Raw genomic sequence first — 72,089 nt, 5'->3', positions numbered from 1 at the left:
TTTCGTCTGGATCATCCTCTTTATCATAACGTCGTCCTAAATCATAAATCTTTGATTTCGATTTCTGGACATTCCATGGGTTCTTAACATTTGTGATATGTTCTGTCATCTTTACTGACTTCTCATCGTTAGTATACTTCACACGTGTCAAAACAGTCACATCATATGTGTGTTTCTAAAATAATATAAAATATTTTTCAACTTCTAAAATTCTGCTCAGTCAAGACTTCCTGATGTACAATGTATCATTTTTCGCCCTTGATGATAAGAAGACAACTCGACTGTTTAAATGAAACTACAAATGCATTACAGCTCAACACATACGCATCATGCACTTTTGTTAAGGGAATATTGCGTTGCGTCTGACATATTCCAATAAACTATTACCACAATCAAACCACAGCAACAATAAGAAATTGGTTTTTTTTTCTGCGAAAGTTTTTCTACGGTTTTCTTTTTTATTCAGATATAAATACAAGAATCCCTTCCCCTCCCTCATTAAATAATTAATTATTGAGGAAGATAATGTAAGAATGATAAACCTATGATATCAGGATTAAATCCTGAACAAGATACCCGAATCCATCTAAGGTCAATTTAGCATTGCTAAGACATGTTTGATGTTATTAAAAAAGATATATAAATTTACAGAAGCTTGTTGTACTGGAAAATAATTTGTCATAAAAAAAAAACAATTGATTCAATCTTAGTTTCAGATAGGACTTATTATTTTAAGGTATAGTTTGATCTGGCTCCTGATTGAAACTTTAGGGTATAGGAATTAAGTATACTTGAATCTTTTGATATACAGCGAACACCACTCACTGACAAATTACAAAAAAGCCTATCTGTTAATACGATACTCAATTTAACCTTGCATAATGTATAAGAAATGTAAAACAGAATCTTAATATCGTGTCTTCAGATATTTCAGACAGACTTCAAAACTTTGGTTTTACATTTGATTGCATTGCATGTTTCCTCATGTTTTTGTACCAAGTTGACAGTATCAATGTCTCAACATTTTGTTTCTGTTTCTAAAATAAAATACACTATTCTCTATTTTTGTTTTGCATTAGAAATATCCAATCAATAAATACGGGGGATGACTGACTTATGTATATGAATGGAAATATACAAGTTTTGGAAAAAGCGGTTGATAATATGAAGGGTCAGTCAAACATCATAAGCCGAAGAAAAACTGACAACGTCATGACAACATCATGACAAAAGAAGACGATAAGCGACCAAAGACGAACAAGTCCACAAAATACTACATAGGAAACTAAAGATTGAGCAACACAGCCCCCAACGAAACCTGTTCATATGCTCCAGTAGGGTAAGCAGTTTCTGAAAAAAGCAGTAAAACATAAACTGTGCAGATGTGTTCAAAGTTGCATTACGGGTCGTTTAAATTGTCTATGAAATCTGTTTGAATATACATAATCGAAAAACAAGACATTTACATATCATTAATTTAGTATATTGTATTCAACACTTTACAAAGCCTGTGTGTAACGAATGGGTAACTCTGTAGCCGATAACAGAGACACTTTCACCAGGATTACAAATCACTCCATTTATCATAGCTACATGTACAACACACCATGTACAATTCCGAGGCAAAGGTAGTTTGTCGATTTCAAATCTCATTAATCAATATAGCAGATTCAAATCCAGAGACAAAAGAAAAAAAAATAAGAAAACTGCAAAAGACAGAGGTCAGGTTATCTGACAAATTAGTTGTCTGTTGTTATGCATAGATAACCCGCCATGTGAGCACAACTTATTAAAATGTAACAATTGTGAATAGGACACAACCGGTAAATTTACTGATCAGACGAATATACTGTTATCTTAAGGCCATTGGTGGTAGAAATCAAATGTTTTCCAGTTTTAGCCTCAATTTGTATGTTTTTTCATCTTATTTTGGTCAGAATGGGTTATCAAGACCTCTAGATGCACGGGTTTGCTAAAAAAACACTTTTAAGTTTATTTCTATTTTTGTTGTATATTAAACCTTTCCATGCTGCGCCTGTCATATGACGGGATTACCCAAACCACCGTTATTTGGCTCCAATGGCTCTCCATACTTTTGGAGGTCAACTTTATGATACTTATTTCAAAATTGATGCATGTTCCCTCAACCTGAGGCTATCTATTGTCATGTTTCTCATGTCTTAGTTGCATTTTGAGCTCAAATACGAACTTGGAAAATTGAAATCGGATAAAACTGGTTTTTCTGGAGGGATGGGCTTCCCTTCGGTGTCTTATACAGAAAGTTCGGAGGCCTAAAACTTTCAAAATTAGTGTAAACCCGCAGGCATATATCTACTGATCATAATTATTATTGAAATACGCATAGGAAACGACTACTTCTGGTTTCAGGCCCACTTGAAGTCAAAAATCGGAAATAATCGTGAAATTCCGTATTTTTTGTCCAAATGACCTTCTCTAGACTGGTGTTCCCAGATAAATTTCACTCCAACCTAAAAACTGATGGGGTTAATGTGTTAACGTAGGTCCACTGTAAATGCAGACTACAGCTGGATACCTATATCAGCATCCCTCGGTCTTTGGGGTCAAGAAATAGGACGAAAAATCGTCAAAATTGATGCTTTTTGCACCTGATGACCACCTTTGGGGCAAATTAATGCCCACCCACCTCCGCCTTCTCACCCCAACTACCCCGCCCCGTGATCCCATACCTTAGATTTAAAGGAATCAATATGCTTCAGCAGCCGGGTAAAGCTCATTTGCATGTAATTTGCATATTTTTGCAAATAAACGAAAATTTGACATTTTCTGAAAACAGTTTAGCATGGTTAGTGTTAAAATATAACACCACGAAAACATGTCGTTTGTCGTTTTAAAACATACACACACATACCACTGTTGGAGGAATTGTGTGAAAGAAGCACACCCACTCTGTATGGTGCAAGCGTGCACAAGCGTAACCTATTATTTAAGATATGTTAACGCTATATGACGGGTCACAGGGTCTTTTCTGCTGCAAAATTAAATTTGACAATCGTAAAATTAAATTCATCATGATTGTCGTAAGTTCTAGATATTAAGAAAGGAACAAGACCTGCTGCTTTCTGTAATATCTTAATTCTCATGTTCACCCGGATATAAGAGATGAAAGCTTTCTTTGAAATGAGGATTATTGATTAAAGAAAGTAGCAAGATGTTTTTTTATTTTTTGAGAAGGATCTCTCTGGAATATGCTTCTTACGAGTACAACAGCAAATCGATAAGTAGAGTCGCACAATTAATACCAATTTGAATAACGACTGTTGAGATGTCAATCCACCAAACTCAAAACATATGTTGTTGATCAAAACTTCTAGCATTTTGATTATATCTTCATGGGTAAATGTTATTGGAAACAGTGAGGTTCTTAACAAAGTTCAATGTGTGATCACCTTAAACAAGGAATTTAGTTCTATGACTGAAATGTTTGTACAAAAAACTTGAAAAAAGAAGTTGTATTCGATGTTAAGATTTTTTATGGGGAATAATAGTGTTAAGCTTATAAAAATCAAAATTTTGATATTACTGTAAAATTGTTAAGATGGTGACCGATGATTTTGTAGTAGATATTGAGAAATTTTGAAGACCCGCACCTGATTGAAACCAATGTTTGAAAATACCTTAAGCCATCTTTTACTATCGACAGAATAGAACATTTGGAAGAACGTTAGAAGGGTTGTTAGTTGAACATGTTCAAAAATCGGTTTGTATTGTTCTTTATCAGACTTTTTGTGAAGTTAAAGTATCCAGTATGAAGATGGGATATTGTCATCGATCTCCTCCAAGTTTTTAACACAGAAGAAAAGAAATATTTTGTTAATTTTCAAAATCTTTCCTTTGCAAATGACTTATCGGCAAATATGAAATTGCAAGTTTTACTGTGAATTCAAAATTTGCTGTGAATTCCAAGTTCTTTCGTAAGACATTTTATAAAAATGATTGTTGCATAAAGTAACAATATTGTTCGAGTCTTTGTCTAGTGAAACAATATCATATTGTTCGTGTAAAAAATTAACAACTTCTCGGTTCTTGAAAGAGTTATAAACCCTTGAGCTCATGGTACGTCGTAGTTTTAGTGCGCTTTTGAATGCTTGACAAAAAAGCACTCATCCGTTTAGATAAAATATGCCGTATATATTGATATGACTAGCGCTTTAATCATGTTCTGCTGGTGGACTATCAGTCCCCGAGGCTAACATCAGATCAGTAGTAAGTATTTCGGCACTGACATGATTTAAAACAAACCTTTCTAAAATTGCCCGTTTATAAGTTTTGAAATTATTTAGAAACTAAGGTTTCAACTTCCTCAGGCAAAGTTGACCTTACATGGATTAGGCGATTTTTTATGTTCTTTTTGGTCGTAAAGATCCACAAATGTTTCGGTCCTTATACATCTTGGCTTTTAACTTTTTGGCATTGAGCGTTCTTGATGAAGTTAAATCCGGAAAAGCCTCTTGCGGATGAATACCTTTGATGCAATGGGTTTGATGGTTGATGTAGGTATATGAAAAGACTGTAATAGTTTCATATTCAAATTAATCATGTATTGTTTTATAAACGATTGTTTGAATGAAAATGTTGTTTATGTTGATAACACATGTAACATTTAAACCCTTATTAGCGATTTTTAATTTTAAAAATGTGAATTTATCATCTCTTAAAGGTAGTTGTCATGGGTTTAACATGTCTAAATAGCCCCGGTGCATAGCTATATCCATAAATATTGCAACTACCTGGCAGAATTTCTTTTATTAACGGAAGTGTTTTGGTCCTCTGGAAAACGCAAATTTTAATGAAATCGCCAAACAATCTCAGGCAGTTCAATTTATGAGACGAACCGAACATCTAAGCAATATTATATTACCTTAAATCGAATTATAGGTATTTTAGATTCTGCAGCACTGCGCATCACTGTTTCCCTGAATGCTCCTTTTCTAAGTGAAATGATGACTGGCAAAACTGTTTCTCCATAAACATCTGTTTAATATTGAAATTAACATATGCATATTCATATATCAATTGACAACAAAAATTGAACCAAAAGCTTACAAACGCATTTTTGGGTATATCTAATTTCATATTGTTGCATATTCAACACACAAAGATTTTCGAAATTATTAATATTGCTATACACTTAGCATACGGTTCCCAATAATCATGATTACGTACAATCTCCCATATGAAAATTGATGTCACAGGAATAATTAAACAAAATAAAAAATCACAGTAGTTATAGTTTGATTAAAAGCATATTGAAAAGTGCCTTTCCAATTGTTCTAAATTAAATCTTTTAATGTTTGTTGATACGCTATTGATGTTTATTATATACTTAGTAGTAAATACAGGTATACTGTATGTGTAATAAAACTAATGACAATCGTGCTATATCAACCATCCGTGATGATATCGATATCAGTCACGGTTACATTAGCTTTATCAAATCCCTTCAACTCTATGACGTCACGTCATCGATATCAGACACGCTTGTAAAGGCTTTATCAAACCATAATCTGTATTACATCAACTTACGGGTGAAAACATCTACTTGAAGTATATAATAAAGTGTATATGATATGGCTTTTTCAATATCACACCCCGTATCAACCCTCAACCAATATAATCCCTCGAGCAGAGCTCTAGGTATTATATTAGTGTCTTGGGTTGATACGGGTGTGATATTGAAAAAGCCATATAATATTCTCTATTAATTAGATTAGATACAGAAGTAAAATTCAAACACACACATATATATATATATATATATATACCTAGGTATTATGTTTAATAACTCAATCCATGTTTTCTATTGTATATTATATAAGTCGATTATCTGACAATAGTATGAGTTTAAGTTTACATCCGGCACTCATCATATAGCTCTTTATCTGTTACGGTTCCTAAACATCATTGGCTTGCAAATATTTGGCTTCGTACACTCCTGATGAAGGTAAATCCAGAAAGGCGATTCAGACGCATGAAAATTATAAAGCGCTGTTATCATTTTTCGACCTGTTGGTGTCTTGTTATATGTATGTATTTCAAAGAGTATTGATTTATGTTGTGTTGCTATGCATCTACTGTTTATCATTTGTTTAGCAAATGTGATAATTTATATAGCTTATATTTTATATTCATTCATGCAAATACTAACATTCAGCCATTCTTTTGAAATAATGAATGTCGTCCTCGTCGTTAACAACATCGCCTCTTTCAAACTGTTTGAATCCTTTTTTAACAAGTTCCTTAAAAACCAACAAATAGTCAAACTTTAATTAATTGGAACTAGAATATAATTAGCTTCGTATCTCATAATTGTATTATATTCTAGTTTTTGTTTAAGCATCAATACGTATTCAAACATTTTTTTCAATTTGCAATTTTACGATTTTGTGATCTGTTTTTTTTCTCTTGTTTTTGTCACAAAAAAAATAAATCACGAAAATGCCTAATAAAAGAGGGGCGAAAGATATCAGGGGGGGGGGGGGGGGGGCATTCAATCGCATTAGTCGAAAATAAACGGACAACGCCATGGTTAAAAAAGAAAAAAGACCAACAAAAAACAGAAAAACAATACTACACAAAACACAACACAACATAGAAAACTGACGACTGAGCAACACGAACTGACTGTTCGATATCATAAACCAAATATCTTTTTCTTTTTTCTTTTTTTCTTAACATTAACAAATACTTTATTGCACTACTATCTAGTTGTTAACAACTGTCATATATAGTAAAACTATTATATATAGGTTTATCCCTGTGTGTTAATCGTCAAATGAACCGGGGGATTGACTTGACGAAATTGTGTAGTCTTCTTAGTTAGAGTTATTTACATTTGTATTATTACATTTATTTTGCGGATATCTGTTTTCTCCGTTTACGTTTTGCTATTTACAGTAGTTTATTTATACACCCTACACGTGTTACTTTCCGTTGGATTTAAAGATTTGTCTTTCATATTCTATTAAGGTAGGTTTCAAATATAATTAGTGTGCCACTATGATTAAGATGACTTAATATGTAAGGTTTTTTTGTTTGTTTTTTTTTTATATGTATATATCTATTTAAAATATCTTCAATCTTTGATATTATTCTAAATCAAACGTTCAATGAAACGAAAGTAGATATTTCAACGCGTTTGATTTCTTCAAAACTGAAAATAAGAAGATATATTTCTAATCAGAAAACCGTCTTGTGTCCCTTACTAGTTTCAATTCGATAATGATAAAAACATCGTGACACATTATGCAAGAATTAAGTGATTTTCATAGCGTTAAGGGAGAAAACTCTTTTTATACATTACATGCTATTTGTTTTTGTACACCTACCATCATGACCTGGTTCACATACAAAATAAAATACACATACACTCGCCTATACATACGTATACATGTATATATATATATACATATGTCTCTAAACACAAATGTTAGTTTATACACCTATACAATATAATTATATCGCTCTCATTCTATAAATGAGCATGCTTACTTAAAATAATATCATATAAATCTGAACATAAAAAAAATAAACATGAATGTACCTTAATTCTAGTTTACAAAGCACTTAAAATTTTTGCAACACTGCGAAGAATCTTAAGTTTATCCTGCCGTTTACACTCTATTTTAAACATTCCTTGAAATTTTGATTTGAACATGCAAAAAGTATTGACAGGTTTTGATCTTCTTTGTTCAGAGATATAGTATGCCTTATAAATTGCGTATGTAATTATTGTTAATAAGTAATTTATTTCATAGTATTCTTCTTGTTCAATTTTATATCCCCGTGCTAGATTTGATCAGATTAGAATGTGATTACCTATTTTTTTTTTCCCAAATACTTTTAATGTTTTACATGTTAGAAACATTAAATTCATGGCAGTTTGAGCTTGTACTTATTTTCCATTGCTTCAATAAAACTTTACAAGCTAGGATATAATGCAATAGTTTCCATATTAATATTATCAGTGTGTTATCTCTCAGCAAAAAATGAGTGAATTTTAAAATGCTTTCAGCTGTAATATTTAAGTTACCAAATTTTATTAGACGATTCCATTTTGAGAATCCAAATGGTGTCTCTTTACCCTGTGACCTTTCATAAATCTATAAATACTTGTGGTCTCCATGTTATTTAATAAAAGTTCCGGACGACTATTTATTGTGGTGCTCATCTTGGTTAAAACTTTAGTCTTAACTGAATTATCATGCTCAATCATTTTTTCCATATTAGTGGAATAGCTTTTTTAAGTATTAGCAGTTCAGCTATCCAACTAGTTTTGTTTTTTAATTTCTCAAGTACTACCTTTTCTGATATTTTCCCCTTGGTATCTAATATGTCATTTATATGAATTATGTTACTATCAATCCAATTTTAAAAAAACAAGACATTAACCCTTATCTTTTATATAATAATTCCACTTTATAATCTGTTGTCGGATTGATCTTAAGTTTTCAGGTGTTGCAGTTTTTCCCTTTGTATATTTTATCCATGTTTTGATTATTTCTAAGTAGAAGTCTGGTATTTTGTACTTATTTATGTTACATATTGAATTCATATTTTCTATGTTCATATTGAAAATTAGAAAATATTTTCCAAAGTTATCAAAGAAGAATCTTGGTATAACTTTCAAGTTAGAAGTTTCAGGAGATGTCAATCTTTTGACCCATCCTATTTGAATTGCTTCAATTTGTTTTACAATGTCTGTCATATTTAGACCACCTTGTAACATTTGGTTACATAATACTGTTCTTTTCACTTTTTCTGTTCGATTGTTCCAATTGAAATCAAAAATAATTTTATTAAATTGTGTTAAATGATCCTTATCTATATTGGATACTGTTGCTAAATATGTAAAGTTTAAGATGATGAGAGTTTCAACAACAGTTGTTCGACCTATCATCGTTAGATTTCTTTTCTTCTAAGTGTTTAATATTTTTTTCAGATTTTTGGAACTGTTTATCAAAATTCAGCTTTTGGCACTATTTTGTATTCAATCCAAAATATATTCCTACAGACTTAATTGGTCCATTTGTCCAATTAATGTTGTCAAATTTGTCTATGCTGTGTTTTTGTTTACCTTACCATATTCCTTCAGTTTTTGCTCTATTTAGTTTTAGACCTGAGAATGTCCAAAATTTGTCTATTACATTAAGTATTTTAGATATTTCCTTTTAATTTTTTAGAAATAAGGTTGTGTCATCTGCTAATTGTTATATTTTGAGACTATGAGATTTTTCATCAATTTTTATTTCAAACTCTTTGATAATAGAATCTTGTCTAATTTTACAGGCCAATATTTCTACAGCTATTACAAAAATTAGAGCGCTGCAAGGCATCCTTGTCTAATGCCTCTAAAATTAGATGTGGGTTCTGATATCTAACCATTATTCGTAACTGAGCATTTAACATCATTGCAAATAGTTTTAATCCATTTTAAAATTGATTTTTGAAAGCCACATTTTTGTAACGCTGAATACATAAATTCAAGTGAGAAGTCTAAAAATAACAAGGCTCCTTCGATTTTAAATGATTCAGCATAATCTATGATATCCTGAATTTGTCTTACATTATACCCAATATATCGATTTGCAATATAGCCGTTTTGATCTGCACTAATACTTTTTAGTAGAATATTTTTAATTGTTTATGCTAGGGTATATGCAATCAGCTTTGTGTCAACATTTAGCAGTATTTTAGGTCTGTAATTTTTTTAAAAGTAATGGATCGTTTTTATGTGAATAAGGGAGATAATCCTCAGTTTTTGTGTTTCAGTTAATTCCCATTTTTCATACATTTAAATGTATATACTGCAAATTCTTTGAGCTCACCCTAAAAGGTTTGATCAAATTCAACACTGAAACCGTCTGATCCTGGATAACGGTTTGATTTCATCTTAAATAAGGCTTTTTTGCATTCTTCAATGCTTATTTCTCCCTCTAAGGTAAAACTTTCTTTTTTTGTTAACTTGTGGTCTATTTTAATATCTGCAATATATTCTTCAATTTGTTTTTTATTTGGATTAGAATATTAGTGCAATAAAGAATTTGTTAATGTTAATGTTAAAAAAAAACAGTTGGTTTCTACATTTAACACTTGGGAACTACATATACTTATGAAATGTCAAGGCATGGCATAGAAAAGACAATTTATTAGTATTCCTTGCATACACTTCTCATGAACAGTTAGTTCTAGTTCATACATGAAGCACTTGGAAACTACATGTACATATGGAAGGACAATTTATTAGTATTCCTTGCATGAATTTATTCTGAAGTACAATTAGTTCATACATGTAGCACTTGGAAACTACATGAACATATGGAATGTAAAGGCATGGCATAGAAAGGACAATGTATTAGTATTCATTGCATAAACATCTCATGAACAGTTAGTTCATACATGTAGCACTTAGAAACTACATGTACATATGGAATGTAAAGACATGGCATAGAAAGGACAATTTACTAGTATTCCTTGCATACACTTCTCATGAACAGTTAGTTCATACATGAAGCACTTGGAAACTACATGTACATATGGAAGGACAATTTATTAGTATTCCTTGCATGTTCTCATTCTGGAGTACAGTTAATTCATATATGTAGCACTTGGAAACTACATGTACATATAAATGTGAAGGTATGGGAAGGACAATTTGTTACTATTCCTGGCATGCTCTTCTAAATTACAGTTAGTTCATACATATAACATTTGGAAACTACATGTACATATGAATTAATGTAAGTCACGGCAAGGGAAGGACAATTTATTAGTTTTCCTTGCATGCACTTCTCATGATCAGGTACAGTTAGTTCATACCAAATATATTATAGACATGTTGCGAAACAAAATTGACATTTCTGAAACAAAACTGGCGGGAGTAAACAATACAATCAGAACAAAATCATATGGTCCTTCCTTGGACAAGTTGAAGACCTAATAAGTTAGCATTGCATGAAAAATAAGGCGCTCCAAATACCTGAATAACATCCTTCTTTGTTTTGTGGTGAATAAATACAGAGATTGATGATCCACCGGCAAACATAATTTGTCTTCCTGCAACAAGGCATGGTAATCGTGTCTTCTCTAAAAAAAGAAATGGAGGGACCAAAGGAGAAAAACGATCATGGTTCAAACAAAATTTGATATTTTCATATTATTGTACTCGTTTGAATGGCATTCGCATTAGCTAAAAGTTAATATTACGATACCCAAATAGTTGATAACTAATTAATAAGTTGCTGCTTTTGTTAAAATAATGTTTAAGTGTATTCTAAATGAAATTGAAGTCACCTTCATAAGCACAGTAAAAACTGAAATATTTTTAGAAAATTAACATATTTGTCCATGCAAAATAAATTTTACAGTATATGGTCGAAAACAAACTTGCAAATTCCATGACTTCGTCAACCAGTTTCTCCATATTGTCTTCTTTTGGTCGAGTTTCATCTCCTTGTTCAACTTTAGGGTGATCAGCAAATATTATAAACAAGCTGGGTTTAAAAGTTACTTTTTTTTCTTGTTTGATGTTTCGCCAAATTGTTACTTTTATCTACAAATATTCGACAATTCAATAACTGATATAAGAACTGAAGACTTTAAACATCAATATGGTCTTATCACGATTGGAATGACTTGGCTCATATTTGAATACTAAATTTCATCTGCAAAATTAAGTGCAAGCCGATTTTTTTTTGTATCGTGAACTACAAAATAATGCTGACCACTGTGATTTTTTACATTTGCCAACGTAGTCAGAATTTGCGAATAAGAACACAAATTGACGTTTTTAATTGCCGAATAGAACATTTTATTTTTGATTCAATTTCTATGAACAAGTCATGATTTTGTTATGTTGTGGTTGTCGTTGGGTACTGACTGCAAGTTTGCTTTCGGTTTTTATTTTGTTTTTTTTTCTTGTTTTTTTTTTTTTTGTTTTTTTGTTTTTTGTTTTTTTGTTTTTTTGTTTTTTTTTTTTTCATTTTGCTTTTTACATCTGTATACGGAATGGCTATTGATTATATTTGAAGGCTGTACGATGACCTATAAAATGCTATTTTTTGGCTGGTTTTACTAACTGGCGTTAAATAATATATTTAGCAAGCAATGACCAGATATTGAACATTTACCTTTTTCTTTGTTATGCTGTTATCAAAATCAACGTCAAAATATCCACGAAAATCTAAATAAAAATGAAAAGATGACAAATACTGATCGCATTATGCGCAATAAATTTTGATTGTCTAGGTTTTGAGTTAATTGTCAAGTATATTTTGGGGTGGAAGACACTAGTAAACGAATATAAGTCTTAAAAGCTAACTTTGATCTGTACAGCTATTTAAAGACTGAACAATACAATATAATGTAGTTTTCAATTATTTATCAGACTTATCCATTGCATTAAAATTAGTTTTGTTCAGATTATTCGCTTGCAGTCAAAAAAGATCTGTTCAGTCTTTATCTAGACTGTTCAGCAGTTGTTATATACATGTTAAGATCAACAACATACTGTATTTACTGAAACATTAATGAACAGAACTGAGTTGTCTGTATAAGTATTGTCTGACTGGTACTGAAGTTAAAGGAATCGAGGAATCTGAAACTGACATGACTTATTAATTTATCGTTCAGTTTTTTTTTCAGATGAAAAGATTAAAACGACCGTTTTAGACTAAAAGTTGTTTACAAGTGAGAGCAAAGACACATTAAAATGAAAGGGTAATCAACTAAAAGAAAGCTTTTTGAATTTTTTTTTTTATGTTTTTGGAAAGTCAATTTTTACCACAAAAACAAAGATGAAAATTTCAAGAGACGAATTTTGTCTTTATGCACGCATAATGACATGATTCTGACATCATTACATTGAACATCTTCCTTTTGGATTTATATGTTTTACTGTTATGCATTTATTTGCATCATGCACAAATACACCTTGTTGTAGGCTCTCTGTATGTCGTAACAAATTATAACGATATTTTTAGATATATGTTGACATCAAAAAAAAATAATAGAAAATCCTTTTCATGATAAAAAAGTACACATTTCTGGACACCTAGACAAATATCAGAAGTTATGTTTCATGTTTTGGTATTAAAGATTTAAAAGATACATGTTACTCGTAAAAGGTTGTTTTGATTGGCATGATATAGCCTTTACTAAAATTGTTACATATCTATTATCGTTTTCGACGACCATCTTAAGCTTTTCTGCGATAGCTTTTGATCTATCAGCTTAGAAATGGTAATTTGGAAACTATTATTCAAACAAAGAGTGTGCTGGAAAAAAAATGCATTCAGTATTTTATTTGTAATGGATTATGTTTAAATACAAGGATTCTATAGTTGATTTAACAAGTTTTGGAACGAATATGTTTTTGTAGGTTTTGGTAAATTTCGAAAAATAGCTGTAACTATTTAGGTCATTTCGACTGTTGCAATGTTTTTTTTTTTTATTTTATAAGTTGGTTAAAATGTTGTTACAGTTTAACAACACTTTACTGATACATGATGATCTTGATGTATAGATTCTAGGTACTGACGTTATCATCCTAACTACGTGTTATAGTGTTCTTTTATTTGTCGTTGTAAATTATTAACCTTTACTGTTTATTCCATTTTTGGTAATATCCTTTTGGCGTGGCTCGGTACTTATACATCCCGTCATTGTGACATATTATGTCTGTTTCATTTGTTCACACATTGTTGTCAATTTAATGGAATTTTATGCGACTGTCATACAAGTGAGGGGATTAGCTAGCTATAAAACCAGGTTTAATCCACCATTTTCTACATAATGAAATGCCTGTACCAAGTCAGGAGTTCGGTATTTTTGTTATGTTACTTTTTGGTGTTGGTATTGGTATTATGCATGTTATGTATGTACTAACTTCTAAAATACTAATTTAGTATATGATAAAATTAACTGAATGGAGTAAAGTAAAGTAAATAGGCGAAGCGTTCGTGTTGGAAAAGTTTAATTAGAAAAATAAAGGGAATAGCCTTACTGCAATTAGAAAACATATTAATAACAAGATATATGTATAATTTAGATATATTTCTTACCTTTTCCTAGGATCGGAAGATGATCATGATAAACATAAAACCAAAACCCCTCTGTGCTTTTCAATTCCAGTAAATCATGTGTACTTGCAGTTTCATGTCGGCTCTCATTTCTCACTAACCAATTTACTTCGACCTCGCTTCTTCCATTGTCCATTTGGCAATTACAAATTTCTATTACCGTTCCCGTTTCTTCAATTGGTTTTGTTTCGTCTAGAATAAAATCAACCATTAAAGGCTTTTTATTGATCTTAAAATTGATGGTTTTATCGTCAATAGGTAGTGTTTACAAGTTGACCTTTCAGTTATCATTTAGGACTGGACTCGTGTTAAGGAAAATTAGATTGAAAAGTTGCCTATTTATTATTTGTATCACAGCATAATTGAGGCAATTGCTTAATAAAATACATAAACACAAAAGAGGGAACCAAAGGGGAGGACTGGGAAATCGTTTCTTCAGTGAATGAATGCATACAGTGTTTATATATAAGTAATTGAGATAATTTTCGATTTATAGTTTGGATCAGTTGTAAACTCTGTCAAAGAACTGTTTTAAACTTTTCTACAAAATGTAGAACAGTTCTTTCCTTGAACTATCTTATATAATGAAACATATTGTTTTAGTATTATTTTTGATAAACATGTACGTTAATAACAACGGGAAATGAAACTAATGCAAAGATATCTTCAAATTGATAATTATTTTTGACAAAAATGAACAAAACGTTTTAATCATAAAAAGTAACATTCAATTTGGTATTCAAGAATATTTTTAAATAAAAAAATACAATATTTAAATATATAATGAATTGAAAAATTGAAAACTGATCAAAAAAATAAGTAGTGCAATAAAAGAATAATAAATGATAAAAAGACATGAGCATTTATATCGTAGATGGCCCTAATTACTCCTTCATACCATAGTTTCAATTAGAGAATTAATTTTTACAGTAAAATAATTATATAACGGTAGTAAAAGCATTCACTTACCTGCGGTTTCTTTCTCAAATATCTAAACAGAACTTAACATGACTGAAACAGATAATCTCGCCAGCTAAAAATATGTTCCCAAAAATATATTAGCATGTTCCATTCATTAAAAAAAATGATTAAGCTCAATAAGACCGTTTCAGTATCAACTACCTAAAGACAAATCATCTATAAATACCTTTTTTTTCTGAAATGCGTGAGGAGTAAGAAAAATAAATTTTCGTTTAGTCATTCATTATATGAGTATGCAGTGCTTTACCATAATTCTGATCATCAAATTCAACCACCTTTGCACCCTTGAAAATTCCAAACGATTGAACCCTCTTCGAATTTTCTCTAGAAAATTTGGAATCTGAAGTTTGTTCCCTGAAAAAAATTAATAAATATCTAAATTGCATCAATCATACAACTCTCACTCACATTGCATATATGTCAAGTTTAAAAATAAATCTTACAAACATTGGCTTGATCAATAAAACGCATACATATCTTTTAAAGGGTATGAAATGTCTCGAGTTTTATTCGGAGGGTCTTTCAAAACCTGAAACAAAATAATTGATTCAATGTTTATGAATCTTTTCAAAAATTGGAAATAGAACAACATACTCATATTTCCTTTGAACTGTTTTTCAGCTAATTTTTAAAATATTTTTGTTTTCTTAATTTAAGAAACTTGGAATTGACAGCATATATATATATATTATATTCGTAATTCATTCACAACGCTTCTAGACTAGAGATGATAGAAAAGATTAATAGCCTGGCATAGTGTGTATATGTGTATTTATGTTAATAAAAAAACATGCCAAAAGGACAGTTAATAAAAACAAAAAGAAAGCATCAGTTATCAAGTATTTCACATTTTAATGCAGGTCAAGTTATTATAGGCATTTCCTTCTACTTTAATAGATATAAGACGTGATAACGAAATTTTGACTTTATGAATATGTAAATGACAACAAAAATCCAGAAACTTACAGTTCGTATTTGATATTACACAATTATTGACTTTTGATTAGAGTGATACAATAATGTATTAACCCCAGTGATAAGATATTCCCCCAAGGCCAATGGTTTTATTATATGTCTTTTTGTATCCATCTCCAGTTTTCTACAATTTGCTGAAGACTTTTAACTGCTTTGGCAGTTGCTAACTTATATAAGTTGGAACATTCAATCAAATTTACGATAAAGAATTAACATAGCAAAAAAAGAGGAAGAAAACGACAATGTGTATGACGTTATAAACCTATGCATTGATGTTGCCTAGGAAATAATTTTTTGGGTAAACTTTAGCTGTTCCAAATCATGTACACACCTTACATTTTTATTATCAGTAAATATAATGATTTGCACAAGAAGAATCTCTATGCTTTTAGACAATTAGAAAATAGAACATTTAGAGTCATACTTTTGTCTTCACCAGAGGAAAGATTTATACCCAAAGCGATACATTGCTTTTTGGGGTCTTTAACAAAGAAAAGAATGAATTTTAGATATATTAACAACTTACGATGGTCCCGACTTTGAAAAGGACATAATAGGCGTTCAGAAAGGTATTTTAATCAACTGATTTCAGGTTCGTAAAGATCAGGACAGAAAACATTCTAAATAGATAATATTAACTGAATTTGTCAGAATAAAGCATATGATTTTTTTTATTTTGAATGTTTTATAATCTGATTCAAATGAAAAAAGGGAGAAGTGCAAATTGAATGACCGTAGACTGTCAATGTGGCAGACATCCAAGGACACAAGCAAAGCACAAATTTCACCTGGCGGTCACTTTAAAAGCAATATACAGGTGTCTACATAATGCGATAATGATTGTTGTTATCAGAGTAAAGAATAGCTTGTATCTAAATAATTTAAGGGACAATGATATTTAGAAGATGTATTAGAATATTTTCGGGTGAAATGTACCATATCAGCATCTCATTTACCGTAACATTTTGAACAGGTCCAATTTTATCTTTATTTTAGTTGAAAAGAAGTTTGAAAACAAATAAAGTTGAAAATGTAAATCTTTTGTTCACAGTGTTTAAAATATTGCAGAAGGATCCCAAATCAGAGAATCGTAAGTGTTTAAGGTTTACAGATTTATGAGTAATACCAGCATGTTCTTGGTCAGAACAAAATCGAGAGTCTTTCCGCGGTGAGCAGAAAGACCTAATTATCAGTATGAAATAAGCAAATCTTTATTCAAGTCATGATCAAATGTTCTTTCTAATATATGCAGACGTAGTATCATGTCAAATGAGACAACTATCATAGATTCTAATGCAATTTTTATGTAACAATTTTTTTCATTGGCTTAAAGTTACCGTCAAATCCACAGTTCACCAGTCGTAACTAAGGAGCGACCCGCCATTTTGAATTCATGGATCAACAAATGTTCGATTACTACAATATTATCGAAAATAAAACAACACATACCTCAAAATCGCCGTTTTGATGTGATTTTATCCAAATTTGAATCGTAGAAGTGACGAAATAACCTTCAGTTTGTAAGTTTTCATTTGTATGCCGTCATGTTTAGCCATGTCGTCTTTGCGCCAAAATCTTTCATGAAGTTTCGCGGAAATTTATTAAATTTCAAATTTATACATTTTTTCAAGCTTTAACGTATTATTTCTTTTTGAAATGCATTAGAATCGGAATAACAGTACTGTAGTTGAAGAGTTGCCACCGTCAATTTTGATTTGACGGTCGCAAATATCCGTTTTACTGTCTCCGCTACGCGTCGCCAGTAAAACTGCATTTGCGACCGTCAAATCGCCAATTGACGGTGGCAACTCTTTAACTACAGTACAGTTATTCCTTAAATGGTCAACGGAAAAGGATATAAACAACTATGTTAGCATCAAACATAGCAAAGAGATATATAATATCAAAATGGCCATTTGGTGTGGTTAATTTGGACCGTTAAATCTTTTTTTTTTTTCTAAAAATATATATATAATAGTCAAACAAAGATGCTAGTAAATGTTTAAGAATATAACTCATATTTTATCACACTATGTTAGAATATGAATCGCGCATGCGCTGGTATTAAAGACATTTGTGTAATGTAGCATGATTCATCGACTTCGAAGTTATTGCACAGGGATGTTTGATTGTTATAAAAAGTACGCACGCCAACTTTTTTTTACCAGACTCCAAATTCAAATAGAAAAGGAACAACTAGAATCCATCAATTGACAAAAAGCCGAAAACACTAACACTAAAAAGTACAGAGAAGAAAAACCATCTACAAAAAAAACTTCATAGCAAAAACTAAAGATTGAGCAACAAGAATCTAACAAAAACCGCATAGTTCTTAGGTGTTCCAGGAGAGTAATCAGCTCCTGATCCCCATCTGGTAACCGTCGTGTTGCTTAAAGTAAATGCTGGATCCAGGCAAAGGGAAGGGAACTCTGGCTTCGACAGTTGGAACATGTACGTTGCCATCTTTAATATAATAAATTAAGACGACAGTAGTTTACCGATTTTAACAAATATTGTCAATCCATTAAAAAGCGACAAATCAGGCAATCAGAAACCACTGTTGAATTGAAACAGTCATTAAGATCTGAACCGGTCTCAAACTACTGAACAGTACATTATTAAATCATTTCCAGTCGTTAAGTACATTTTCAGACTTATCCACTGCGGTGTATTCAGTACTGTTCAGACAATCTGCTTGCTGACACTTAAGATTAGTTCTGTTTATGTTTAGACTGTTCAGTAGTTTTTATTTACCTGTACACATCAACATCATACAGAATTGAATGAAAAGCCTTTCTTTTTTTACCTCATATTCTTAAATAGCTCACATATTCCTGATTTTTCAAACCGGTTTATTTAATATTAAGTGAAAATAAGAAATATACGCAAAACAGTTGGTAACTTTGCACCTGTCATATTTATTTTTTATGTGAACATACCAATCATGAGATTTTAAGACATGATAATAACAATGTGCAACTGCGTTACGTACGTATCACTTTTTTAAAGATATTGGTTCATAAGGATCGAACAAATCATTGAAAATCAATGATTACAGTTACTTGAAGATGTAAAGAACTGTAGGTACCTTCAAAATTAACTACAGAAGGCAAACATTTAATGAAATATGCGGATAATGTGCTTCAAAATATATTTACAAAATTTTCGCCTTTTGGCGGAAGTCAGTTTTCGGCTAACTTGTACCAGGCAAACAAACTGCAACATTTGATATTAGACCATATATTTAACTTTGATATATCCTACAAAATACTTGACTGCCCTGAAGGAAATTGAAGTATAACATTTATCTAAACTGAGTGTTTACCTGTTAAGAATGGGCGTAATATATATATAAAAAAAAATTATGAATAATGATTGCCAATAAATGCGTTAATTATCGGTTGATGCGCAATTTTCATTTGAAAATATAGGTACGTTAGTCATGAGAAACAAGGTCATGTCCAAATGGTTAATCAATCGACACAAAGCGGATCAGATAAAAACTTCAGCATTAACCAGACCAGACCATACATTATTCTTAGAAAAGGTCTTGTTCAATCGGTCAACTTGTCCGTTTTTAAGTTGCATGGAGTTTAGTTCGATAAACAGAAATGTTTTCTTTTTCCCGAAGCCATAAATTAAACAGTCCTGGCACTGTGTCTGGTTTTTGGGTCAATTTGACATTGGTTCTTGAATATTTCAACGGTCGATTAATTTGTTACAAGGTAGCTGTTTTCTATTAAACATATTTTGTCATTAGGGTTATTTATTGTTGCTTTCTGTACGAAATATATCCTAATCGTACTGTAATGATTTATGTCTATACTTGATAAAACGGTATTTCACATCCTAAATTTTACGGTAATATTGTACTTAAAGCGCGGAAATCACTATGCGATCCGTGTAAACTCATCGAACCTTTAAACAAACTTATTAGTAAAGGTTATCTTACCAATGTTGTAATTAGATCTTTGAATATAGTTTACATTGGCACTAATATCGATTTTGTCATCAGCAAATTAAAACATAACTAAATTTGTATTCCTTTCCAACGGGATGTATAAAGACACACCCACGTTCGTTTTGATCTATAAAGAGGTTATACTCCTAAATCCTACTGTCTGTCGATACATTTATTTTTGGCATTGCACTAGTCATGTCTTCTTTGACTGTCCATGACGTTAAAATACTAAATCCCTGGGATGTGTTTTAGTTGATTTTAGTCGCTGATGCATGATTTTTTATTATTAATTGTTTTGGCTTTTAACTAGCTGTCAGTAACTGCGAGTACTCTCAAATCGTACTTTCTTGTTTATTTGACCTGTTGATACTAATTGTATTGCTTTTTTGTTATTTAATGTTATTCAGGGTTATATCTGGTCTATATACCAGCTTTTATAAGTGTTTGGTATTACTATAAATTTTCACTTCGTACTATGAACATCAAAATTATTTATTTTGTAAAAATATTTCCATTCTCTATTGGAACTGTACACGTTTGCCTAACAACAAAATTATTTTCATTTACCTGTGTTTAAAGTTATTGCAAATGGCTGATATTTTTGTTCGAGCATATTGTTTTTCTTTAATTGTTTAACATTTCATACCGATATAACATGTTACTTTTATTATTCTTCTCTTAGTTTATTTATTTTGTATTTATATTGTGTCATAGGTCAAATTTATTTGTTCAGTGTATGTTCAATGGTGTTAATATGTCCTTTGATTGAGTTAAGCTATTTCGGTTTATATTTTATGGTGTGTCTTTCTATGTTGTGATGTAACACTATTGTTTCAGAAAAAGGGTGAAGGTTTGGTACCATTAAAACGTTTAAACCCGCTGCATTTGTTTGCACCTGTCCTAAGTCGGGAATCTGATGTTCAGTAGTTGTCGTTTGTTGATGTGGTTCATAAGTGTTTCTCGTTTCTCGTTTTTTATATAGATTAGACCGTTGGTTTTCCCGTTTAAATGGTTTTACACTAGTAATTTTTGGGGCCCTTTATAGCTTACTGTTCGGTGTGAACCAAGGCTCCGTGTTGAAGACCGTACTGTGACCTATAATGGTTTACTTTTATAAATTTTGACTTGGATGGAGAGTTGTCTCATTGGCACTCCTACCACATCTTCTTATATCTATTGATAACGTTTGCTGTCACTTTGTCAAATACGACTGATCATTGTTAGTTTTTTTTGTTCACATGGAAAACTTGAAAAAGACAAGAAGCCACATGTCAAAAGTCTATTGAAATTACTATTTATCCGGTACGCTCGTACATGTAGCGAAAAGTTTAGGAAACCATACATACCCTTATTTAATGTGGGAGTTAAATCAACAATATATAAGTATTGGTTATCAGCTTGACTGATTTATTTTTATAACTGTTCGTTGTTCGCTATCTATCATGTTTGTGTTCCGTAGATGGTTTTAAGCATACATCAGGCAGTTGTTTTTTTGTTTTTGTTTCAATTGTTTTACATTTAGTTATTTCTTAGTCTTTTATAGCTAAATATACGGTATATGATTTGCTCATTATTGAAGGCCGTACAGTGACCTACAGTAGATTACATTTGCGTCATCTGGCATCTTCTGGATAGTTGTCTCGTTGGCAATTGCACAACATCTCCTTACTTTTAAAATACATGTTGATGTTTAATTTTGATATATACAGGTTTTTTAATATGAAGTTATTTTGTGATGTTTTGTATAGGAAAACTATAATAACAGTACTTAATCATGTTAGTATAGAGTTATATTTTAACAAAGTACCTTTTGTTTGGCGCAATAACTCTTTGAAACTTGTGAGTTGCGTCATGTCCATCTTCCATATAACACTTATTACATAAATCATAATCCTCACAGTCCATACACTGCCATCTGAAACCTTTGATGCATTCGTTGAATTCACCTGGTTGATTGCATATGTCACAAAAATAGCTTTCATGTTCAACTCCTGCAAAAGAAGGATAATTGAAACAGAACAGTAACTTCATGTAATATTGTTAATTGCATGCAACTGATCATTCAACAACACATATTAGAAATACCCTTAATTTTCTGATTGTTTGGCGCAATAGAACATTTACCAGTATATGCGTTTACACACAGAAGATACAGGCAGGGAAAAGGGGAAGTTATAAAAGGATAATGACCATGTTAGAAAAACATTACTGATCGTTTATGACTGCATGTTAAAATCCTATACTTTCTGATAGCCGTCAATATAAAAATTATATCTTTCTTTACAAACCTGTTCGTGCATTTTTCATTGTTATTAAACGCAAAATAATACATTAATGCGACAGCATCCCTACGACACAGACCAATCAAAACATAAAGAGTCAACATTCAGTCTTTTGTAATAGAAAGATGCCTATACAGAATAATAAGCTCAAAACCGCCTCATGACTAAAAAATACGGAGTTAATTTAATAATATTTACCGTCAAAAATAACCCAACAGGCACATTTGATTTAATATTAATTACCGGCAATGATATCCCAACAGGCACAAGTGTTTGGTTGAAATATTTCATCTGCCCTTTTTTAATTTCGATCGGTGGAAATTTAAGAAGGTGTAATATAAACCAGTAAAATAAAAACACTTCACTGTAACGGTAAAATAAATGATGATATTGGATAACGTCCAGCGGCAAATTAAATGAATGTTCAGGACGAAAACATGTAAATATAATATGAATATTAACCCTGCTTTGTACAAGACCGACACGCTGAGCCGTACTTTTAACGTGTAAGTTCACAAGCTAACCGTTCGCAGGAAGATAATTCACCCTACCCGGACACATTTCTGACTCCGAGCCGACCAGTCTGTGCACTTACTCAAAAATGCCGCGTGTTTAGCGTTGAAACAGAAAATACCAATTTCAACGTCTTTGATCCGGTCGGGTTTCGAACCAACGCCCTCCCGCTCTTGAGGCGAACACACTCCCACCACGAAACCAACTAGGAGAGCGGTAGTATATAATATCATACCAAAAACTCAAGTACAATAAACAATACAGTTTCACAGAATTATCACAGTTACTAAAGCGTGCTAAAAGTATCTAACCTAAATAAGATGCGTTAAATGATATTGGAAACTAGACGTAAATATCGATAGCCGACTTCAGAGTAGATTTCATGGATCAACGCTCTCTGCAAATTAAAAACTCTTGTACCAATTATTTGAGGGGTCCGGATTTGGCCAGCTGTTGCTAGGCTAAATGTCTGTCCTTATTCAATATACCATTTTTCCAGTGATATTCCAAGTTTTTCGTCCAACCTTACTGTCGACATCCTATTGCAAGACCTACGTATTGTATTTAAAATTTATGTGTTCTCGTCATAAACATGCATGAAATATTTGCCACTGGACGTTAAGCAAACAACAATCAATCAACATCATAAATTATGCCATGTACATAGTACACAGAGACAATGCTATAATGTAAAATTTCCATTTCAATCACTCAATAATAGTGCAAAATTGTTTTTTTTTATTTTTATTTTTCTATCATTATTTGGCAATTTACTACAATACTGAACACAAATAATTTTATTGTATTTCAAATATTTCTTTACTATGGTTCTAATCTAATGTTTTATTACGATTTATAATATATCATTATGTCAGGCGATTATAATACTAAGACAGGTAAAAGGTTTTTTTCAAGGTGTTTATGCTACATTTAGACGTGAAAAGGGAATGACAGACGACTAAAATAAAAGTGTTTGTTTTCATATAATACATTGTATTTCAATTCAAGAATGATGACCAACCTAATGAAAATATCTCATCTATACACGTTTTGATCGAGCCACTCAAACGTACATAACTTGATGCTAAAGATGTTACATTTAGGCTATTTAATACGATTTATTCATTGAAGTTTCGCGTCCAACCTTACTGTCGACATCCTATTGCAAGACCTGCGTATTGTATTCAAAATTGATGTGTTCTCGTCATAAACATGCATGAAATATTTGCCACTGGACGTAAAGCAAACAACAATCAATCAACATCTTAAATTATGCCATGTACATAGTACACAGAGACAATGCTATAATGTAAAATTTCCATTTCAATCACTCAATAATAGTGCAAAATTATTTTTTTTATTATTATTTGGCAATTTACCACATAACTGAACACAAATAATTTTATTGTTTTTCAAATATTTCTTTACTATGGTTCTAATCTAATGTTTTATTACGATTTATAATATATCATTATGTAAGGCGAATAAAAAACTAAGACAGGTAAAAAAAAAATTTTTCAAGGTGTTTATGCTTCATTTAGACGTGGAAAAGGAATGACGCGCGACTAAAATAAAAGTGTTTGTTTTCATATAATACATTGTTTTTCAATTTAAGAATGATGATCAAACTTGCGAACATATCTCATCTATACACATTTTGATCGAGCCACTCAAACGTTCATAACTTGATGCTAAAGATGTTACATTTAGGCTATTTAATACGATTTATTCACTTAAGTGTACAGGCATAGTTTTTTTTTATTTAAAAAAAAACAAACAAAACAAGATTTATTAATTAATTGGACTGAACAGACAACACTAATTATTTTGCATTTGCAGGAAAATTACAGAATCATAACCAAAATGAACATTTACCTGAATATTGTGAAGACCTTATGCATCTACATGTAGGTCTGTTCGATTAGAAGTTGTGAAAAAGGTTGTTTAAATAACTAATTGTTGGAAGAATTTATGTACTCTTTTCATATGATCTGGTCTTTACGAATCTATTTCACGATTACTGACAGATTAAAAACATCAAATATATATAACAAGAACTTTATGTGCAGAACATTCATTGGTCAGTTGTAAATGAGGTCTGTATAGGGTTTTGATTCACTCATTTATAAAATAAAAATCGTTTTTTTGAAAAGTTAGAATTCAAAAATATAAATTTACCCCTTAATTTTATAAAACTATCCTATGGTGTTATTTTAATGCTAAACAAAATATAATAAATAAATGATTAAATGATGTACTGCCATTTACTCGGTCCGTTTCCAATGCAATTATGTAACTGTTATTTGCATATCAGTCTTGAGTACTGTTTAACTATCGTTTAAGTTGAATATATTTGGACTCGACCAATTCAGGGAAAATTGGCTTCTGCAAGTGGTTTTTGTGTATTTTTCTTATGGTTTGACGGTTTGTAAGTCAGTAAAACTCAATGATTAAGTTAATATTGACATTAAAAGACCACTTCACAAAAAGGGCTGTTCAAATCCACTCGCCCTTCGGGCTCGGGGATCTCAACATCACTTTTTGTTTGAAGGTCTTTTAATATCAATATTAGCTTATCATTGAACTTGTACTATTACGAAAACCCAAAATGTATGTTATTCTAAACGAACTGTTTTGACATACTGGGCAACGTTACGTTAGTAATTTTACTTAAGACATATTATTTAATTTCAAATAATAAATAAAAAAAAGTATTATATGTTAAAGGTTACGTACTTGACATGTTTTCGCATAAAGTGTTTTGCTTTGTTTTAGTTTTTTGTTTCCTTCTTTAATATACAGTTCAATATCGCAACACAATGTTTAAATGTCAATAGTTAACTCATTATTATGTTTGTCATTTTACTGACTGTTCATTATTTCTCCTAAACAGCATATATTATTATCTCGAAATTTTTATTTTGACAGATAGGCGTCGTCCTTACCTGTACAAAAGTTATAACTTTGAGCAAAGGAGTAGGCCCAGTAAGACCCCTTTTTGGCCCCAAAATATAGCAGTTTTACAAAATTGTTAAAATATAAATTTTTAGCTATTTATTGGAAAGAAGAATACTTCTGTTACATAAATATGGGCTGTTTTTGACAATACAATGCACATGTATCGGGTACTAGCATCATTCAGTCATGCTAAATTATTGAAATCTTCGAAATTTTAGTATTTTGGTTAATTTTTAGACGGTTTCCGTCTGAAATGGAAGTGGCCGCATTTGTGTTCATTTTTTATATTTAACATGTTTAAATGTAAGTTGTATTTGATGATGATACATAACATATATAAAGGTTGAGAATGAACACGGATGCGGCCACTTTCATTTTTGACAAAAACCATCTGAAAAGTGATATATTATGGCATATTTGATAGATTTTTCATATTTAAGCTTGAATTTGAGCGTCTTTAATGACAAAATCAGTTCAAATCTTTCACATAAACTGATTGAATCGACTGAAGTAGACACTTAAGTGTTTAAAAAGTGTCCAAAATCTTTCATCAGATGAACTTGAATTTTGAGGCTAAAATCGGCCCTTACCGGACCTACTCCTTATTGGAATGCTTTCCAAGTTAACCAGACATATGTTTTCTTTTTTAGGACTGCTGTAGACCTATTGACAAGTATGCTCCAGACCAGACATGTGAACAGGTCTGCTCTCGACCAGTCCTTTGATTATAAAAAACGATAACAGTATTTTTCTATTCTATAGTAGAGGAAAATGCTATTCTCTTTAGACTTTGACTCTATGTAAACACATTAAAGTATCTTTTTTTTTATATACTCTTGTATAAATAAAATAAAGATGTTTAAGTTTTGCATTTGTTGATCAATATATATATATATAAATTTAATAGTTTATGATACCACCATATGATATGTATGATAAACTACAAATATAGTCAGTTTTTGGTTGATATGGACAAAAAGCTTTTGTTATACAAATCATCCTCAGATATAAAATCTACTGCGTTTTAGTGACAGCTCAGTATTTTGAATAATACGAGGAACTGTTTTCACTCGAAATTGATGCGTAAAATCGTTTGTAGTCGTTGTGTTCCAATATTGCTGTCATTTGTATCATACAATCCATCCTGAGTACACAAATTGACTGATTAATGATACCGCAATTTATTGTTTTGTAATAAAGTGCAAATGTGATCAATTTTTATTGATGTGGTCAAACAATTTTGTTATACCAACAATTCTGAGATATGAAAACTACTAATTTTTAGTGATGGATCTGCATTTTAAATAAAAAGAGGAAATACTGGAACTCTAATTTATGATACCGGCATATAATATTCATAATAAAGTACAATTATGGATAGTATTGATTTATGCTGGCAATCATATTTGTCATACAAACGCTTTTCTTGAAACATGTATCAAGACTACTGATTTTTAGTGGCACTCTGAATTAAAACCAACGGTACGTGTTATTAACTGTACAATAATATTGCTTTAAAAATGTATGTACCGTGTTTTATGCAATATAGGTACAAATCATAACTTAAACATTTTATTTAGATACTAATGATTTGAAAAAAATGATATTTTTTTTAAATACTATTATACAAGGTACGTTTCACGTTTGTTTTAAACTGGGTTTCGATTTGTTGAAAGGCAGAATATGGAGATATTTGTATTCCAATCAAATGTGTATGCATGATTGTTTATTTATATCAAGAAACACATACATTTTAAATCTGTTTATCTATCGATATAAAGCGGTCCTTGGTACAAGCTATCTAAATATTAAACTGACCAGCCAAAAAAATTTGATTTCAAGAATTTTTTCTTTTCATAAAGCAGTAGGCGATAAATGCAACAATGCACTCACTAGTAAACGAATTTGAATCTGAAACGGTCATGTTGATCCGGACAGCTCTAAAAAGACTGAACAATAAATTGCTAATTTAGTCAGTCTTTCAGTCAACTTTCAGACTTATTCACTGCCGTAAATTCAGTACTGTTAAGACATTTCGCTTCCAGTCATTTACGATCGGTTGAGACTATGATCAGATTGTTCAGTAATTGATATCTACCCGAACAGATCGATGATATACCGAATTACTTGAAAAACTAATTAACAGTACTGAATTGACCGCAAGCAAATATCTGTACAGTACTGAATTTACCGCGGTCGATTATTCTGAAAATCAACTAAAAGAGGAAACATGGCTTGACAGTTCATATTCAGACTTTTCAGAAGATGTTTAGATCAAAATGACCGTTTCAGACTAAAATCGTTTACCTGTGACTCAGCTTCATCTTTTCACGTGAACAAACGCTTCATTTTTAAAATTCAAGCATTAAAATAGAGACATTAATTGACAGCAAAAGACACTATGTGTACTGATCTAGATGCCAATTTACCAAAATTAATGTCTCTATTGTAATGCTTGAATTTTAAAAATGAAGCGGTTTTTTTTCACGTGCTCAGTACTTCGGTTTGGCATTTAAAGTGCATATATAGCTTATTACAATTTGCTATAACAGTTGTAAATTATAGAACATTATTCAAAATCAAGGGATGTATCCCCCTCATGCATATATTCCTGACTGCCCCTGACTTTATATTCAACTGTTATGAATCTTTATTATAGAGTTCCTCGAGATTACGTCATTTAGGACTACTCTATCCTAGAACAGATTCTGAACAGAATCTGATAGATACATGCACACTGATTTTCGAAGTTGTATCTTTGAGCAGTTTTGGACGATTCAAAGCTAGAATATCTTCTGACAGTTATGTGTGTACACTACAGTTCTATGTCATATCATTCTGACAGTTTTGAAGAGAGATAACAACTGATGGTGTTGATTTTTACTATCACTTTACAGGAACATGGTGGATTATTAACATTGATAATACCTAATAAACATAATTAACCAATACCTAATGGTCCATTGTCTAAAATTCGAAGCAATTCATTCTGTACATCATACGGACATGTGTTTCCATTATCCCATTGAACATCTACGATCTGCGATTTTTTCTTCTGATCTCTAGATGTTCCTTGATCTTGTATTGATTTATCATCCGATGTGGTATTTCTTGATGATTTCTACAACGATGCATGTACCATGATTGTTGCTCAGTTTTTGATTTTTGTATTTAGTTTATTAGAACGTAACTCAAATAAATACATAGATTCAAAATATTTTTCAGACTATTTATTTGCTTGAAAAATATTTTACAAATGTTTCCCAATTTTCAGAATATCTAATATAATTGTATACGTATCCCCGGCTTAGATTATTTTTTTGCTCAGTCTTTAATTGCCTATGCTGTGTTTTGTTTACGGTTAGTTATCCTTTGATCGTTTTTCGTTTTTTGCCATGGCATTGCCAATTTGTGTCTGACTCATAAGTAGTGATATCCCTTTTGGTGGTTTTTGCTTTTCTTTTGGAACATACATATGCCATAACAATCAAGCGATTTGTCATGGCGTCCGTAAAACATATGAAGGGCGATGACTCATTTTTCCACTTCGAACCCTACGTTTAATCGCTTTCTTGTTAGAAGTAAACTCCAATCAACAAAAATCATGATCGGAACCGCATGTTTTAGAAAATTGTAGCAACTTGAAAATATTTACTCCATATGAAAGCATTGCAGTTTCGTTAATGACTGTCAACCTGTTTAGGAGAATTTACATTTACTGTCAACTACAGCTAACAAATAACCATAACATTGTTCATTCCGGGTGTAGTATTCGACCAATGTGTATTACACATCTGTCATTCTATCTTGCATTAGCAACGCCTATACGATCACGGCTAGTGATGGCTTGGTCAAATTTTCAATGATTAAATATTTTAACATCAAAAAGCTGGGGAACAATTAATTCTTCATTATCAAATCAATTATTTCGTTTTTATTTAAGCTAATCATTGCCTTAATGTTTAAAATACAGTGTGTCTAACAACTAAGAATGACAGCACTATAACAGAACCATTTGTATTAAATTTCAAGTTATATTTATCTTGTCAAATACTTAAATATAGTTGTGAATCGTGTAAATAAATTCATTTCCGAGCATATATGAATAAATGGATAAACAAAGAATTATCTTTCTATTAATACCCTTGGTGTATTTATAAACTTTAATTAGACGTTTTGAACGAGAATGGATAACTAAGTGTCTACAGAGTAGAAAATATTTGGCAAAATAATGATAGATTAATTGAGCTAAATCATAAAAAAAGAGTTTATAAATAGAGAATAATCGACACAATATATAAATTATAGAAAACAAATATCTGATTAAATCATAGTTTGTTTTTGTAGCATTTCAGTGTTTCTGTTGTTCCGTTGCTTTCGTCTTATAATTGATGTGTTTCCCTCGGTTTTAGTTTGTAACCCGGATTTGTTTTCTCTTAATCAGTTTATGACTTTTGAACAGCGGTATACTACTGTTGCCTTTCTTTATACAGATATGAAAACCACCTAACAACCCTCATTTATAAGTTAGAAATGATGAATGAATAAATTATCAGTTTGCAAAAAAAAACATATTCAAAATAGTATACTGCTATAATGTATCACCTTATCGAAGCTGCAATATAGAAGCTTTTTAAACTAAGACGTTCATGCTTTGCTTCAATGTAGATTTAATACACAGAAAACACAATGATGTAATTTACATAATATAAGCATTTTGATATCAAAGAGATTGACGTAATGATAACGATTATAATCAACCGTAACGTAGTGTTTTACGTAAATTAAATTATCAGCAGTAGAAAGCATAAACAGTAAAATCCCTTGACAAGGTAAAGATAAAAGAACAATATTTACCCAAAGACGAACATATGAACATTTTATAATAGTAATACCTTGTGAATCTTTACAATTGTTCCAACATATCCTAATCCTCCATCGTCTTTATTATTTTCCTTCCATGCCGGACCTCTTACAACTCGTAATCCATTAAATGCAGAGTCTAAATTGTAGCCAAAACATAATTGTACTTACAAAAACAGGTTCTAGATTAACAATCTTCATAATTGTGTAAATTATAATAAACGATTCTGAATGTCTTCAAAAAAAATATATAGATATGCTTACGTGACTATACAAATTCATATATCAGATCGACATATTCTTTAAAGAAATATTTAAATATGAAATATATTATCTTTTGAGGATATTTTATTAAATTGTGTGTTTTTTATATTAGAAACATATCCGTTATCATCTGTGAAACGGATATTTCAAAACGGTCAACCAACTCGTGATGGCGTCCATAAAACGTACGAAGGGATGATTTCAACTTCACCGCTTGGAACTCTTGGTTTAATAGCTTCCTTGTAAGCAGCAACCCTCTATCAAGGAAATCATGATAGGAAATACAAGCCCTATAATATCGTATCAACTTGGAGATATATACTCCGAATGCAGACGCTGCTGGAATGTTGCTACATAGAAATAGAAAGAAATGAAGAGGATGACTTACAGGAACTTTTTAGGAAGATAGATAAGAAGTTAGCAGTATCCTATAACTTTACGTTCCGCTATATAGATGATGTTCTCTCACTAAATAATACAAAATTTGGTGACTATGTTGAACGAATCTATCCCATCGAACTAGAGATAAAGGATACTACAGATACAGTTAAGTCTGCCTCATATCTTGACTTACATCTAGAAATTGACAATGAGGGTCGGTTGAAAACAAAACTTCACGACAAAAGAGATGACTTCCCAATTGTGAACTTTCCATTTCTATGTAGCAACATTCCAGCAGAGCCTGCATACGGAGTATATATCTTCCAATTGATACGATATTCCCGGGCTTGTATTTCCTATCATGATTTCCTTGATAGAGGATTGCTGCTCACAAGGAAGTTATTAAACCAAGAGTTACAAATGGTGAAGTTGAAATCATCCCTTCGTAAATTTTACGGACGCCATCACGAGTTGGTTGACCGTTATGGAATAACCGTTTCACAGATATCGGATATGTTCCTTATGTCGTAACTACAATACCCTTCCTTTTTCACGAATGTGACCTACCGAATTAGACTATTTACCGGATTTGTAATAACATAAGCAACACGACAGGTGCCACATGTGGAGCAGGATCTGCTTACCCTTCCGGAGCACCTGAGATCACACCCAGTTTTTGGTGGGGTTCGTGTTGCTTAGAATTTAGTTTTCTATGTTGTATCATCTGTACTATTAATTGTCTGTTCGTCTTTTTATTTTTGGCCATGGCGTTGTCAGTTTGTTTTCGATTTATGAGTTCGAATGTCCCTCTGGTATCTTTCGTCCCTCTTTCACAATTAGGAAGCTAATATCATCTCTTTTGTCGTAAAGTTTTGTTTTCAACCGACCCTCGTTGTCAATTTCTAGATGTAAGTCAAGATAGGGGGCAGACTTAACTGTATCTATTGTATCCTTTATCTGTAGTTCGATGGGATAGATGCGTTCAACATAGTCACCAAATTTTGAATTGTTTAGTGAGAGAACATCATCTATATAGCGGAAAGTAAAGTTAAAGGATACTGCTAACTTCTTTTCTTTCTTCCTAAGAAGTTATTTTATGAAGTCAGCCTCATATGAATAGAAGAACAAGTCGGCAAGAAAAGGGGCACAGTTTTTTCCCATAGGAATGTCGATTGTTTTTTGAAAAACACGTCCTCCAAACGTAACAAATATGTTGTCAATCAAGAAATCATGCATCTTGATAATGTCAGTTTCAGAAAATGAGTTGTTTGAATCAGAGTGATTTTTTACAAAGTAGGATTTATCCCTCCCTAAGACAAGATACTTGTATCTACATTGGCCATTCTTTTTTTATGAAACAAAGCAGGACATACTCTTTCAGTTTTTTGTTTAGTTTGCAATGTGGAATACTTGTGCAAAGTGTAGAAAAGTCAAATGTTTTAATACTATTGCAAGATAAAAAAGTCTTAGATTGTATGTACTCTAAGAAAATCTTTTGATTCACGCCACCTCTGCAATAGGTAGTTTCAAAATAAACCGGCTTTGATTGTTGATAAAACTGATGTTAATAATTTAGAAAGAGGTTTCGTGGAGCACTTAGAAGACCTAGCAATATACCGTTGTTTGTAAGGACATTTATGTAGTTTATGTATCCAATAATCTGAATGTAGTGATTGATAATCCAGTTCTTCATCTTTGGTCGAAATGCCAAAGGAACATGGAACAGGTGTGTATCTTATTGTATCGCAATGAATAACAACCAAATGTTAGTTAATGATTCATCCTTCAATCACGTAACACAGAATGAAATCCTTAATTTAATGCAAAAGAATTGTTGACATCATCAATATACTACAATCACGTGTATTGCTTATTCAAAAGATAACCATGACAACTCAAAATGTAAAAAAAGATAATACAAGAGGGATTCATTCTTTAAATGGGAATTAAGGGGGAAACTTCCTTATTTAAATATGTACTGTAACGTTAAAAGCCTGCAGGACAAAGTTGTCATGTCTATTGTTATCATTTAAAATGTTTAAATTAATAATAAACTCGTTTTTTTTTCTTTTATAAGAAAGGCAAATACAAAATGGAAAGTAATTTTTCAATGATCTTTCTTAAACAATTTATTTATAAAACTGGACGTTTTTGGATGCTTCAACTGCAATGTGCATTGCTAAATGTTTTAATGTATAAATGTAATTATCCATTGAAAGTACAAAAAGTGCCTTAAGTCCTTTCATAAGCTGGACATTTCAATCTTTGTTCTATCTGCATATGAAATAAGAAACGAAAACGTTGATGACAAAACGAAAGAAGAGCGTCTTATCATTATTATTATACGAATTCCTTACAATGTAACATAAATGGGTAGGTTTCACCAATTCAACGTATCAGCTCCATTTAAGTTTGTTAAAGTAGCGATATTTGTGCAAAACAAAGACCGTTTGATGTTACTGTTTATTCAAACTACATGGAACAAATGCATGTGCATATATGAAATTGTAATAAAGAAAATTATAAATTTAGATCATTAAGAGCCCACATTTACTTGGGAATGCTATACCTTAATATTGTAGAAGTGCTGCATAATATTTCTATAAAAAATATAAAAAAGTATTACTATTTATTAGTAGATGACTCACATTGAGGACAAGCAAATCCTTCCAAACGCAGTAACAGGTTTCAAGTATGCCATTGATCTAGAACTTGGTCATGTTGCAATTCTAATGTGATTATCAAAGGTATATAACTTAGACTTAAACAATGATAAGTTAACTATAGAAAGCTAACATATTCGTTGTTTCCGCTTTTATTATGCAACCTCTATAGATCAAATTAGATTCTTCATGATATTGAAAACAAGCGATGTGTTATCTGAACACGAAAAGGCAACCATCCCTATTTGTAGATGACCGTATTTTGGGCAACTGTAACAACTTTAATATAACGATGTTTCCACAACAATATACATTTATTACAGTATTAACTGTTTACCGTTCCAAAGTACCTGAGTGTTCCCCGGTTTTTGATGGAGTTCATGTTGCCCAGTCTTTAGTGAAACGCTGTTATTGATGATTGTCCTTTCGTAGTTTTCATTTTGACCAATCTTTTGTTTGTTATTATTGAACTAATGATTTGTAATTCCCCTGGGTATCTTTTCTCTCTTAAATGGCTTCTAAATGATCGTTTTTATTGACATATGAATAAAACAAATGGATTATAATATTAAATTATGTAACTGATAATATTGTCTTCTACAGGTGAAATAGTTGATAGCATTTTCTCCTTAACTAAATCATAACATATACTCTTACCGCTTGAAACAACAGGCAGGTGATCAGCATAATACAGTGGACCTTTTTCTTCTTTCTTAAATTTCAAGTCACATTTCCCGTCCGTGCCTACAGCATATCTTACTTCACAGTCGTTCCATTTCACTTTTGCATCCGATCTAAATGCTTCAATCTTCTTGTCCAGAAGCTCTTGAACAGTACCTTTAATCAATCGACAAACATATTTGTTATGGTTAATCATTACGATTGAAAACATGGTTTTTCTATAGGTCGGCAAATTCATGTTTGTGCTTAGATGAATGTAAGGATTTTCGCGAAGTAATGTGGTGTAATGAGATTAGGACACTGCGTAAAATAATGATAGTGCACCGACAACAACAAAAAAACGATCGAATTACCCGTCAAGTGTGATTATCTGTATGTTTGCAGCATCCGTATCTAAACCCTGTTCTACCAATTTTCGGAGGGAATAATAGAAGGATAACGCATAATATAGATTGTGACAATGTTTGACGATGCATTGGAGTATCAACTTTGATTCATTAAAATGATAATGAAAGTCTTTAGCAACCAAAATTTAGTTATAACTGTTTTTCATATGATGCTTCTGATTTTAAATTAGTTATTCACAATTGTAGCACTATATGATCCTTAGGATGATTTTGATTCATTTTAATTGTTTCTAACCTCAATGTGTTATTTCTACCAATTAGTGTAATGAATCATTGGATATATATGTCTAGTTGGTTGAAAGGAAATCATTGTTTTGAAAAAATGGGAAGACAGACGATATTCCATGGACGCCATGTAATTGCAAATAAATGTTCACATTGTCCCGTCACTTTCAATCAATACTAAGTTAAGATCCTGCCTGTGTATCTTACCCTCAAGTTTATCATCCTTTCGAAGTATAACAGTTGCACCTTTTCCAATTCCAATAGCCGTAGTGTAATCCACTAGGCCGCTTCTCGACATCATCTGCTCACTATAAAAAAAATGTAAGGTTGTATTAATTGTCTAATCTGGGCCAACGATTTGATCAGGAAAAAAAAACAATTTTGCAAAACAAAATATACTACATGTAGCTGTAAAGAGATTACATATGAAGATCACAGTTTCCACCGACATTTTGTCTAGTATTTTCTAGATCTTATCAATGTTCATCATGTATCGGTTGTTAATTGTTTTTGTTTTTTTTTGTGTTGACCTGTTTATATTGGAGCCAAGACTTTCTTTGTTTAATTGTGGACAATGAAAATCAAATGTATTAGTATTTGACATGTCAAAATGATATTATAGAAAATGGCACTTAAAGATAGATATATATTGATGATTTTAAGTTCATTTTACAAACGATTATTTACATTATTTGAAAAAAACTCACCCCTTTGCATTCTCGCTTTGGATTCTTTTAAATTTATGGCCAGTATAATCGTGTTCATCTTCCATATAACAACGTGTGCATAGGTCATAGTTTACACAATTACGACATTTCCATCTTATTCCTCTTAAGGGATGTTCTCCACACCCATCACACTGTACATGTGAATGCATAACACCTAAACGTTTAAAAAATGACAAAATTGTATATACAATATTTATGAAGAAACTGATACGGAATAATTACTCACGGGACAACAATAGATTTAACGACTGTTATAAAACTTTTACCTGCCTACATCATGTACGCATGCAACACAAAGAATGCTTTCATTTTTGATTGTTTGACGGCTTTACATATGTTTGCTACTGTGTGTTTGTTTTATTTTTGTTATTTTTCACCTGTTTTCGATATGGATTTATTCGTGATTATTTGAAGCACTTGAATGAATGCTGCTTCTTGTCTTGTTTATTTCTGATTTCAAAAGACAAGAACACGATTATGTGTATAACTAATCACAATTCGTCAGTATTTCTAACTTTTCTAGTCAAAGAACAGAAGTTGTGAATTGCTTTTCTATAAATGACAATCATCATCACTTTCCAGAATCTAAACTACGATATGTTCTGCATTTGTACATTTAAGATATAGAAGGCCGATCTGAAACGGCATTTTTTTCGTTCGAGATCAATCAAAATATAACAGGATATCATCATGTTTGCTTAGACGCTGTTACAAATTACACAGACTATCAATTATTCAAAGAAAAATTCATTTATATTTTGAAATAAAAACCTCATGTTTGACAAGCATTGGAAGTGAACTGTTTGCTGCACGCATATAATGAAAATATAAAAAGGTGTAGGGCTGCGATGGTTTACTATAAACTTTGAGAGTACACGAAATAATGTTTTGATACAAATGTTGGCATCCAGGAACCACGGAAAATGGGTTCCTCTTTTAAATTATGTTTATACTATTAGGAGCATTACTTAAACAAGTAACTTTTAAAATTACCTAAACAAGTAATGTTGAAAACGAGGCTATTTTAAATATTACTTATATATGTAACTTTTCTAAATAATATTTTTATAAGTTTCCAATCATACAGATTTTACTAACTTCATCAAATTTTCACAGTCATCTGGTTATTTTTCCCATGAAATATAAAAACTAATCTTCATGAAACACTAATTGCCTTTCTGACGCACATATCTTTCATATCGACGCTTCTGGGTCAAGAATGAGTCTATTGAGACTATAAAAATTTCATTTTCCTTGAAAATCTTGAAGGTAGACATATATAAATAGATAGAAACTTGTGATTTAATTAAGACTAGAAGTTATTTATGATTTGTAACGCAAAACAATTACATTTGTCCTTAAATAATTGTAATTACTAATTCTTTCAAAGATGTATAAAATAACTTATTCAAGTAATATTTTTGTCCTTATTTTTAAAGTAACATTTTATATCTATACTCCTAGCCTCTCAAATATAGTGAATTCTTAATTGGATGTAATACAATGTTGTAAAAATTCATTAATACTACATTTAGTCTATGCTTCTATTGAAATTTAGAATAACTCTATTGAGTAGTTTAATTATTTTTAAAAACAAAAATGACTGACATAAGTAACTAAAAAAAATAACTTGTTTAAGTAACGGCCCTGACTGACTATTGGGAAGTGGCATGATATTCACATTTAGTACTAAGAAAGCATCTAACTTCTCCTAAAACCCTTGTCATTCCACAATGACGTCATAAAAATGTCGAAATTGACGTATTTGATCTAAAATGGCCATTACAAACATAGATTTGTGCCAATATATATTTGAGCAATAGCTTTACTGTAAGCGATATTTTCCACTCATTAACATCCTGTTGGAGTAAAACAGTTGCTCTTATCTTACCATTTCTTTTAAGATCTCAAATTGAGGTTATTTTGGCTGTTTTAGCTGTCTTCTAAATTTACAAAATTGGAATCCCTAGTGGTTATATATTAGACAAAATTCAAAAATAAAAAATATTGACGTCCGACAGCCTAATGAACATCTGGAGAATGCTATTGGGTAGATTGATAATGCTTTTATTTTTCTATTTTCGACCTTCTACTTTACTAAATTTAACAGTTCTTTATTTGAGATCACTATTTATTTATAAATAGTGATCAAGTCAGGTGCAATTTATTTGAGAACAATTTTGATTTATTCTACTCAGTGTTTAACTCAACATCTTTATCAACAAAAATAGGGAGATAGGTCAGGACGAGCAGTAACCGACAGGCGTCCGACCGCAAGCCTTGGACCGAGATCCAACTACGAGCTTTTTAAAATTCTTGGAATCGTAAGTGACTTAGTTTATCTGTTCTTACAAAAATGGAAGGTTTCGAAATCAGTTTTAAAATAGTTACTTATTTTTTTAACGTGCATTGGAAAAACATATTTTGTTTTGTTATTGAAAAACGTAAAAAGGGGAATTAAAACAACCTTTTTCACAATTTCACAAATCACTATTTTGTGATTGCATTGCCTGGCGACGAGTGTAGCAGAATGCGAGACATTGGGATACAAATACGGCGACAGGAACAGCGGCATTAATTATTTGCATAAAGGATTATATTTCAGAAGGTAGAGGACATAGATGATTCATTACCTGTATACGTACGCCTTACTTTTCGAGGTTTCCATTGTTTGTGTCTTAAGTTTCAATTTTATAAGATCTTGATGTACATTTGTAAATAATTGATTCGTTTGAATGTTATTTAACCGCAATGCAATTTACAGTATATTCTTGATAATTATATAAATTGTTTAAGAATCTTCATTCTATGGAAAGGTTTATTTATGAGAGTGGTTAATGTGGGAAAATAATAATCGATTTCGTCACGAATAAATGCGAGTGTAACCGATTATTTATCGTGAAAAGGTTGTTCATTCTCTTAAAAAAATAAAATACAGTTACAAGATTGAGACTTTAATTACTGCCTCTTGATTAGTCTAATTTCCATGATATATTATGGGCTAGTCTGATTGATGTAAGGGATTTCATATAGTTTGAATTTTTTAATTAATTGTTCTTTAGACTTGCTGAGTCACATGAGTACGGTTATATGGTAGGAATTGTATTCGGCAATTTTTTAGTGAAGAATAATCAGTTGTTTATCTATATTTCAAATCGAAAAATGTTGTTTCAACCATATTCTTATTTGACATGCAGTGCATCACTTTACATAAAAAACACTGCATCGTTATACGAGCTGGACATAATTTTCTTTTATATATTGAAATACAATTCAAAGAAATTATCTGACTTGTAATGCAATTCATACGGAAATTATGTCTAACATATGTATTTTTTTCACCAGTAATAAACCTGACTTTCTACATTTTATTGGTCAAAAGCTCTATACAATAGTTTAAAATATCGTGCCATGTCATTGAGTCAACTTAACTACCAATGGGAATGACTGTTTACGTATTAATCGAATATACCAGAAGTTGCAATAACTGCAAATCACTCCTGAACACCTTGTTCTACCTCTTTTAGACCTAACTGAGGAAAACAGATATACTTTGAAAAACATGTTTTAAACATGTTTCATTGAATTATGTTTCTTTGCCGGATTCGTATTAATAATACGATTGAAATAAGAAAGCTTACCTATTTGCGCATTGTCAAATAAAAGAAGATCGTATTGGCCATTATCTCCTTTAACACAGTTTTCTATACAATCTGACGAGTCCCATTGGACCTTGACAACGCCACCTTTTGCAACATTGAAAATAGTACCAATTTCACGATCTTCCTTATCATATTTGTAGCCTTCTGTAGGATTCCATGATCGTGATCTTATTACTCGAAGTCCCGATTTTATTTTTTCTTTATGAAATAAACAAATATTTTTATTATGTTAAACAATATGTGCCAAGACGCATTAAAATCCAACAATAGCATTACTAGCATGCTCCAAAGAACACATGATACGCTATGTTGTTAAAGTGATTAGTGCTCATTAATTTGTATTACAATAAGATAACTAAGGTTAATTATGTAATACTCATTATCTAAGACGATCTCAAGTATGAGTAAACTTATATGAAAGAAAGCTAAATAAGTATAAATTATATAAAAAGGTCATAGCATTCATGTTAGCAGTGGCTTCAATTAAATGCATATACCAATTATCACATCAATCTGAGAGAAACCGAATCAACAATATTTACCAATTGCTATTGGCTTCTCATTTTATTTATTTGCAAAAACAGAGATGATGACATTAGCGGATCGAAAAGAACAAAGCCGCGGCTATGACTGCCAAACAATAACCCATAAATCAACGGATGTATATTCGTAGTGGCAATGGAAAAGAAATACTTTCATCAACATTTTTTTTACACCTGTTTATGTAAAAGAATGAAAATAACACGTTAAAATTTCATGCGTGCGAAGGGATTTTCTGGATTTACCTTCATCAGGAATGCTCAATGCCGAATATTTGACCATGGATGTATACGAACCAAAACATTTGAAGAACTATGTGATAAAAACTTTGTATATGACTTTTTTTTCATTTTTGCTAATTGTCCATCTTCAACGATTTATTTTGACATTTAGAATACCCTTTTGGTATATTTGATTCATTTTTGTTCCAAGTATGGATTAATATCGAAATTGATATTGCACTGCACTATAAGCGTGCTTAAACAGCTAATTGAAGGACAAAAGCTCTGTTCGAAAAGGAACGGATCAACCTACAATGGTGTTTACTGGAACAAATTCCCGATTGACATTGGAAACTTATATACGTTTGACCATGCAAAAGCCGTAATTAGATATGGTATTAATTGAACTCTCTCAGGAATTTGGCTCTTTCATTTCCTTCGACATTGAGATAAAAACAAAAAGTCCCAATTTTTAAATACGCTATTGATTTGCTTACCTCCACCATAATGTTTACGAATATCATATCCATGGAAGTTTGAATAAAATGAAAACTTCTCTCTTATACATGGATCCTTTTGAATATCCTAAAGGTATAAAAATAAGACATTAACAGAATTATATAAGCAACTTGGACAGCATTTAATATGCTAAAACCTAAAGAAGGCTGTGGTATGCAGATGATTTGAGTTATTGCCATGTGTAATATTAAAGTATAGTTTATAGTTAAGTGAACTTATTTAGCATGTAGATTTTTAATGTAAGAAATGCAAACTTCGTACTGTTACACCACTGTCCCAGGTAAGGGGGAGGGTTGGGATCCCGCTAACATGTTTAACCCCGCCACATTCTGTATGTATGTGCCTGTCCCAAGTCAGGAGCCTGTAATTCAGTGGTTGTCGTTTGTTTATGTGTCACTTATTTGTTATTCGTTCATTTTTTGTACATAAATTAAGCCGTTAGTTTTCTCGTTTGAATTGTTTTACATTGTCATTTCGGGGCCTTTTATAGCTGACTGTGCGGTATGGGCTTTGTTCATTGTTGAAGGCCGTACGGTGAACTATAGTTGTTAATTTCTGTGTCATTTGGTCTCTTCTGGAGAGTTGTCTCATTGGCAATCATACCACATCTTCTTTTTATATTCAAACATGTTGTAAGCGCAGGATAATCGTTCTGAATTTTTAGAAATTTCATTAGTTAAATGTTAACAATGTTGTATAACCACAACGTGAAAATAACACTTTATGAATACCTTCCGTCAACATTTAACTTAAACATGTAATATGTCTCTCTCGCGAGACTAATCTTATGCTTTATTGTTAACCGTTTGTAATTATTCATCGATCTTCAGTTTAAAACTAGTTTTGTCTTTCGTCTCAAGCAAGTTATATCAAAATAAATATTTGAATTAGGTATCAATGACGTCTTGAATGTGTGGCAAAACATAATTTTTTTAAAAAAAAATTCTGAATGAGAATAGCGATACATTTAGGTTTTATCATTGGTACCATATGATTATTGGATTTCTCCAATCGAGATAGTTAAATTGTTGAATTTGAAAGTCCGAGCCGCGGCGAGGACTTTAAAGTTGATAATTTAACTATCGAGATAGGATAAATCCGATAATCCACGAGTAACTTTGTAAGAATCTGTTTCTCTAATGACTATCAAATAAATTTCATTTTTGATCAACAAAAATCCCTTTCGAGTGCCTTCCACATTCCACAAAGTTGTCAATTTCTCTAACACAAGTGAGCACATTTCGAGTCATCCCGTGAGCTGATGAAGGCTATGACCCGTAAACCCAGCCAATCCTCTTCTGAGATCATCGGTAACCACACTTTGATTATGTTTGTTTATACAATGGGTCCAGAAAAAGTTAAATTACCAACGAAATTAGAGAAATCATATTATACAAACGTTTCCAAAAATAGATATTATGTATCATTCATGATTTCGGTTGTTCAAGGGAAAGACTTTAATATCGCCCATTGTAGTGTTGTATAGCATTTACGGTAATTTTGACAATAAAAATCTTTTTAGTGATACCCGAGGCCAAAATATTTGGAAATTCAAAACTTATTGAAAATTGCAGCTAGCAATAAAACCAGGTTTCAACCCACCATGTTTTATTAAAATGTCCTGAACCAAGTCAGGAATATGGCAGTTGTTATCAACAAGTCCGTTTCTATGTATGTTTGCGTTTTTTTTTTTTTGTTGCAGTTCAATGTTTCTGTTGTTCCGTTGTTATCCTCTTATAGTTGATGTGTTTTCCTCGGTTTCAGTTTGTAACTCGGATTTGTTTTCGCTTAATCGATTTATGACTTTTGAACAGCGGTTTACTACTATTGTTTTTATTTGAGTTTGACAGATTGTCGTGTTTAAGACATTTCATATCAGGTTTATAATTATACACAATGATTAAGCAGACACTTAAAAGTTATGTATAGTTCTGAATTTAAAGAAATGTGCCCTTTTAATAAAACCTTACATCGAACTAACAGTCACAACATGTTCACCATCTTTTATATTAAAACGGCTTTCTTTCTATAAGGATCTTTGAGTAACACAAGGCAAAGACATTTATTATAAAAAGTTCATTGTCCTGTTTTTAATAGGGTAATGTCAACGACATTATGGACATTAGAAACTTTATAAGGCATCTGTAAACTTGACATGGACAATCTAGCTCTTATTCCGTCTAAAATTAGACAATCGCATAATGAGCTAATCTTGCATTAACCATGTTAACCATTGTAGTATTTGTCTTCTAATTCGACATAAATTGGTGCAGATCTCTAAGACGAATTAGACTAGTCTTGTTTATTGATGAAAGAACGCTGGACGACAGTTCTTTTTTACAAGAAGAGCATCAAGCGTAAATTAAAATATAACACACTTATACATAAAACTACTGGATAGTAAATTGTAAACGTTAAATTACTATATCACTTGATAAAGTGGGTGCGTGCAAGAAATTTTCTAGTTTAACCTCATCTGGAACCTTCAAATCACAAAAATGTGCACTCACAGGATGAAAATATACCTATGTGTGGTGGGGAGGGTCATATTTAAAAATGAAACCTTGACCTTCTTGACTTTCTTTCTTCAGCAGCGCAAAAAAATTGTCTTAAAAGAGTTCACATGAATATTTCACTACATGCATATTTATTGTGAGGAGGAATAGGGTGTACAAATTTCATTTTTCATAATAATGTTTTTTTTATAAATCACGTTTAATATTCAGCTCATTATTTGAATGTTCAATACAAATAACTGAAAGGCTAGGCATATATACATTCATGAGAATACCAGAATAAGGAAATTTCCGTAACTTTAAAAATAAATTAAGCTATATCATACGTAAATGTTAATACCTGTTTGAACATAGTGTTCGTCTCATGTATAACACTCTGTTCTTATGAATTGTTGTTTGTTACACTGATAGAGCTCTATTCTTATTGAGTCTAAACATTCCTGCTAAAACTGGGTGAATGACTACTATAAACAAGACTAACCTAATATTTTTATTTCAATATAGGCTTGCGTTAGAAGGTTACAAATTTAACAAATGAACTTTGTCTTCAAATAACAAGGCCATACAAACCGTAACTCGTATCGGGTCCTTCACCTGAGTTTAAACTTACGTTTCTGAGTAATATTTAATCGGATAATACGGGAAAGCTTCGATATATATCATAACAGTATCAAAGCAATAGCTACCGAGCAGATGATACTGTCGTGTATAGTCAATCAAACCTCGGTATCACCCTAGTGTTAGAAAACCAATACAATGCTTTATCAAATTAATGCGTGTTTTCTCGATTTTACGCTCAATCCAAATAGCTGAAAGGCTAGGAATATATACATTCATGAATACATGAGAGCATAACAACCAAGATATACCCTAAAGATGTTGAAAACGAGCTTACCTTTTCCTTGTTGTCTATCTCTATATCATTATCGCCATCTTCTGTATCTTCATCAACACTATCTTCATAATAAGTCTGTTATATCAAATATGTTACATTAAAAAAGGGTAGACTGTGAGTATGGGAGAAAACTATTTCAAATAATGTGGAAGTCATTTGTGCATTTTAAACTAGGTGTAATTAAAAGAGTGATTCAGCATTTTTGTTGCAAGAGTTTTTAAGAAGATTGGACAAGTTTGACTCCACAAAACATTAAATTAAGGAATAGCATTGTTCTTAAAGATTCAAAAAATCAAAAGCCGAAAAGGTAAAAAAATCATACATAAGGTTTTATTGCTAAGCTATTGATTGATCGGCTGCACTCAACTGTATGTCCTTGGTTTTCATATGCAAACAGTATTATTTTAGACAATATGATCTGAACTTTTATTCTAGTACAAGCTTATGCTAACTGATTACCTACAGTAGCACAAAAATATCACTAAGATAGTGACAAACCATTGAATTTATTTTGTAATCTTTGGGAGGTTACCCAACCAACGTAATGAAAACTAGACCAAACTGAAAATCCTATCCGGTCATTTTGAGATACAATCATGCTCTTGCGATAAGTTTGTGCGAAACCTGTTTTTAAAATGAGCATCAATAATAACATGACGCAGTGATATATAATGGGTATGACCAGATGGGAATTAAAATACTTTAAAGTTCTATTGTAGCACTTACCCGCCGTCGACCGAGAAAAGATTTAAGTCTTTTTTCCAGTGAAATGCCTGCAAGAAAGGAATATATAAATATCATTAGGTATAAGGCATTAGTAATTATTTGATGTTCTAATGTGATGTGCTGCTTTCTCGTCAACGCGATGAGATTCCTGATATAACTATATTTAACATAGACTAATAGATGTATATATTTATGGTTGTTGCATGATAACCCCATGTACATTCACATGTATTGTACCATATAAAGACTCTGTCGACATTGCTGTGTAAAAATTTAAATTAAAAAAAGTGTTGTTTCTATTGCAGTGCATAACAGAAAATAATTGATGCTCTTATGCTTGGAAAAATGTATCAATTTTTAATCAAAAACATTCCGCGAAATTTTATGAATTATTAAATCAACGTCGTGTACAAACATTACGATATATGATTGATACTTAAGTTGAAGGTTATTCCGTTACATGTACGCTTTAAATTTGGAAATTATCTCATTAAAACTAGATTTATTGAAGTAGATGTCGTTTCATTTTTTTTTGTATGTATTTCAACAAGTCAATATATATAACTGTCGACTTGATGATTAACACATGAACGAGCCAATGAAAACAAATATAAATTTGAAGTTGCAATGTTTAGATTTAGAATTATAAGGATTAAACGCTTTTTTATCAAATGTATACGCAAATTTTTAACTACCTTTCATTCAAGCCTTTTTTTTTCTTTTGCTTTATTCTAGCATAATTTCGATCACACCACACGAAGAATTTTTCAATAAATGTCTCTCACATGAATAATTTGCCTAAACAATAACATGTGATAATACTTATGTCCTTAAACTGGGAGCTAATGTCTCTATTATTTCGAAATATAAAAAGTATTAAAAAAACTCAACTAATTTATATTAACAGAATATTTTTCATCAGCATTTAAGAGTTAGATGTCAAAATATCATTTCCATTCACTTATTGTTGTAACGAATGCAAGAATTGAAATATAACATTTTATTTGTGTCTTATCGAAAAGACTACCATAGCGATCCAACATCTGATCATACACGATCCGATTGCAATATTTGGCCATCGTTAGTTACTATTTTGCGAACTTTTTCTCCGTATAAGGAAGGACAGCCGTGTTAAACTAATAGTAACACATAAATTCCGGTAACCCTTTTTTTTTTTTGGTCAACATAAATAAGCCGAAAACGCATAGTATCAAAACTTTTGAAAAGTGATCTACTTTTATTTGTTCTGCCAACATGTTAAATCAATCATTTTGTTTTTCACCCACAAGAGGTTAAATATTTCCTAGAAAAACCTCTTGTTGTAAAAGTCCTTGAGTTTTTATCTGTTGAAGTATCTATGACCGCATCTAAGTAGGCAGAAACAGGAAAATAAACTTTAATGACTATTTAAAGTTTAACCGATTTATTGGTTCTAAATAAGTAAATAAATTTAATATTAACAGTCTACTGATTCTGAACATGTTTCCAATAAGCCTTTAAATACTTAAAAGATAAAATTCCACGAATAGATGTGTTCATAGATATACAGAAATCATTACGGGTAAAGTAGTTACGTGTATGTCACTCACTACCCTTGATGCAATGTTTAGCTTGGATGACCGCATGACGCTAGAATATATAGAGTTATATTCTTAGTTTTATGATATACATGTTTATCAAAACTGAGCATATTTTTAGTTCAGAACTCAGACTACTGAGCTGTTGAATATTCGTGTATCGTTCTAACAGTGTTTCAAGGTAACTTTATACTCACAAAATATCACAGGTCTGACAGTTGTAACATAAAGATGGTACTGGAAATCGTAAAATGGTGTGTTGGTCATAGTAAATTTTGTTTGTGTATCATTTTCCTATTTGTTTATACTGTACTTTTCATTAGTACTATACTTTTTAGTAGTTTGTTTTCATAAATTATAACGCTTCCTCTAGATCACAAGAAGAACACAATGTAGGAGAACAGTCTTTAAAGATAATTATTTATTGCTTGATATCAACTCGGGTTATTAAATTTAAGTTTGATAATAAACAAGCATTTTTTATCTTATGGTAAACATTGTCTTTATAATAAATACAAAACGTCCGCGAATCGTCGATCTAATCTTTTGCACATATCAGTGTGACGCCATTTGTCCTGATCTGATGTCAAACTTTAATATCATACATTTTTTAATCTTTGGGTACGCTCCAGAGTTTTATAAGATTTGACAATAATAAAATTTTTATGTGAAACATTTGAATGTTTTGTGTACTACTGAAAAAATCCCGAATTGCCGTCGACATGGAGAAAATGAACATCGTTCTCACCTTCGAAAGTTATCAAAGACCTAACGAATATCCAATGGAAGTATGGTAATATTATTTCTTCATAATGGATAAGATAATAAATTTAACGCATAAAAAGTCGTGTCTTCTTTCCGTATCACACTCCGTACAGTTTGATACGAGAAATACCTCTACATTCGATAAATAGATAACATGTCACAAGCATAACAAAATGAATATTTCTATATTTTTAAAACGGACATGGATGCCAACATCAGCATACAAAAATAGAAAATAACATAATTTTAATTAAATACAAAGAAAGTGCTGTCTATGTATTTTTAATCACATTATTGGGTGTGCTACCCGTAGATCACTTTAATTTTGCAGGCAACCATTCCACGATTTTTTGAGCCAGATAAACGGATTGGATCTTCCATGGAAATACAAATGAATTGAATACAATTTCTATCAGTTATCCGGTGAAGTGTATATGTCCTTTGTACGTTCAATGACATATAGTTTTAAATTTATCTTTCTAATTTAAAATAATATTAGATTAAAATAGTCATTTAATGTGTCTTATCGAAAATATTTTCTTCGCGATCTTATGGCAGATCGTACACGCTTCGATCGCGATCGCAATACTTGACCACCGTTACGTATACACCTCCAGAAGAAAACAAATCTGTAAACTATAATACCAATTTCAAATCGTACATGTAATGTGTAATATAAGGCAATTATCAATGCTCTAAATGTGTTTTAAATTAGCATAATTTTGATTGTTTCTTATATTTCCTTTTGATATGAAATGTAAAAAGATAATATCAAATAAAATAATAAAAGTAATAATGCCATTGTTTTTACTCACCATATTCACTCATCTCGACAGATTCAAAGAACACTCGATAAAATGTTCATGCCAGCATACTGAAAATGAAATAAAATGTTACATCTGTTTCCGAGAAATTTCAAAACCATAATAAGAAATATATACTTGACTCCCGGAAATAGAAAGTGTACTTCCCTGAACGGATACTTATATGATGATTCGATCTTCAATATACTTTATTTCCAGCCTTGGTAGATCAGCTATATATCCGTTGTCTGTTTGATTGACATTAAAATACAATACACTTGTTTTCTTGATTTTACTATCATACATGATATTAATAGTGTACGTACAAACGTGTGGCTTTGGACATATGTAGTACACTTTGATATATTATACTTTATATTTTTACATATATATAAAGTAGTCAGCAAAGACAACCATACAAGACAATGCATTTTCCATATATAATGTTGTTCTACATATGGTACCAAACAACAAAAGTTGTTGTCTTATCAAAACCATTGATGGACTGCAAAAGGCACGAAATTTCTTCTTTTATTGTTGATTTAAAAATAAACTTTTTTACAACGCGACTTTGTCAAATTTACTATTAACTACAAAAACCTTAATGGAGTCTTTGCAATATCTATTGGTATGTTAGTTTGAATCTTTAGTTAGTTGTGTGGTGTCCTATCCTGCTCGAAGTGAGGGCAAATAAGTCAAAAACATAAAACAACATGCAAATACGTTAACAAACGTTTCCTTGAAAGGGGGTTGTTGCTCACAAGGAAACTTTTAAAGCAACAGTTCAAAGTGGTGAAGTTGAAAATCATCCCTTCAAACATCTTGAGTTGGTTGGCCATTATTGAATATCTGTTAATACACATGCCACATGCGGAGCAGAATGTGCTTACACTTTCAGATCGCTTCTGGTTTTTGGTGGTGTTAGTGTTGCTCAGTCTTTTGTTTTCTTTTGTCATAATCCGTTTTTTGCCATGGCATTGACAGTTTTTTCGACAAATGAGTTTGATTATCACTTAAGTATCTTATATTACGTTACCTAACAAAATAACATTGGTGATCAGTCAAGGATGTTATCGTACAGATTGATCTTAGTTTGTGATTTCCGAGTTCACAGGACCAAAGTTGGCTCTCTTGTACCGTCCCTCTTTTTCATTTTATTCATCGAAGTTCATACATGTATATGTATTTCACTAGTTAAAATTACATAAAAAAGTCATGAGAAATTTTTCAATAAAGCAACGTATAAGCAAATAGAATGCGTAGCCACGGCAGATATTTAATTTCATTTCTGTTAAGAGGAAATATAGTATAGTAAAACATATTCTTACTTACATGTTACGTTCTCATACTTTACAGTGTCACACTTGAAAATGTGTTTATTTTTGTCTATTTGGTTTATTTTGGTTAATAGTCAATTTCCGTGGGAAACGGAAGACACAATAATGCTTTCTCTGTGTTAATAAACAGCGGAATACAATTAAAGTTGAAAAATTGAGAATGTCTTGAACAAAGAAAAATACAATCAATAGAAAGACTTGAGCTGCATCAGATAGAAATCGACCTTATACAAATGAATATCAATACATCTGTTAACATATTTCGGGTTGAAAAGATCTCTATGCCAATTCTTTAACTGTTTGAAAATTGAGCTGATATAAGAACCCTACAACACAGACCAAAATTCATCTTTTAGTTATTTATATCGACGCAGCTCACTTATAAATCAATTGTTAGTAGAGAAAATACGATAAAAGTTTTAAAAAAAAAAAATAAATAACTATAGGTTGATATGTTTTTTGTTGATTGGTCCTTCGATACGACGGATTAATTCATATCAGATCTAAATTAAACGTCTTCTTTGGTATACATTAAACGTAAAATAATCATTTATAACATGACTGACTCCGATCAGCAATGGTATCAACCAGAAAATCAAACCAAAACAGAACTCAGGTCGATTGATACAACCTGCCCACCAGTTGGTTATGTGTTATTGTTACATCATTGATATCGTCCAATAGGCAATTAGTTAATGCCCGCTCTTGATTCAAGAGCTAGATTTCTTTATTAACGGAAGTTACGGTCTGGGTGTTTGCATAATTAAAGATGCTTTTTTTTTGCAAACCCGAAGAGGGATAATTTATTTTATAAAGGAAGGATTCTAATATTTTCGATATTGATGAATATTTCCAGCGAAAGTATTTGCCAAAACATCTTGGTTTCGTCAATGAAATAAACCAGTTACTTATGAAAAGACATTAACGTGATGAACAAACTGCCCTTAGTACACACTACTGGAACAATGCCCCGTAGATTGGCCGTGAAAGTGTCCGTAAAAATGCTGGTGATTTTTACAGTGTTTGTCACGGTTAATTTACGGTGGGCCGTGAAACTTATCCGTGACAATGCCGTGGAATGACTGTCGTGAAAAGGCTGTGAAAAGTTTGTGAAAAGGCCGTGAAGAGGTGCCACCTGAAAACTTGGGTGAAAAGACCGTAGAAACCATGTGAAAAAAAATGTACACCGTCAAAAAGTTGTGATAATGCATTATGTGCCCATTGTGAAAAGACCGTGAAATGTAGATATAGTACAGTATATGCCTTTATTTGTCGTGAAAGGCCGTGAAAGGGTGCCAACTGAAAACTTGGGTAAAGAGACCGTAGAAACCCTTTGAAAACAAAAATGTACACCGTGAAATAGTCGTGATAAATTATGTGCCCATTGTGAAAAGACCGTGAAATGTACATGTACTACTGTGATAAACAGCCATTCACTGATTGTGAAAACTCCTGTAAAATGTTAAATGTATTTTTCAGGCCATAATTTAACAAAAATTTAAATGCTGTTTCAATCAAGTGAAGTGAAATGCCTGAAAACCTAGTGTAAACATCTACAGACAACTTATTTAAGTACAATGCAAGTGAGACTATGAAAAACCATATTAAAATGCTGTATTTTTTTTAGTAATAATTGTGACAAAGAATAAAAATATTAATTTTAATAGAACTGTAGTAATTATGTAAAGAAAACATAAAAGCACACAAATGTCAATGTGATTAAGTAGCTAAAGTCAGTTGTAACATGTATTGTAGAAATTTTGTACATCTCTTGGGTCTGATTTTACCACTTCAGCAATATTTTTCTAATGTAATCCTTCACTTCACTGCCCTCTGGAATAACTATTCCAGAAAAACATTTATAGAAGTTCCTGTTAATTCCCAGGAAATACTTTTAACTGAAAAGCTCTTCTTTCCAACTGGATTCCTGAACTATTTTATATAAAGACTGCTATATCCTTTTGCTCTTCATTCCTAGAATAAATGAAGAAACATTACATATATTATACATGTATATAAAAAAACTATTTATATATGCAAATAAATTTTTGACATTTATGTACATACATGTACTTAAAACAGCTACAATATTATTCTATGCAATACAGGACTTCACGGTTAATGACCCCATATTGAATAGGGGGCAGATTTTCATACTGGAGGTGAAAATGTATGAAAAATACCAAAAAACATCATTGAAACAGAACAGCCACTTGGAAACATGCATAGGTTTTCCCATATTTTCATACCATTTTCCAGAAAATTAGTTAACGAAGTTCTGTATTGTCAACTTATATTATTTTTTTTAGATTTTTTTAAAGACTAAAGACACTTTTAAGACAGACTATTAAATTTAAATGTTTCTTTGAAGTAATAATATGTATGGCTAAAGCCAAACTTGTCTAGACTAAGTGGCCGTAACGAGTCACAGCTATTTATTTTACAGGGGGCCAGGGGCGTAGCAACTTTTACTGCAGGCACATTCGCCATACCAATTATTTTTTAAACACTTCATTGCCATACCAATTATTCTAATAATATGGCACAAACCCTTCTAGAAAGGACATTTTGCCGTACAAATATTAAATACTTTCCCTGCTACGCCTCTGATTAATCCCTTTTGAACTTTGTGTCCCGACGGCCAAGTCAGAAAATACTTTAATACATGTAGCTCCCGACACATTCAAAGGGGGTTACGCCTTTGATTATCAGAGTGAACTCCATTTCAGAGATACTTATTGCTATTATAATCATTTCCAATTATCTATGTCTATGCCTACGAAGTGTACTGTACATTAATGTCATTTTTTTTATGTGGCCTGTGTGTGGAAAAAGGACCCCCCTTTTTTTTCCCAAATACATAAACAAAACAAAACTGTAATCGTATTTAAAGGATCCGGTAAGTCTTAGAAAACATTAACCGAAATGATTAAAGGAATCAAGTGCAACAGACTCAAATATAAGTGAATATATCACATGCATGTTTGCGCGGTTTCTGCAAATTCAGTGAAAATCAGTTCAATGGAAATGCTCACAAACGTCATCAACATTTTGGTGATATGATGCATAAAAGAATAAAACATGTAAAATATTAATAACTTAACTTACCTCAAACTTGCTGTCACTCGTCTTGCATCTATAAAGTAAATATTAATCGACCTTCGGCGTCTTTCAAATTTCCAAAATTGCGGAAATGTTACAATTACTCTAAAAGAAACACGAATCCGGATACGGTCTGATATTCCGGGAAGTTCTCGTTTTTACATGTTTCGGTTCCGGTGAATTAAAATTAATGTTTACATTGTTTATAAGGTATCCGGTCGTTCCGTCCCCAAACCGATCAGGCCCCAAGTCGATCCGGCCCAAAGTCGATCCGTCCCAAGTCGATCCGGCCCACGTCGATCCGTCCCTACGTCGATCCGGCCCCATAATAAAATATGAATAAACTATATTGACTTTGGAGGATTTTGTGACAAATTTTAACAGTATAAATGGAATTTGTAAAAAGTATCGTTGATGGATGACAACAGGTAAGTGAAGTATTGGAGTACCAGTCAAAGAATTATTTTACATCGATACGAAAATGAGTGTGATTGTGTCTGTTTGTATAGCAGCTTCAACATATTAATATCAAGGATTTGTATATACAAATCCTTGTTAATATGAAGTTATTTTCCATGATAACTTTGAATGTCATGGCGATTTTATTTTATTTAATTCATACACAGAATAGCTAAATAAATATTTACAGTCTAATGGAACCTATAAAATTTAACTCATCATAATGACTTGTTTAATCAAATCATTAGTCTATAATTGGTTTAATTCAACAATTGTCTAATGATTGTGAACTAAGGTAATGCCACTCGTAATCACTTAATTCAATCAAATCCTGATTGATTAAAGTTACGTAATCAACAAGGTCTTAATAGTTTGATCTTTTGTTTGGTGTTATGTCTTATAAATGTTATAATAATTAATTGTATTTTTTTCAGGTAACACCAAAGGCTTCTATAACACATGTTTTTTTTTTTGTAATATCGAATATAGTCAATATTTTTTTTTTAAAGTTGACAATAGTTTGAATAGTTTATAATAATGTACAGACGAGAAGCAAAATACTTTTCTTTAAATACAAAATATTTATTGGCACAAAGTCATTAATTATAACAATGAATGGTTCCATTTAAAAGTCAGTCCTGTACAGTAGTATTGCATATAATAATATTTAAACATACATATATTTATAATGAAAAGTTTATAGGATATTTAGAAAAATGAGAGTGGAAATAATTAGACCATATTACAATAATCACATGGGATGTTTTAAATCTGAATTAGGATAAGAAAAAATTGAAATGAATAATATCACGGCCTTTTCACTGGTTTCAACAACCAGTGAAAAGGCCGTGATATTTTTTATTAGGCATGAAAGGACAAATTATCACGGCCTTTTCACGGGATATTGAAATTTCACGGTCTTTTTCTAACATCAAATATTTTTCACGGCCTTTAGAAATATTTTTTTACAAAAGTCACGGGGTATTTTCACGGGGTTTTCACGGCCCTGTGATATTTCACAGACATTTCACGGCCTTTTTATGGGCTGTTGTTACAGTAGTGTCAGTGGAAGCCTATGGAGACATCCGAAAAAAATCAACCAGACTGTAGAGCTTTGTGTGGGTTTTGTAGAGATTGATTGATTGTTGTTTGTTTTTCGTCCAGTGACAAATATTTCATGATTTAATTTTATGACGAGGTTCAGTAGTGGAGTGACAGATTGGAACACTGTGCGGGACAAATTTGCAATTCCAGAATTGGCAAATCTGACTTTGTCGGTTTACAAGATATCAAAAATATGTTTTGCCCAAGTGATAGATAATCAAAAAAATTAAATTTCCCCATATGTCCCAATATGTCACCGTTGTCACTGTTGTCACCACAGCTGATTAAAAGTACATTTCCCATGGGAAATTTAGAAATTCCCATGGGAATATTCGAAGTTCCCATGGGAAAAGTTAAAGTTCCCATCGGAAAAAATACTTTTCCCATGGGAATTTTAAAGTTCCCATCGGAACTTTACAGTTCCCATGGGAAAAGACGAATACAGAGAGTTCCCATGGGAATTTAACTTTTCCGATGGGAACAGTTTTTCTTCCCATGGGAACAATTTTTCTTCCCATGGGAACATTTGTCTACCTATGGGAACAATTTTTCTTCTCATTGAAACAGATATTTTATGTATGGAACATGTTTTCCGTTTGATTGTTTTTCTTCTAGAAAAATAAAAATTTGTTGAAAATGCAGGATTTATGTTAAATTATTGCAGTATGCAGATTTTCTACAAAATGTCAATATGGTTTCATATCTAAAGCTGCTCTCAACATGCAACTTCCATAAAAACTCTGATTATCCAGTTAAATATGAAGCAATGGCAAGTAAGTTTTTAAATAAGTTGTGCGTGTGTGTTGTGAATACAAATTTCTACAATGTATTATTGAACTTATTGGAAAATAGATAATAAATGTTTAACAACTTTTTTCCGGTGCTTAGAAAAACCCCATTTATTTTTTTTTTTTTCAAAATACAAGACCCATAAAACAAAAACACTATAACCATGATAACATGCTGAGATAATATATTCATTTACAATCTGTATACACGTGCGTAATTAACGGGTTCTGGTTGAATGAACATGAATTTCGATCGATTACACACAGATGACGATCAATAGAGTGTGGCACGTGTCGTTAAAACATTTACATGGTAATTACTAAAGATGTGATTATATAATTTGGAATTATTTTTTAATTTTTTTAATTTAAAACAACATAGCCTACTTTTATATTTCATGTCCTTTGTGGCAACTGTATCATCACATCAAGTCCCTAGTGCGTATTATTGAGGTGGTCCAAGGACACAGTTATCGTCCTTTGGTTTTCGTTGTCTACGAATATAGTCCCTAGTGTGAACAGTGTATAACTTGCATTTTTTTTTTGATACACTTTCCCAATTTATTTCTTGATATTTTATGCATGAAATATTAAGTAAGGGGATGAAATTACATGTTAAAAAAATTTGGGTGCTGAATCTTTATGTTAAGTAGTGATTTGGTCCAGTTAAAAAAGGTCAAAAATTAGAATGTCTGAAGCTGTCAAACTGAATTTTAGCCCCCCTTAACACAGAATTGTCAATATTTTGAGTTAGAGCTGGTAGAAGTTTCTATAATTTTTTATATTATTTGTATCAATAGTAGTACACTACACTGTAAAAATCTTTTTGAGATAGAGCAGGTGCGATTTTTTTAATTTGAATTTATTGTCTAAAAGAAATGCACTACGAAATAACTGTGTTCTCGGGCCTAAGAGATGAATTCCGTAAATGTAGATTCTGTACTTTGGCAACTTTCCTGAATGGTTTGCTGGTTTCAATTTGTCAAACTCAATAAAAGTAAAGGATTTACATCTTTGTTTGACAGAAATTCTGTTAAAATGTCCCATTTCGTCATTATACGGCTAAAATAAGCATTTTAAAGCAGTTTCCATTTTATGCCTAAGAGCCATGCTGACTTTCTATCTGACAGCTTTTTATGTTCCTGATATTTGTGTTTCTATGCTTAAATCAAATTTAATCAACCATTTGTGAACTCGGAATCTAGAGAAAAGTAGATTATCACAGAAAAAATGTGCAGAATATTTGTATTTATGTCCCTGGTTAAACGGCCTGTTTGATGTATGTGAAATGTGAAGAGCTTTGTACATAAAATCTGTAGTCCATCACAAATATTTCACTAAATCTGTAAAAAAAACACTTTACAATGATCAGTACACCCTATTCATTTCATATGCTACCATAATTTTCTTCTTTAGGATAGTAAGTGGTTCAAATATATGCCAAATGAGACTAAAACTACATGCAAGTTTTCCATTGAAAAGTGAAAAACTGGTCATCAGACCATACTGTCTGCAAAAAAAAGTTGAATTCAAGAGTCCTTTTGCAATTAGACTTCTTGTATCATGACATCTTAGCATAGAAATGAGTAAAAAGTAACAAATTTCAATTTCTTATAGCCTCTGTGTGCATTTTTATATGTAAATATGGGCTACGGCCTAAATCGACTCTAAATAATTCTCAGTCTTACATGGCCTAAGACCATTTTATACTCATGTGGTATGCTTTTTGTAACTTTTCTTTACATTCAAAGTACATTTAATATATATGAAAGAATAATGTATGGTTAAAAAACTTCAAAAACTTCAAATTGGTTGAAAAAAATGCATGTTTATGTAAGGCTTCCCTTAATTCGAAAATCTCTATTTTCAGGCACAGGCTCATATAAATTTGACTTTTGAATAACTGTAATAAATCTGATAAATCAAATGAGTGTTCCGTTGCTTTTAAAACTTATTATATTAAATTCAAGAGTAATTAAAAAGCAAATTTTTGCAATATTTAAATTTTTTAGGCCAAAATCTTGACAGTTGAAAATATTTGATTTAAACGTCAAAAATAAACATCCAAATTTCAATATAAAAATGGCCCTAGTTTCTATAATATATATCCTATGGCCATGAAACTTGGCCAACTATCTTATAATTGCCTAAGCTTAGGTCATGCAAAGTTTTATTAAAATTGGTCAAGTCTTTCTATCCTATTAGGTCCAAGGACACAGTTATCGTCCTTTGGTTTTCGTTGTCTACGAATATAGTCCCTAGTGTGAACAGTGTATAACTTGCATTTTTTTTTTATAAACTTTCCCAATTTATTTCTTGATATTTTATGCATGAAATATTAAGTAAGGGGATGAAATTACATGTTAAAAAAATTTGGGTGCTGAATCTTTATGTTAAGTAGTGATTTGGTCCAGTTAAAAAAGGTCAAAAATTAGAATGTCTGAAGCTGTCAAACTGAATTTTAGCCCCCCTTAACACAGAATTGTCAATATTTTGAGTTAGAGCTGGTAGAAGTTTCTATAATTTTTTATATTATTTGTATCAATAGTAGTACACTACACTGTAAAAATCTTTTTGAGATAGAGCAGGTGCGATTTTTTTAATTTGAATTTATTGTCTAAAAGAAATGCACTACGAAATAACTGTGTTCTCGGGCCTAAGAGATGAATTCCGTAAATGTAGATTCTGTACTTTGGCAACTTTCCTGAATGGTTTGCTGGTTTCAATTTGTCAAACTCAATAAAAGTAAAGGATTTACATCTTTGTTTGACAGAAATTCTGTTAAAATGTCCCATTTCGTCATTATACGGCTAAAATAAGCATTTTAAAGCAGTTTCCATTTTATGCCTAAGAGCCATGCTGACTTTCTATCTGACAGCTTTTTATGTTCCTGATATTTGTGTTTCTATGCTTAAATCAAATTTAATCAACCATTTGTGAACTCGGAATCTAGAGAAAAGTAGATTATCACAGAAAAAATGTGCAGAATATTTGTATTTATGTCCCTGGTTAAACGGCCTGTTTGATGTATGTGAAATGTGAAGAGCTTTGTACATAAAATCTGTAGTCCATCACAAATATTTCACTAAATCTGTAAAAAAACCACTTTACAATGATCAGTACACCCTATTCATTTCATATGCTACCATAATTTTCTTCTTTAGGATAGTAAGTGGTTCAAATATATGCCAAATGAGACTAAAACTACATGCAAGTTTTCCATTGAAAAGTGAAAAACTGGTCATCAGACCATACTGTCTGCAAAAAAAAGTTGAATTCAAGAGTCCTTTTGCAATTAGACTTCTTGTATCATGACATCTTAGCATAGAAATGAGTAAAAAGTAACAAATTTCAATTTCTTATAGCCTCTGTGTGCATTTTTATATGTAAATATGGGCTACGGCCTAAATCGACTCTAAATAATTCTCAGTCTTACATGGCCTAAGACCATTTTATACTCATGTGGTATGCTTTTTGTAACTTTTCTTTACATTCAAAGTACATTTAATATATATGAAAGAATAATGTATGGTTAAAAAACTTCAAAAACTTCAAATTGGTTGAAAAAAATGCATGTTTATGTAAGGCTTCCCTTAATTCGAAAATCTCTATTTTCAGGCACAGGCTCATATAAATTTGACTTTTGAATAACTGTAATAAATCTGATAAATCAAATGAGTGTTCCGTTGCTTTTAAAACTTATTATATTAAATTCAAGAGTAATTAAAAAGCAAATTTTTGCAATATTTAAATTTTTTAGGCCAAAATCTTGACAGTTGAAAATATTTGATTTAAACGTCAAAAATAAACATCCAAATTTCAATATAAAAATGGCCCTAGTTTCTATAATATATATCCTATGGCCATGAAACTTGGCCAACTATCTTATAATTGCCTAAGCTTAGGTCATGCAAAGTTTTATTAAAATTGGTCAAGTCTTTCTATCCTATTAGGTCCAAGGACACAGTTATCGTCCTTTGGTTTTCGTTGTCTACGAATATAGTCCCTAGTGTGAACAGTGTATAACTTGCATTTTTTTTTTTATAAACTTTCCCAATTTATTTCTTGATATTTTATGCATGAAATATTAAGTAAGGGGATGAAATTACATGTTAAAAAAATTTGGGTGCTGAATCTTTATGTTAAGTAGTGATTTGGTCCAGTTAAAAAAGGTCAAAAATTAGAATGTCTGAAGCTGTCAAACTGAATTTTAGCCCCCCTTAACACAGAATTGTCAATATTTTGAGTTAGAGCTGGTAGAAGTTTTTATAATTTTTTATATTATTTGTATCAATAGTAGTACACAACACTGTAAAAATCTTTTTGAGATAGAGCTGGTGCGATTTTTTTAATTTGAATTTATTGTCTAAAAGAAATGCACTACGAAATAACTGTGTTCTCGGGCCTAAGAGATGAATTCCGTAAATGTAGATTCTGTACTTTGGCAACTTTCCTGAATGGTTTGCTGGTTTCAATTTGTCAAACTCAATAAAAGTAAAGGATTTACATCTTTGTTTGACAGAAATTCTGTTAAAATGTCCCATTTCGTCATTATACGCTAAAATAAGCATTTTAAAGCAGTTTCCATTTTATGCCTAAGAGCCATGCTGACTTTCTATCTGACAGCTTTTTATGTTCCTGATATTTGTGTTTCTATGCTTAAATCAAATTTAATCAACCATTTGTGAACTCGGAATCTAGAGAAAAGTAGATTATCACAGAAAAAATGTGCAGAATATTTGTATTTATGTCCCTGGTTAAACGGCCTGTTTGATGTATGTGAAATGTGAAGAGCTTTGTACATAAAATCTGTAGTCCATCACAAATATTTCACTAAATCTGTAAAAAAAAACACTTTACAATGATCAGTACACCCTATTCATTTCATATGCTACCATAATTTTCTTCTTTAGGATAGTAAGTGGTTCAAATATATGCCAAATGAGACTAAAACTACATGCAAGTTTTCCATTGAAAAGTGAAAAACTGGTCATCAGACCATACTGTCTGCAAAAAAAAGTTGAATTCAAGAGTCCTTTTGCAATTAGACTTCTTGTATCATGACATCTTAGCATAGAAATGAGTAAAAAGTAACAAATTTCAATTTCTTATAGCCTCTGTGTGCATTTTTATATGTAAATATGGGCTACGGCCTAAATCGACTCTAAATAATTCTCAGTCTTACATGGCCTAAGACCATTTTATACTCATGTGGTATGCTTTTTGTAACTTTTCTTTACATTCAAAGTACATTTAATATATATGAAAGAATAATGTATGGTTAAAAAACTTCAAAAACTTCAAATTGGTTGAAAAAAATGCATGTTTATGTAAGGCTTCCCTTAATTCGAAAATCTCTATTTTCAGGCACAGGCTCATATAAATTTGACTTTTGAATAACTGTAATAAATCTGATAAATCAAATGAGTGTTCCGTTGCTTTTAAAACTTATTATATTAAATTCAAGAGTAATTAAAAAGCAAATTTTTGCAATATTTAAATTTTTTAGGCCAAAATCTTGACAGTTGAAAATATTTGATTTAAACGTCAAAAATAAACATCCAAATTTCAATATAAAAATGGCCCTAGTTTCTATAATATATATCCTATGGCCATGAAACTTGGCCAACTATCTTATAATTGCCTAAGCTTAGGTCATGCAAAGTTTTATTAAAATTGGTCAAGTCTTTCTATCCTATTAGGTCCAAGGACACAGTTATCGTCCTTTGGTTTTCGTTGTCTACGAATATAGTCCCTAGTGTGAACAGTGTATAACTTGCATTTTTTTTTTTATACACTTTCCCAATTTATTTCTTGATATTTTATGCATGAAATATTAAGTAAGGGGATGAAATTACATGTTAAAAAAATTTGGGTGCTGAATCTTTATGTTAAGTAGTGATTTGGTCCAGTTAAAAAAGGTCAAAAATTAGAATGTCTGAAGCTGTCAAACTGAATTTTAGCCCCCCTTAACACAGAATTGTCAATATTTTGAGTTAGAGCTGGTAGAAGTTTCTATATTTTTTTATATTATTTGTATCAATAGTAGTACACTACACTGTAAAAATCTTTTTGAGATAGAGCAGGTGCGATTTTTTTAATTTGAATTTATTGTCTAAAAGAAATGCACTACGAAATAACTGTGTTCTCGGGCCTAAGAGATGAATTCCGTAAATGTAGATTCTGTACTTTGGCAACTTTCCTGAATGGTTTGCTGGTTTCAATTTGTCAAACTCAATAAAAGTAAAGGATTTACATCTTTGTTTGACAGAAATTCTGTTAAAATGTCCCATTTCGTCATTATACGGCTAAAATAAGCATTTTAAAGCAGTTTCCATTTTATGCCTAAGAGCCATGCTGACTTTCTATCTGACAGCTTTTTATGTTCCTGATATTTGTGTTTCTATGCTTAAATCAAATTTAATTAACCATTTGTGAACTCGGAATCTAGAGAAAAGTAGATTATCACAGAAAAAATGTGCAGAATATTTGTATTTATGTCCCTGGTTAAACGGCCTTTTTGATGTATGTGAAATGTGAAGAGCTTTGTACATAAAATCTGTAGTCCATCACAAATATTTCACTAAATCTGTAAAAAAACCACTTTACAATGATCAGTACACCCTATTCATTTCATATGCTACCATAATTTTCTTCTTTAGGATAGTAAGTGGTTCAAATATATGCCAAATGAGACTAAAACTACATGCAAGTTTTCCATTGAAAAGTGAAAAACTGGTCATCAGACCATACTGTCTGCAAAAAAAAGTTGAATTCAAGAGTCCTTTTGCAATTAGACTTCTTGTATCATGACATCTTAGCATAGAAATGAGTAAAAAGTAACAAATTTCAATTTCTTATAGCCTCTGTGTGCATTTTTATATGTAAATATGGGCTACGGCCTAAATCGACTCTAAATAATTCTCAGTCTTACATGGCCTAAGACCATTTTATACTCATGTGGTATGCTTTTTGTAACTTTTCTTTACATTCAAAGTACATTTAATATATATGAAAGAATAATGTATGGTTAAAAAACTTCAAAAACTTCAAATTGGTTGAAAAAAATGCATGTTTATGTAAGGCTTCCCTTAATTCGAAAATCTCTATTTTCAGGCACAGGCTCATATAAATTTGACTTTTGAATAACTGTAATAAATCTGATAAATCAAATGAGTGTTCCGTTGCTTTTAAAACTTATTATATTAAATTCAAGAGTAATTAAAAAGCAAATTTTTGCAATATTTAAATTTTTTAGGCCAAAATCTTGACAGTTGAAAATATTTGATTTAAACGTCAAAAATAAACATCCAAATTTCAATATAAAAATGGCCCTAGTTTCTATAATATATATCCTATAGCCATGAAACTTGGCCAACTATCTTATAATTGCCTAAGCTTAGGTCATGCAAAGTTTTATTAAAATTGGTCAAGTCTTTCTATCCTATTAGGTCCAAGGACACAGTTATCGTCCTTTGGTTTTCGTTGTCTACGAATATAGTCCCTAGTGTGAACAGTGTATAACTTGCATTTTTTTTTGATACACTTTCCCAATTTATTTCTTGATATTTTATGCATGAAATATTAAGTAAGGGGATGAAATTACATGTTAAAAAAATTTGGGTGCTGAATCTTTATGTTAAGTAGTGATTTGGTCCAGTTAAAAAAGGTCAAAAATTAGAATGTCTGAAGCTGTCAAACTGAATTTTAGCCCCCCTTAACACAGAATTGTCAATATTTTGAGTTAGAGCTGGTAGAAGTTTCTATAATTTTTTATATTATTTGTATCAATAGTAGTACACTACACTGTAAAAATCTTTTTGAGATAGAGCAGGTGCGATTTTTTTAATTTGAATTTATTGTCTAAAAGAAATGCACTACGAAATAACTGTGTTCTCGGGCCTAAGAGATGAATTCCGTAAATGTAGATTCTGTACTTTGGCAACTTTCCTGAATGGTTTGCTGGTTTCAATTTGTCAAACTCAATAAAAGTAAAGGATTTACATCTTTGTTTGACAGAAATTCTGTTAAAATGTCCCATTTCGTCATTATACGGCTAAAATAAGCATTTTAAAGCAGTTTCCATTTTATGCCTAAGAGCCATGCTGACTTTCTATCTGACAGCTTTTTATGTTCCTGATATTTGTGTTTCTATGCTTAAATCAAATTTAATCAACCATTTGTGAACTCGGAATCTAGAGAAAAGTAGATTATCACAGAAAAAATGTGCAGAATATTTGTATTTATGTCCCTGGTTAAACGGCCTGTTTGATGTATGTGAAATGTGAAGAGCTTTGTACATAAAATCTGTAGTCCATCACAAATATTTCACTAAATCTGTAAAAAAACCACTTTACAATGATCAGTACACCCTATTCATTTCATATGCTACCATAATTTTCTTCTTTAGGATAGTAAGTGGTTCAAATATATGCCAAATGAGACTAAAACTACATGCAAGTTTTCCATTGAAAAGTGAAAAACTGGTCATCAGACCATACTGTCTGCAAAAAAAAGTTGAATTCAAGAGTCCTTTTGCAATTAGACTTCTTGTATCATGACATCTTAGCATAGAAATGAGTAAAAAGTAACAAATTTCAATTTCTTATAGCCTCTGTGTGCATTTTTATATGTAAATATGGGCTACGGCCTAAATCGACTCTAAATAATTCTCAGTCTTACATGGCCTAAGACCATTTTATACTCATGTGGTATGCTTTTTGTAACTTTTCTTTACATTCAAAGTACATTTAATATATATGAAAGAATAATGTATGGTTAAAAAACTTCAAAAACTTCAAATTGGTTGAAAAAAATGCATGTTTATGTAAGGCTTCCCTTAATTCGAAAATCTCTATTTTCAGGCACAGGCTCATATAAATTTGACTTTTGAATAACTGTAATAAATCTGATAAATCAAATGAGTGTTCCGTTGCTTTTAAAACTTATTATATTAAATTCAAGAGTAATTAAAAAGCAAATTTTTGCAATATTTAAATTTTTTAGGCCAAAATCTTGACAGTTGAAAATATTTGATTTAAACGTCAAAAATAAACATCCAAATTTCAATATAAAAATGGCCCTAGTTTCTATAATATATATCCTATGGCCATGAAACTTGGCCAACTATCTTATAATTGCCTAAGCTTAGGTCATGCAAAGTTTTATTAAAATTGGTCAAGTCTTTCTATCCTATTAGGTCCAAGGACACAGTTATCGTCCTTTGGTTTTCGTTGTCTACGAATATAGTCCCTAGTGTGAACAGTGTATAACTTGCATTTTTTTTTGATACACTTTCCCAATTTATTTCTTGATATTTTATGCATGAAATATTAAGTAAGGGGATGAAATTACATGTTAAAAAAATTTGGGTGCTGAATCTTTATGTTAAGTAGTGATTTGGTCCAGTTAAAAAAGGTCAAAAATTAGAATGTCTGAAGCTGTCAAACTGAATTTTAGCCCCCCTTAACACAGAATTGTCAATATTTTGAGTTAGAGCTGGTAGAAGTTTCTATAATTTTTTATATTATTTGTATCAATAGTAGTACACTACACTGTAAAAATCTTTTTGAGATAGAGCAGGTGCGATTTTTTTAATTTGAATTTATTGTCTAAAAGAAATGCACTACGAAATAACTGTGTTCTCGGGCCTAAGAGATGAATTCCGTAAATGTAGATTCTGTACTTTGGCAACTTTCCTGAATGGTTTGCTGGTTTCAATTTGTCAAACTCAATAAAAGTAAAGGATTTACATCTTTGTTTGACAGAAATTCTGTTAAAATGTCCCATTTCGTCATTATACGGCTAAAATAAGCATTTTAAAGCAGTTTCCATTTTATGCCTAAGAGCCATGCTGACTTTCTATCTGACAGCTTTTTATGTTCCTGATATTTGTGTTTCTATGCTTAAATCAAATTTAATCAACCATTTGTGAACTCGGAATCTAGAGAAAAGTAGATTATCACAGAAAAAATGTGCAGAATATTTGTATTTATGTCCCTGGTTAAACGGCCTGTTTGATGTATGTGAAATGTGAAGAGCTTTGTACATAAAATCTGTAGTCCATCACAAATATTTCACTAAATCTGTAAAAAAACCACTTTACAATGATCAGTACACCCTATTCATTTCATATGCTACCATAATTTTCTTCTTTAGGATAGTAAGTGGTTCAAATATATGCCAAATGAGACTAAAACTACATGCAAGTTTTCCATTGAAAAGTGAAAAACTGGTCATCAGACCATACTGTCTGCAAAAAAAAGTTGAATTCAAGAGTCCTTTTGCAATTAGACTTCTTGTATCATGACATCTTAGCATAGAAATGAGTAAAAAGTAACAAATTTCAATTTCTTATAGCCTCTGTGTGCATTTTTATATGTAAATATGGGCTACGGCCTAAATCGACTCTAAATAATTCTCAGTCTTACATGGCCTAAGACCATTTTATACTCATGTGGTATGCTTTTTGTAACTTTTCTTTACATTCAAAGTACATTTAATATATATGAAAGAATAATGTATGGTTAAAAAACTTCAAAAACTTCAAATTGGTTGAAAAAAATGCATGTTTATGTAAGGCTTCCCTTAATTCGAAAATCTCTATTTTCAGGCACAGGCTCATATAAATTTGACTTTTGAATAACTGTAATAAATCTGATAAATCAAATGAGTGTTCCGTTGCTTTTAAAACTTATTATATTAAATTCAAGAGTAATTAAAAAGCAAATTTTTGCAATATTTAAATTTTTTAGGCCAAAATCTTGACAGTTGAAAATATTTGATTTAAACGTCAAAAATAAACATCCAAATTTCAATATAAAAATGGCCCTAGTTTCTATAATATATATCCTATGGCCATGAAACTTGGCCAACTATCTTATAATTGCCTAAGCTTAGGTCATGCAAAGTTTTATTAAAATTGGTCAAGTCTTTCTATCCTATTAGGTCCAAGGACACAGTTATCGTCCTTTGGTTTTCGTTGTCTACGAATATAGTCCCTAGTGTGAACAGTGTATAACTTGCATTTTTTTTTGATACACTTTCCCAATTTATTTCTTGATATTTTATGCATGAAATATTAAGTAAGGGGATGAAATTACATGTTAAAAAAATTTGGGTGCTGAATCTTTATGTTAAGTAGTGATTTGGTCCAGTTAAAAAAGGTCAAAAATTAGAATGTCTGAAGCTGTCAAACTGAATTTTAGCCCCCCTTAACACAGAATTGTCAATATTTTGAGTTAGAGCTGGTAGAAGTTTCTATAATTTTTTATATTATTTGTATCAATAGTAGTACACTACACTGTAAAAATCTTTTTGAGATAGAGCAGGTGCGATTTTTTTAATTTGAATTTATTGTCTAAAAGAAATGCACTACGAAATAACTGTGTTCTCGGGCCTAAGAGATGAATTCCGTAAATGTAGATTCTGTACTTTGGCAACTTTCCTGAATGGTTTGCTGGTTTCAATTTGTCAAACTCAATAAAAGTAAAGGATTTACATCTTTGTTTGACAGAAATTCTGTTAAAATGTCCCATTTCGTCATTATACGGCTAAAATAAGCATTTTAAAGCAGTTTCCATTTTATGCCTAAGAGCCATGCTGACTTTCTATCTGACAGCTTTTTATGTTCCTGATATTTGTGTTTCTATGCTTAAATCAAATTTAATTAACCATTTGTGAACTCGGAATCTAGAGAAAAGTAGATTATCACAGAAAAAATGTGCAGAATATTTGTATTTATGTCCCTGGTTAAACGGCCTGTTTGATGTATGTGAAATGTGAAGAGCTTTGTACATAAAATCTGTAGTCCATCACAAATATTTCACTAAATCTGTAAAAAAACCACTTTACAATGATCAGTACACCCTATTCATTTCATATGCTACCATAATTTTCTTCTTTAGGATAGTAAGTGGTTCAAATATATGCCAAATGAGACTAAAACTACATGCAAGTTTTCCATTGAAAAGTGAAAAACTGGTCATCAGACCATACTGTCTGCAAAAAAAAGTTGAATTCAAGAGTCCTTTTGCAATTAGACTTCTTGTATCATGACATCTTAGCATAGAAATGAGTAAAAAGTAACAAATTTCAATTTCTTATAGCCTCTGTGTGCATTTTTATATGTAAATATGGGCTACGGCCTAAATCGACTCTAAATAATTCTCAGTCTTACATGGCCTAAGACCATTTTATACTCATGTGGTATGCTTTTTGTAACTTTTCTTTACATTCAAAGTACATTTAATATATATGAAAGAATAATGTATGGTTAAAAAACTTCAAAAACTTCAAATTGGTTGAAAAAAATGCATGTTTATGTAAGGCTTCCCTTAATTCGAAAATCTCTATTTTCAGGCACAGGCTCATATAAATTTGACTTTTGAATAACTGTAATAAATCTGATAAATCAAATGAGTGTTCCGTTGCTTTTAAAACTTATTATATTAAATTCAAGAGTAATTAAAAAGCAAATTTTTGCAATATTTAAATTTTTTAGGCCAAAATCTTGACAGTTGAAAATATTTGATTTAAACGTCAAAAATAAACATCCAAATTTCAATATAAAAATGGCCCTAGTTTCTATAATATATATCCTATGGCCATGAAACTTGGCCAACTATCTTATAATTGCCTAAGCTTAGGTCATGCAAAGTTTTATTAAAATTGGTCAAGTCTTTCTATCCTATTAGGTCCAAGGACACAGTTATCGTCCTTTGGTTTTCGTTGTCTACGAATATAGTCCCTAGTGTGAACAGTGTATAACTTGCATTTTTTTTTATACACTTTCCCAATTTATTTCTTGATATTTTATGCATGAAATATTAAGTAAGGGGATAAAATTACATGTTAAAAAAATTTGGGTGCTGAATCTTTATGTTAAGTAGTGATTTGGTCCAGTTAAAAAAGGTCAAAAATTAGAATGTCTGAAGCTGTCAAACTGAATTTTAGCCCCCCTTAACACAGAATTGTCAATATTTTGAGTTAGAGCTGGTAGAAGTTTCTATAATTTTTTATATTATTTGTATCAATAGTAGTACACTACACTGTAAAAATCTTTTTGAGATAGAGCAGGTGCGATTTTTTTAATTTGAATTTATTGTCTAAAAGAAATGCACTACGAAATAACTGTGTTCTCGGGCCTAAGAGATGAATTCCGTAAATGTAGATTCTGTACTTTGGCAACTTTCCTGAATGGTTTGCTGGTTTCAATTTGTCAAACTCAATAAAAGTAAAGGATTTACATCTTTGTTTGACAGAAATTCTGTTAAAATGTCCCATTTCGTCATTATACGGCTAAAATAAGCATTTTAAAGCAGTTTCCATTTTATGCCTAAGAGCCATGCTGACTTTCTATCTGACAGCTTTTTATGTTCCTGATATTTGTGTTTCTATGCTTAAATCAAATTTAATTAACCATTTGTGAACTCGGAATCTAGAGAAAAGTAGATTATCACAGAAAAAATGTGCAGAATATTTGTATTTATGTCCCTGGTTAAACGGCCTGTTTGATGTATGTGAAATGTGAAGAGCTTTGTACATAAAATCTGTAGTCCATCACAAATATTTCACTAAATCTGTAAAAAAACCACTTTACAATGATCAGTACACCCTATTCATTTCATATGCTACCATAATTTTCTTCTTTAGGATAGTAAGTGGTTCAAATATATGCCAAATGAGACTAAAACTACATGCAAGTTTTCCATTGAAAAGTGAAAAACTGGTCATCAGACCATACTGTCTGCAAAAAAAAGTTGAATTCAAGAGTCCTTTTGCAATTAGACTTCTTGTATCATGACATCTTAGCATAGAAATGAGTAAAAAGTAACAAATTTCAATTTCTTATAGCCTCTGTGTGCATTTTTATATGTAAATATGGGCTACGGCCTAAATCGACTCTAAATAATTCTCAGTCTTACATGGCCTAAGACCATTTTATACTCATGTGGTATGCTTTTTGTAACTTTTCTTTACATTCAAAGTACATTTAATATATATGAAAGAATAATGTATGGTTAAAAAACTTCAAAAACTTCAAATTGGTTGAAAAAAATGCATGTTTATGTAAGGCTTCCCTTAATTCGAAAATCTCTATTTTCAGGCACAGGCTCATATAAATTTGACTTTTGAATAACTGTAATAAATCTGATAAATCAAATGAGTGTTCCGTTGCTTTTAAAACTTATTATATTAAATTCAAGAGTAATTAAAAAGCAAATTTTTGCAATATTTAAATTTTTTAGGCCAAAATCTTGACAGTTGAAAATATTTGATTTAAACGTCAAAAATAAACATCCAAATTTCAATATAAAAATGGCCCTAGTTTCTATAATATATATCCTATGGCCATGAAACTTGGCCAACTATCTTATAATTGCCTAAGCTTAGGTCATGCAAAGTTTTATTAAAATTGGTCAAGTCTTTCTATCCTATTAGGTCCAAGGACACAGTTATCGTCCTTTGGTTTTCGTTGTCTACGAATATAGTCCCTAGTGTGAACAGTGTATAACTTGCATTTTTTTTTATACACTTTCCCAATTTATTTCTTGATATTTTATGCATGAAATATTAAGTAAGGGGATGAAATTACATGTTAAAAAAATTTGGGTGCTGAATCTTTATGTTAAGTAGTGATTTGGTCCAGTTAAAAAAGGTCAAAAATTAGAATGTCTGAAGCTGTCAAACTGAATTTTAGCCCCCCTTAACACAGAATTGTCAATATTTTGAGTTAGAGCTGGTAGAAGTTTCTATAATTTTTATATTATTTGTATCAATAGTAGTACACTACACTGTAAAAATCTTTTTGAGATAGAGCAGGTGCGATTTTTTTAATTTGAATTTATTGTCTAAAAGAAATGCACTACGAAATAACTGTGTTCTCGGGCCAGGTGGTCATTTGTGGAATTTCTACGGACGTCTTTAGGGTATTTCAATATTTTGATTCCTTTCGTATTATATTTTGTATAGGCAGTTTATGTAGATGAATTAAAAGAACAGAAACAAAGTAAATTGAAGTCATATTATTAGTCTCCGTTGTATTGTTTTAAAAACTTAACATTGACATGGATTAGTGATTTCTGTGACATATACATGTATATGTACCAAATATACAAGGTTGTTACTTTGAGGGTTTTTTTTGTGTGACTTATCTTCGTTTTTGTTTTGTTTTTGTTTAAACACATTCAAAAGTAGCATATGGGATTGAACACAAAATACATAAGATAATAACGAAAAACAAAATAGAAATAGATGTAATACAAACTATAAACAAAAACGAAAACGCAATATAATATTTTTGTAATATGAACTGGCGTGAAAAGTAGGAAGTCAGAATATTAACTGTATGCGAAGTTCTGAATCTTTGTGTAATTCTGATATAAGATTGCACAGATTCAAAAGTTGCTTTACTTTGCTGAAATGTATAAAGGTCACCGTGAACAGCTCAATTGGTATAACATATCTTTTTAAAATCAAAAACAATATTTCTCTTGCTTCATTGTGAAATGGGCACTCGAAAAAATTGTAAATACAATCTTCAACAGCATGGCTACAGCTGCATGCTGGATTTAGTTTAATATTAACACAGATCTGCATTTAAGGAGCTTCGCATACTTCTGAACCATTAATGATATTAAGTTTTCTAACACCACAACTAAAGAAGAAGGGTGGATGTTTTTAGATTTCAGAAAGTCCATATGTCGGGGTTTAAAATTCCATTCAATAGAAGTAGATGGGGAAAAAGATGTTTTGGTTTTATCTAGTCTATGACGCGGGGTACTACATAGTTGTTACTAATTTGTAAATCATAATTTGAATTTGACCATTAATTGGGAGATTTACCAGTTGTTTATGAAATATACAGTTCTGGTGCAATGAATGATATTTAATTCCAACCAAAGATTTGAGGAATTAACAATTTATTGAGATATTTTCCATCGGTAAATTTGAAAAATGTAAGTTTGTACTTCTTGTCAATAATAATGGATATTTCAAAACATTTAAATATTAATTCACAAAAATGAACGCACTTGCCGATCGTTGGTTTAGAAAGATGGAAAGATTCGGAACTAAAGATAGTCACAATTAAAAATATGTATTTTGAAAAAAAGACAAAAACCGCCAGAACAGATCTGATTTAAATCCAGGGTCCGTATATGCATATGGTACTTAAGTTAAGATTTGACCCGAACGGACGGATTTTTATACATGTTCTATAATAAATTTATACTACGATTGGATATTGTTGTATGCATATATGTCCAGATCTATATAGAACTTACTTTGCTTCGTCGAAAGTACGAATATAGAAAAATCACAGATTTTTATTTCAACTAGAACGTTCTAGAACAGTTAAAGAAATCATTACAATTGTTAGTTATTTTGTACATGTATAACTATAATGCGAACCTTGTGAAATAGCACGTGAAATCCCAACTAAGCGTGAATTCTTTGAAAAAGCGACGGTTCTATTAATACCTATTGTCAATTTCAAGTTCTGTTTCGACATGCATTGTAATATATGTCACTGGACGTTAAAATTCCATCATCAATTTCGTCTTTGCAAATATTGCTGTTGGTTTCTTTTCTTTTTTTTTATTACATATACATGAATACACCACAAGTTATTCCTATGTAATCTCATTGAGATATTTAATGCAAAGTCAATTTTAAAGATGAAAGTCGTATTAGTTCGATAATGCTTCAAACTAAATATTAACTGAGAATATATGTCATATTCCGAATCCCGGACATTCATTTGTGTAAATGAAGAAAAGATAACAATGATCGGTATCTGAGTGAATCTACGTCTCAATCAAGCTTCATAAAGATATTACAGAATATTCAAGATTAACAACTTTTCTTGAATATGATTGCCAATGAAATAAACTATGCAGGAGATTTCAAATTAGCCTAATTAATTTGTGTGTGTACTTTAACAACTGAAACCGTAATTCTGCTGTAGTGCACGTCGATCGTATCTGTAACAGGAAGGCGTATGGTAACCATACTACCTTACTAAGTTCAAAAGTACATAACAACCCTTTCTTTGTGCATTATACGCTCAGGAAC

General features: G+C 31.2%; 4 long non-coding RNA genes across 4 annotated transcripts in view; all 4 read right to left on the bottom strand.

The window, feature by feature from the left end:
- The window catches only part of LOC127720405 (uncharacterized), an 8,555-nt gene extending 3,548 nt beyond the window's left edge, over positions 1-5,007 (bottom strand). Inside the window, exons 1-2 of the long non-coding RNA XR_007990724.1 lie at positions 4,901-5,007; positions 1-175 (exon numbers count right to left, since the gene is read on the bottom strand). The exon at positions 1-175 is cut by the window's left edge and continues 75 nt beyond it. This is a non-coding gene — a long non-coding RNA (uncharacterized LOC127720405). The remainder of the gene's footprint in view (positions 176-4,900) is intronic.
- Positions 5,008-6,193: 1,186 nt separating this feature from the next.
- On the bottom strand, positions 6,194-12,499 carry LOC127720402 (uncharacterized). Its single transcript, XR_007990721.1, has 3 exons — positions 11,425-12,499; positions 11,018-11,124; positions 6,194-6,278 (listed from the first exon to the last, which is right to left on the bottom strand). It is a non-coding gene; the product is annotated as an uncharacterized LOC127720402 (long non-coding RNA).
- Positions 12,500-44,361: 31,862 nt separating this feature from the next.
- On the bottom strand, positions 44,362-48,291 carry LOC127720403 (uncharacterized). Its single transcript, XR_007990722.1, has 3 exons — positions 48,236-48,291; positions 45,079-45,125; positions 44,362-44,427 (listed from the first exon to the last, which is right to left on the bottom strand). It is a non-coding gene; the product is annotated as an uncharacterized LOC127720403 (long non-coding RNA).
- A 2,868-nt stretch (positions 48,292-51,159) lies between these two features.
- Positions 51,160-52,827, bottom strand: LOC127720400 (uncharacterized). The gene is made up of 2 exons (XR_007990719.1): positions 52,669-52,827; positions 51,160-51,534 (listed from the first exon to the last, which is right to left on the bottom strand). It is a non-coding gene; the product is annotated as an uncharacterized LOC127720400 (long non-coding RNA).
- Between the last annotated feature and the right edge of the window lie 19,262 nt (positions 52,828-72,089).

Source organism: Mytilus californianus, unplaced genomic scaffold (assembly GCF_021869535.1).
Source record: "Mytilus californianus isolate M0D057914Y unplaced genomic scaffold, xbMytCali1.0.p SCAF_11, whole genome shotgun sequence".
Lineage (NCBI taxonomy): Eukaryota > Metazoa > Mollusca > Bivalvia > Mytilida > Mytilidae > Mytilus > Mytilus californianus.
Note: the sequence above shows the minus strand (reverse complement) of the source record. Positions and strands in the feature narration are given on the sequence as shown.